The sequence below is a fragment of the Mobula hypostoma genome, chromosome 2 (assembly GCF_963921235.1).
Source record: "Mobula hypostoma chromosome 2, sMobHyp1.1, whole genome shotgun sequence".
In the NCBI taxonomy this organism is placed as follows: domain Eukaryota; kingdom Metazoa; phylum Chordata; class Chondrichthyes; order Myliobatiformes; family Myliobatidae; genus Mobula; species Mobula hypostoma.
The window spans coordinates 85,260,572-85,332,660 of NC_086098.1; the positions used below are offsets into that span (position 1 = coordinate 85,260,572).

The following is a 72,089-nucleotide window of genomic DNA, read 5'->3' on the forward strand; positions in this document are numbered from 1 at the left end:
GCAAGACAAGCTCCTCACTGTGTCTCGGTGTAACGATTTGATCCATACACGGTGTGCAAGACAATCTACTCACTAAGTCTCAGTGTAATGATTTGATCCGTACACACGGTGTGCAAGACAAGCTCCTCACTGTGTCTCGGTGTAACGATGTGATCCGTACACACAGTGTGCAAGACAAGCTCCTCACTGTGTCTCAGTGTAAGGATTTGATCCGTACATGGTGTGCAACACAAGCTCCTCACTGTGTCTCGGTGTAAGGATTTGATCCGTACACACGGTGTGCAAGACAAGCTCCTCACTGTGTCTCTGTACACACGGTGTGCAAGACAAGCTCCTCACTGTGTCTCAGTGTAAGGATTTGATCCGTACATGGTGTGCAACGCAAGCTCCTCACTGTGTCTCGGTGTAAGGATTTGATCCGTACACACGGTGTGCAAGACAAGCTCCTCACTGTGTCTCGGTGTAATGATTTGATCCGTACACGGTGTGCAAGACAAGCTCCTCACTGTGTCTCGGTGTAACGATTTGATCCGTACACACAGTGTGCAAGACAAGCTCCTCACTGTGTCTCGGTGTAACGATTTGATCCATACACGGTGTGCAAGACAAGCTCCTCACTGTGTCTCGGTGTAATGATTTGATCCGTATACACGGTGTGCAAGACAAGCTCCTCACTGTGTCTCAGCGTAATGATTTGATCCGTACACACGGTGTGCAAGACAAGCTCCTCACTGTGTCTCGGTGTAACGATTTGATCCGTACACACGGTGTGCAAGACAAGCTCCTCACTGTGTCTCGGTGTAAGGATTTGATCCGTACACACGGTGTGCAAGACAAGCTCCTCACTGTGTCTCGGTGTAAGGATTTGATCCATACACGGTGTGCAAGACAATCTACTCACTAAGTCTCAGTGTAATGATTTGATCCGTACACACGGTGTGCAAGACAAGCTCCTCACTGTGTCTCGGTGTAACGATGTGATCCGTACACACAGTGTGCAAGACAAGCTCCTCACTGTGTCTCGGTGTAACGATTTGATCCGTACACACGGTGTGCAAGACAAGCTCCTCACTGTGTCTCGGTGTAAGGATTTGATCCGTACACACGGTGTGCAAGACAAGCTCCTCACTGTGTCTCGGTGTAATGATTTGATCCGTACACGGTGTGCAAGACAAGCTCCTCACTGTGTCTCGGTGTAACGATTTGATCCGTACACATGGTGTGCAAGACAAGCTCCTCACTGTGTCTCGGTGTAACGATTTGATCCATACACGGTGTGCAAGACAAGCTCCTCACTGTGTCTCGGTGTAATGATTTGATCCGTACACACGGTGTGCAAGACAAGCTCCTCACTGTGTCTCGGTGTAAGGATTTGATCCGTACACACGGTGTGCAAGACAAGCTCCTCACTGTGTCTCGGTGTAATGATTTGATCCGTACACACGGTGTGCAAGACAAGCTCTCGGTGTCACACGTGTGCAAGACAAGCTCCTCACTGTGTCTCGGTGTAACGATTTGATCCGTACACACGGTGTGCAAGACAAGCTCCTCACTGTGTCTCGGTGTAACGATTTGATCCGTACACACGGTGTGCAAGACAAGCTCCTCACTGTGTCTCGGTGTAACGATTTGATCCGTACACACGGTGTGCAAGACAAGCTCCTCACTGTGTCTCGGTGTAACGATTTGATCCGTACACGGTGTGCAAGACAAGCTCCTCACTGTGTCTCGGTGTAACGATTTGATCCGTACACACGGTGTGCAAGACAAGCTCCTCACTGTGTCTCGGTGTAACGATTTGATCCGTACACGGTGTGCAAGACAAGCTCCTCACTGTGTCTCAGCGTAATGATTTGATCCGTACACACGGTGTGCAAGACAAGCTCCTCACTGTGTCTCGGTGTAACGATGTGATCCGTACACAGTGTGCAAGACAAGCTCCTCACTGTGTCTCGGTGTAACGATTTGATCCGTACACACGGTGTGCAAGACAAGCTCCTCACTGTGTCTCGGTGTAACGATTTGATCCGTACACACGGTGTGCAAGACAAACTCCTCACTGTGTCTCGGTGTAAGGATTTGATCCGTACACACGGTGTGCAAGACAAGCTCCTCACTGTGTCTCGGTGTAACGATGTGATCCGTACACAGTGTGCAAGACAAGCTCCTCACTGTGTCTCGGTGTAACGATTTGATCCGTACACACGGTGTGCAAGACAAGCTCCTCACTGTGTCTCGGTGTAACTGTGTCTCGGTGTAAGATTTGATCCGTACACACGGTGTGCAAGACAAGCTCCTCACTGTGTCTCGGTGTAACGATTTGATCCGTACACACGGTGTGCAAGACAAGCTCCTCACTGTGTCTCGGTGTAACGATTTGATCCGTACACAGGGTGTGCAAGACAAGCTCCTCACTGTGTCTCGGTGTAACGATTTGATCCGTACACACGGTGTGCAAGACAAGCTCCTCACTGTGTCTCGGTGTAACGATTTGATCCGTACACAGTGTGCAAGACAAGCTCCTCACTGTGTCTCGGTGTAACGATTTGATCCGTACACGGTGTGCAAGACAAGCTCCTCACTGTGTCTCGGTGTAAGATTTGATCCGTACACACGGTGTGCAAGACAAGCTCCTCACTGTGTCTCGGTGTAACGATTTGATCCATACACACGGTGTGCAAGACAAGCTCCTCACTGTGTCTCGGTGTAATGATTTGATCCGTACACACGGTGTGCAAGACAAGCTCCTCACTGTGTCTCGGTGTAAGGATTTGATCCGTACACATGGTGTGCAAGACAAGCTCCTCACTGTGTCTCGGTGTAACGATTTGATCCGTACACACGGTGTGCAAGACAAACTCCTCACTGTGTCTCGGTGTAACGATTTGATCCGTACACACGGTGTGCAAGACAAGCTCCTCACTGTGTCTCGGTGTAAGGATTTGATCCGTACACACGGTGTGCAAGACAAGCTCCTCACTGTGTCTCGGTGTAACGTTTTGATCCATACACAGTGTGCAAGACAAGCTCCTCACTGTGTCTCAGTGTAACGATGTGATCCGTACACACGGTGTGCAAGACAAACTCCTCACTGTGTCTCGGTGTAATGATTTGATCCATACACGGTGTGCAAGACAAGCTCCTCACTGTGTCTCGGTGTAAGGATTTGATCCGTACACACGGTGTGCAAGACAAGCTCCTCACTGTGTCTCGGTGTAAGATTTGATCCGTACACAGGTGTGCAAGACAAGCTCCTCACTGTGTCTCGGTGTAACGATTTGATCCGTACACATGGTGTGCAAGACAAGCTCCTCACTGTGTCTCGGTGTAACGATTTGATCCGTACACACGGTGTGCAAGACAAGCTCCTCACTGTGTCTCGGTGTAACGATTTGATCCGTACACACGGTGTGCAAGACAAGCTCCTCACTGTGTCTCGGTGTAAGGATTTGATCCGTACACATGGTGTGCAAGACAAGCTCCTCACTGTGTCTCGGTGTAACGATTTGATCCGTACACACGGTGTGCAAGACAAGCTCCTCACTGTGTCTCGGTGTAACGTTTGATCCGTGATCCATACACGGTGTGCAAGACAAGCTCCTCACTGTGTCTCGGTGTAACGATTTGATCCGTACACACGGTGTGCAAGACAAGCTCCTCACTGTGTCTCGGTGTAAGGATTTGATCCGTACACACGGTGTGCAAGACAAGCTCCTCACTGTGTCTCGGTGTAAGGTTTTGATCCATACACAGTGTGCAAGACAAGCTCCTCACTGTGTCTCAGTGTAACGATTTGATCCGTACACACGGTGTGCAAGACAAGCTCCTCACTGTGTCTCGGTGTAACGATTTGATCCGTACACACAGTGTGGAAGACAAGCTCCTCACTGTGTCTCGGTGTAACGATTTGATCTGTACACACGGTGTGCAAGACAAGCTCCTCACTGTGTCTCGGTGTAAGGATTTGATCCGTACACACGGTGTGCAAGACAAGCTCCTCACTGTGTCTCGGTGTAATGATTTGATCCGTACACGGTGTGCAAGACAAGCTCCTCACTGTGTCTCGGTGTAAGGATTTGATCCGTACACATGGTGTGCAAGACAAGCTCCTCACTGTGTCTCGGTGTAATGATTTGATCCGTACACGGTGTGCAAGACAAGCTCCTCACTGTGTCTCGGTGTAATGATTTGATCCGTACACACAGTGTGCAAGACAAACTCCTCACTGTGTCTCGGTGTAACGATTTGATCCGTACACACGGTGTGCAAGACAAACTCCTCACTGTGTCTCCGTGTAACGATTTGATCCGTACACGGTGTGCAAGACAAGCTCCTCACTGTGTCTCGGTGTAACGATTTGATCCGTACACGGTGTGCAAGACAAGCTCCTCACTGTGTCTCGGTGTAACGATTTGATCTGTACACACGGTGTGCAAGACAAGCTCCTCACTGTGTCTCGGTGTAACGATTTGATCTGTACACGGTGTGCAAGACAAGCTCCTCACTGTGTCTCGGTGTAATGATTTGATCCGTACACACAGTGTGCAAGACAAGCTCCTCACTGTGTCTCGGTGTAACGATTTGATCCGTACACACAGTGTGCAAGACAAGCTCCTCGCTGTGTCTCAGTGTAATGATTTGATCCGTACACACAGTGTGCAAGACAAGCTCCTCGCTGTGTCTCAGTGTAACGATTTGATCCGTACACACGGTGTGTAAGACAAGCTGCTCACTGTGTCTCGGTGTGTGACAATGATACCAATTGCAGTTCTCTCGAAGCCCACAACCTCTACCAGTGGCAACAACAGGGGCAGCAAAGACACGGGGACACGGGCACCTGGAGGCTGCTCTTGAGATCGCACCCCCCCTGACCTGGAAGGTGTCACTGTCCCTTCACCACTTCTCGGTCACAATGCTGGAAATCCCTCCCTAACAGCATCGTGGGTATAGCCACACCCCGTGGAAAGCACCAGGTCAAGAAGGCAGCTCAGCACCATCTCCAAGGCAACCTGAACTGGACAAAGTCCTTGAGTTCGGGCTCAGGTTAGGGCCGAGGGACAGGGATGGTGGGGAGTTAGTCAGGCTGTAGTCTACGCCTCTGCTCCGTGGTCAAAGGATGTGGGGCGAAGGAAATACATAGTTGGATGACGAGCTGGCAGATCAGCGAGAAAGAGAGCTGATGCCCCCGCCCCCCACAGGTCAGCAGGTTCGGGGATCGGAGTTCCGAGCGGGCAGGGGAAGCGAGAGTTGGTGACTCCCTCCATTTGCGAGTCGGCGAGTCTAGACTTCTAGGCCTAGTGCCAGGGATCTCACATTGGGCGGGGTTGTCTCAGATGGGGCAGGGGAAGTCCGAGGCCAATTGCATCCTCCAAAGCAGCCGACTATTTAAACTTGAAATTTATTATATTTGAAAATTAACATTAACTTTGTCGCAGATCATAACTGCAGGAGCTCATATTTTTCAATGGAGGCAGAATTCTGGTGTGGAAGTTCACAACAGGCAACCCACTGACATTAAAAACCTGCACTCTAGGTAACTTTGATTGTTGTTTTGCCTGTGGTTCAAAAGATTCAAGATTCAGTTGTTTAATGTCATTTCCAGCAAACAGGCATAAAGGAGAACCAAATAATTGTTACTCTGGATCCAATTCAGCACAAAAAAAAAGCCCAATGGGATAAAGAACACAATAAATATAAGTACATAAGATAACAACGATACATGGACTGATTGTGTGTCTGTAGTGATGTTAGGCACAGGAGTGTCTGTACATTGGCATTCATTTCTGGAGGAATAGAGTATAGGAGCAGGGATGTGATGTTGAGACTCTATAAGGCGCTGGTGAGACCTCACTTGGAGTACTGTGGGCAGTTTTGATCTCCTTATTTAAGAAAGGATGTGCTGACGTTGGAGAGGGTACAGAGAAGATTCACCAGAATGATTCCGGGAATGAGAGGGTTAACATATGAGGAACGTTTGTCCGCTCTTGGACTGTATTCCTTGGAGTTTAGAAGAATGAGGGGAGACCTCATAGAAACATTTTGAATGTTAAAAGGCATGGACAGAGTGGATGTGGCAAAGTTGTTTCCCATGATGGGGGAGTCTAGTACGAGAGGGCATGACTTCAGGATTGAAGGGCGCCCTTTCAGAACAGAAATGCGAAGAAATTTTTTTAGTCAAAGGGTGGTGAATCTATGGAATTTGTTGCCACGGGCAGCAGTGGAGGCCAAGTCATTGGGTGTATTTAAGGCAGAGATTGATAGGTATCTGAGTAGCCAGGGCATCAAAGGTTATGGTGAGAAGGTGGGGCAGTGGGACTAAATAGGATAAAATGGATCAGCTCATGATAAAATGGCGGAACAGACTCGAGGGCCGAATGGCCTACTTCTGCTCCTTTGTCTTATGGTCTTATGGTCTACATGACAGGAAATGATAAAGTAGTGGCTGTGGGGGAGGTGTGTGTGTGTGTGTGAGAGAGAGAGAGAGAGAGAGAGAGTGAGTGAGTGTGTGTGTGTGTGTGTGTGAGTGTCCCGCATCGTGTCCTCCTGCATCCTGGAATGTGCCAGTTGGCACCATTTCCCTATAGACATTCACAGGCCAGGCGAACTAGAGTCGGCACCTTGTAAAGGTTATTGTAAGATAACACTGCTTGCTTACTGCTACAGCGAAAGTGTTGCAGGCTATTTCCATCTGATACAAAAGAAGAGTTTGCAAAAATCACGACACCTCATCGCTTCTCTAGCGAGTGTCCCAAGGCACCAGACAACATTACTCACTGCCCGTCTGACCTAGGAAATCAAATTAGGTCAGTCCTTCACTTTTATAGGAGAACTGTTTAAAGAGGTTCACATTGCTATTTTTCTTGTATTTTAACTTTCTTTATGCTTGCTTACAGTTTGCATAATCACCTGTTTAGTATGCAAATTTTTTGTAGAATTGTAGACCAAAAGACCATTCAGCACATTAACTCTGCTCCAACATGGCTGATTTATTATTCCTCTCAACCCCATTCTCCTGTCCTCTCCTATAACCTTTGATGCCCGTACTAAGCAAGAACCTATCAACCTTCTCTTTAAATATACCCGATGACTTGGCCTCTGCGTCTGTCTGTGGCAATGAATTCACCACCCTTTGGCTAAAGAAATACCTCCTCATCTCTGTTCTGAAAGAATGTCCTTCTACTCTGAGGTTGTGCTCTCTGGTCTTAGACTCCCCCACTATACATATAAATTCTGTATGTGATAGATGCCACTTTGAGATAGTTTCTTTAACTCATATGTTTTGGTCATGTCCTTTTTTGAAAAAATATTGGAAAGATATTTTTGATATTATTTCAACTGTTCTGAATATTGATTTACAACCTCACCCTGTTACTGCAATTTTTGGGTTACCAATGATAGAATCAAGTCATTTAACCTCTTCAGCTCGCCAGATGATTGCATTTGTTACATTAATGGCTAGAAGATCCATTCTGCTGAATTGGAAAGAGATTAATCCTCCCACCACATTTCATTGGTTCTCTCAAACTACGTTGTGTTTAAATTTGGAAAAAATTAGAAGCGTTATTTTTGATCCCTCTGTTAAATCGAAAAGACTTGGAGGCCATTTATTCAACATTTTCATATGATGTAATTTGACCTTTTCCAAACTTATTCTATTCCTTTTTAATATATGTTGAGAGGAGCGGAGCCGTCGACACTAATGGTTCCTTTTTTTTTGATGTTATAGAACAACCCATGTCTTTTTTTCCTCTTAGTTTAGTTGATTAATACTGTTTAGGTTAGTTTTTCTTTTGGGGTATATATATATTTTTCTCCTTTTTCATGATTTTTTTTCTATATTTTTCTTTTTTTGTTTATTACATTTGCATCCTGTATGATTGGGAGGTTTAACACCCATGTGTTAACTGAGGTTATATCTAACTATGTTAATCATAACAATGTAATCCCAACAACTTTGCATCAATATTATGGTATGTTTGTCATTATGAAACTAATAAAAAGATTGAAAAGACTCCCCCACTATAGATAACATCCACTCTATCTAAGCCTTTCAATGTTTTTAAGTAAACTTCCGTAGGTTCGACATGTCACCAAAAACTTTGACAAACTTCTATAGATGTAGAGGGGAGAGTATCCTAACTGGTTGCGTCAGGGCCTGGAATGGAAACACCAGTTCCCAGTCTACAGAGAGTGGTGTGGTGGACACAGCGCAGCCCATCACAGGAAAAGCCCTCCTCAACATGGAGCACATTGGCGTGGAGCGCTGCCACAAGAAAGCAGCATCCATCATCTGGGACCCCCAGCATCAAACCGTGCTTTCTTCCTGCAGGAGGTACAGGCATCCGATGTCCCACGCCACCAGGTTCAGGAACAGTTATTACCCTTCAACCACCAGACTCCTGAACCAACAAGGATAACTTCACCCACTTCAACCTTACAACGATTCCACAACCTACAGACACTTTTCAGCTCATGTTCTCACTGTTTTTTATTGCACAGCTTGTCTTCTTTTGCAGTTTTCCATATATTCTATCGTATTTCTTTATTTTCCTGTAAGTGCCTGCAAGAAAAAGAAAGTCAAGGTAGTACAGGTATATGGTGTCACATATGTACTTCCATAATAAATTACACTTTGACTTTGACTTCTTTGTTAGCCCGAGATGGTCATGGCAGCATAAATCAAGGCTGTCCTTGTCATTCACAGACTGTTCCCATCAGATAAGATTCACTTATCTAATGTTGGATCCTGCTGATTTTACGATCTAAAGGTTATTCTGAAGTCAAGAATGATAAACAAGACTTACAGCTGTTTTATTACGTGTAACAAGAATGAATAACGAAACAAGGAAAAGCACAAAGAAGGCGAGGTCATCTTATCGTAAAAACTAAGTTTTTTATAAGGTGAACTTTATTTGTCATATGTCCTTGAAACGTCAAAAACAAACAGTGAACTGCGCTGTTACATTGAACACCAACACAGCCCAAGATGCGCTGAGGAGCGGACTGCAAGTGTCACTATATTCCTGCGCCAACACAGCATGCCCACAACTCAATTACACTAACTCCTACGTCTTTGGAGTGTGGGAGGAGACTGGAGCACCCAGAGGAAACCCACGTGGTCACAGGGAGAAGGTACAGTCAGCGAGGGGAATTGAACACCAATCGTGATCATTGGTACTGGAAAGTGTTATGCCATCCTATCTCACACTAGACAGATATCAAGGCATTCCAGTGATAACAACAACCAGGTGCAAGTGCTGTGATGCCTGCTGCAGGAAAACTAAGAAGCTTCTAGAGAAGTACAGAATCAGCTACACTTCAATTACTGGATAATTACATGTATATACAGGCATATGATTGTATAAAAATATAAGCAAGCATGTGAGAAAAATAACCATTTTACACTCTAAGCCAATACTAACCATCGTAGACACAGGAGATTCTGCAGATGCTGGAAATCCGGAGCAACACACAGACAATGCTGGAGGAACTCAGCGGGTCAGGCAGCATCTACGGAGAGGGATAAACAGTCGCCGGTTCAGGCTGAGACCCTCCATCAGCACTGGAAAGGACGGGGGAGAAGCCAGGCCAAGTGGGTGGGGGAAGATGGGAAGAAGTAAGAAGCAGGGAGGTGATAGGTGGAAGAGGTAAAGGGCTGAAGAAGAAGGAATCTGATAGGAGAGGAGCGTGGACCATGGGAGAAAGGGAAGGAGGAGGGGCACCAGGGCGAGGTGATGGGTAGATGAGGAGAAGAGGAGAGGTGAGAGGGAAACCAGAATGGTAAATGGAGGAAAAGGTAAGGAGAAGGAGTCTAATTTCCAGTAATTTTTCCCCTTCTTTCTCTCTTCTCTTCCATTCACCACTCTGGTTCCCCTTTCATCTTTCCTCCCCACCCACCTGACTTGACCCCTCACCTTCTGGCTTTTTCTCTCCCCATCCCCCCACCTCCTTACTCTGGCTTCTTTTCTCTTCCTTTCCTGTCCCGATGAAGGGTCTCAGTCTGAAACGTTGACCGTTTATCCATTTCCATCCATAGATGTTGCCTGTCCTATGTAAACGAGTTTGCAGTATAAAATGAGAATACAAGGTCTCCATGCCTTCATTCCCATTATTTCTTTACTCACATTTCCTGCTGCTACAGACTGACCCTACCTGACCTGAACTTTGATGAACATTTAAGAAAAAGATTAAAGATAAGGATGAGCCCAATTTGCCATATTTATATTGAAAAGTGTTGAAACATGCAGTGAAATGTGTCACTTTTGGTGTCAAGGGCGAATACACTCCAAGGATGTGCTGGGTGCAGCCTGCAAGTGTCGCTCTGCTTCCGGTGTCAACTTATTAACGCTAACACTAACAGTGTGTCTTTGGAATGTGGGAGGAAACCAGAGCATTCGGAGGAAACCCAGATGGTCACGGGGAGAACGTACAAACTCCTTACAGACAGTGGCAGGAATTGAACTCGGACCGCTGGCGCGGTAAAGCGTTCCATAACCGCTATGCTACCGTGCCGTCCACAAGATCGGCAGCTCAGTCTTGCCCTCCACCACCCCCACCCAGCCCAAAGTCTCCTTGGACAAAACGTAGAATGAAGAAAGGGCAGACTATTTTCTAAACTGGGAGCAAACTCAGAAATCGAAGGTGCAAAAGGACTTCCTAAGGTTAACTGGCAGGTTGAGTCAGTGCAAAGGAAGACAAATGCAATGCCAGCATTCATTTCGAGAGCAATAGAATACAAAAGCAAGAATATAATGCTGAGACTTTATAAGCCGCTAGTCAAACTGCACTTTAAATAGTGTGAGCAGCTTTGGGCCCCATATCTAAAGGGGATGTTGGCGTTGGAGAGAGTCCAGAGGAGGTTCATGAGAATGATCCTGGGAATTAAAGTGTTAACATAAGAGGAGTGTTTTGGTCTCACAATCCACCTCTTTATGATCTTGCTCTTTAGTGACTACCTGCGCTGCATTTTCTTTGTAGCTGTTGCACTTTATTCTGCATTGTTATTGTTTTACCTTGTTCTAGCGCAGTGCTCTGTGTAATGATTTGATCTGTACACACGGTGTGCGAGACAAGCTCTTCATTGTACGGTAATGTATAATACATTGTACATTACTACATGGGATGATAGTAAACTCAATGTGACCATTGCTAACCTGCCCCACCCAGGCCTCTGTGCCGGAAGCCCAAAGCCACCAATCCCCTGAAGAAGTACTGGAAGAGGAAAGCCGTCTCCCTATTCAACATTTCCCTCAACCACTAGGCAGCCGACAATTCAGCACTGGGCTCCTCCTTCCACCTGCAGAGATCCCAGATCCAGGAAGATGGCATCCCATGAAGTCAGGTTGCCGGGCTGGGATTGAGACGGTCAGAGCGACAAGATTTCACTTTCCTGAGCATATACTCTGGTGAACGATGCAGTGGAGAAGGAAAATAGAGACACAAGCAAGCGTTAGAATCGGGAGCAAAACAAAAAGAGCTGCTGTTAGAACACAACAGGTCGAGCAGCATCCATGGAGGGAAATAGATAGTTTATGGTTTGGATCAAGACCCTTCGTCTAGACTGCAACATGGTGTGAAGGGAGAGGGGCAGAAGGACAAGATGGCACGTGTGGAGTACAGCACCATCATGCAGTTGATGGGCCGAATGCCTGCTAGTGGGCTGTAAATTTCAACCACAGCAGTAACAGCATGCCATGGAATTCTGCAGCCCTGATGAAGGGTCTCGGCCTGAAATGTCAACTGCTTTTCCCCTCCATAGATGCTGCCTGACCTTCTCAGGTTCTCCAGCCATTTGACGGTGCTCCTCGCAGTAGAGAGAGCTAGGTTATCCTGCAATCACAGGGTCAGATTAAACCTCTGCAGTCCACATGGATGTTTGCTGTTATCTGATATCGAGGATATCACTTACTAATTCACCTTACTGAGGACATACGGTGAACAGTCCGACAGAAAGAATTCTTGTGTGCACAGCTCTGCAGATGCTGCAAATGTACTCCCAGCTGGATTGGACCCAATCTGGATCCTAGGACTCAACCAAGATCAAAAAAGTTCAAAGCAAATTTATTATCAAAGTACATATATGTCAACATATACAACCCTGAGATCCATTTTCTTGCAGGCATACACAATATATCCAAGAAACACAATAGAAACAATGAAAGACTACACCCCACAGGACAGAACAAAACCCATGGGCAAAAGACACCAAGTTGTACAAACATAAAAGAGAAAAAAACAAGTAATAAACAAGAAATAAATATCAAGAACAGGAGATGAAGAGCCCTTGGAAGTCAGCCCACAAGTTGTGGGAACAGTTCAGTGACGTTATCCTCTCTGGTTCAAGAGTCAAATGGTCGAGGGGTACTATTTGTCCCTGAACTTGGTGGTGTGGGTGCTGACGCTCCTGTACCTTCTTCCTGATGGCAGCAGCGAGAGGGCATTGCCTGGATGATGGGGTTCCTTGATGATGGATGCTGCTTTCCCGTGATAGTGCTCTGTGTAGGCGTGCTCTTTGCTGGGGAGGGCTTTACCCGTGATGGACTGGGCCGTATCCACTACTTTTTGTAAGATTTTCCGTTCAAAAACATTGGCGTTTCCATGCCAGGCTGTAATGCAACCAGTCAATATACAGTACCCTGCACCACACATTTGTAGGAAAAAGTGGATTAACCTTACCCACACACGAAATGCAGGAGGAACTCAGCAGGCCAGGCAGCATCAATGGAAAAGAGTAAACAGTCTACGGTTTCAGCCGAGACCCTTCATCAGGACTGGGAAAAAAGATGAGGAGTCAGAGTAAGAAGATGGGGGAGGGGAGGAAGAAGTACAAGGTCGTAGGTGAGAGGTGAAACCAGGAGAGGGGGAGGAGTGAAGTAAAGAGTTCAGAAGTAGATTGGTGAAAGAGATAAAGGGCTGGAGAAGGGGGAGTCCGTTAGGAGAGGACAGAAGGCCATGGAAGAAAGGAAAGGGGGAGGAGCACCAGAGGGAGGTGATGGGCAGGTAAGGTGAGAGAGGGAAATGGGGAAGGAGAATGGTGAAGATGGGGGGGGGGGTACTCTTACCAGGAAGTTCAAGAAATCGATGTTCATAGCATCAAGTTGGAGGCTACCCAGACAGAATATAGAGAGTTGCTCCTCCAACCTGAATGTGGTCTCATTGCGGTAATAGAGGAGGCCGTGGGCTGACTTGTCCAAATTGGAATGGGAAGTAGAATTGAAGTGGGTAATCACTGGGAGATCCCGCTTTTCCTGGTGGACGGAGCGTAGGTACTCAGCAAAGCCGTCTCCAAATCTGCATCCAGTCTCACCGATATACAGGAGGCCACACTGGGAGCACCAGGTACAGTACGTGACCCCAACAGACTCACAGGTGAAGTGTCGCCTCACCTGGTAGGACTGTTTGGGGCCCTGGATGGTAGTGAGGGAGGAGGTATAGGGGCGGCTGTAGCACTTGTTCCGCTTGCAAACCTAAGTGCCAGGAGGGAGATCAGTGGGGAGGGATGAATGGACAAGGGAGTCACGTAGGGAGTGATCCCTGCGGAAAGCAGAGAGTGGTGGGGTGGGGGAAGAGGGAAAGATGTGCTTGGTGGTGGGATCCCATTGAAGATGGCAGAAGTTATGAAGAATTATGTGCTGGACAGGGAAGCTGGTGTGGTGACAGGTGAGGACAAGAGGAACCCTATCCCTGGTGGGGTGGTAGGTGAGGACAAGAGAGAGGAACCCTATCCCTGGTGGGGTGACAGGTGAGGACAAGGGTGAGGAACCCTATCCCTGATGGGGCGACAGGTGAGGACGAGGAACCCTATCCCTGCTGTGGTGACAGGTGAGGACAAGAGGAACCCTATCCCTGGTGGGGCAGTGGGTGAGGACAAGAGAGAGGAACCCTATCCCTGGTGGGGTGATAGGTAAGGACAAGGGGAACCCAATCCCTGGTGGGGTGGCAGGTAAGGACAAGAGAGAGGAAACATATCCCTGGTGGGGTGACAGGTGAGGACAAGCGAGAGGAACTCTATCCCTGGTGGAGTGACAGGTAAGGACAAGGGGAACCCTATCCCTGGTGGGGTGACAGGTGAGGACAAGAGAGAGGAACCCTATCCCTGGTGGGGTGACAGGTGAGGACAAGGGTGAGGAACCCTATCCCTGATGGGGCGACAGGTGAGGACGAGGAACCCTATCCCTGCTGTGGTGACAGGTGAGGACAAGAGGAACCCTATCCCTGGTGGGGCAGTGGGTGAGGACAAGAGAGAGGAACCCTATCCCTGGTGGGGTGATAGGTAAGGACAAGGGGAACCCAATCCCTGGTGGGGTGACAGGTGAGGACAAGAGAGAGGAAACATATCCCTGGTGGGGTGACAGGTGAGGACAAGCGAGAGGAACTCTATCCCTGGTGGAGTGACAGGTAATGACAAGGGGAACCCTATCCCTGGTGGGGTGGTAGGTAAGGACAAGGGGAACCCTATCCCTGGTGGGGTGACAGGTGAGGACAAGAGAGAGGAAACATATCCCTGGTGGGGTGACAGGTGAGGACAAGAGAGAGGAACCCTATCCCTGGTGGGGTGATAGGTAAGGACAAGGGGAACCCTATCCCTGGTGGGGTGACAGGTGAGGACAAGAGAGAGGAACCCTATCCCTGGTGGGGTGACAGGTGAGGACAAGAGAGAGGAAACATATCCCTGGTGGAGTGACAGGTAAGGACAAGGGGAACCCTATCCCTGGTGGGGTGACAGGTGAGGACAAGGGGAACCCTATCCCTGGTGGGGTGACAGGTGTGGACAAGGGGAACCCTATCCCTGGTGGGGTGGTGGGTGAGGACAAGAGGAACCCTATCCCTGGTGGGGTGACAGGTGAGGACAAGAGAGAGGAACCCTATCCCTGGTGGGGTGATAGGTAAGGACAAGGGGAACCCTATCCCTGGTGGGGTGACAGGTGAGGACAAGAGAGAGGAACCCTATCCCTGGTGGAGTGACAGGTGAGGACAAGAGAGAGGAAACATATCCCTGGTGGAGTGACAGGTAAGGACAAGGGGAACCCAATCCCTGGTGGGGTGACAGGTGAGGACAAGGGGAACCCTATCCCTGGTGGGGTGGTGGGTGAGGACAAGAGGAACCCTATCCCTGGTGGGGTGACAGGTGAGGACAAGAGGAACCCTATCCCTGGTGGGGTGACAGGTGTGGACAAGAGGAACCCTATCCCTGGTGGGGTGGTGGGTGAGGACAAGAGGAACCCTATCCCTGGTGGGGTGACAGGTGAGGACAAGAGGAACCCTATCCCTGGTGGGGTGACAGGTGAGGACAAGAGGAACCCTATCCCTGGTGGGGTGGTAAGTGAGCTGCTAGGTGAGGTGACACTTCATGTTAACGTCTGGAACCATTCAGGCTAATCACCATCTAATGCCAAAGTGTGCACCTCCTATGAGTTGCCCCTTATTCCTGTTCCTGTGCTCTCCTACTCCCCATTAGTTGGGTCCACACCATTCACCTTCATTGCTCCCGCACAGAGCAACTCCCTCACTCAAAGTCAAAGTTCAAAGGATCAACCTAATGTCAGTGAAATGTATACAATATACATCCTGAAATGCTTTCTCTTTGCAAAGCACCCACAAAAACAGAGAAATACCCCAAAGAATGAACGAGTTGTACGTGAGAACCCCAAAGTCTGCCCCCCTAACTCTCCCCTCCCGCGTGTAAGCAGCGGCGAGCAACAATCCTCCCTCCCCCACCTGCAAAACAAAAACGCACTCGCTACTGAGCACAAGCGTGAGCTAGGCGATAGCCAAGACACAGACCTTGCAGTTACCCCAAAGACTACTACATTTCATCCAGCATTCGGCAACCCACAGATTCTCTCTCCCTAATAAGGGAGAGGGAGCTGTCCCCCATTTTCGCAGCCAGCAGGAGACATTACAACAACCCGCTGGTTTACGATCTTAAAAAGTCTATTTCGTCGCTTTTTACAAGTTCTGTGCCCGAAGATCACAAAGACCTTGGGTCTTCGGGCCCACAGCGAAAGATCTTCCGGCCTCCCCAACAACACACAAGTCTCCTGCCGTGACACTGACCCTTGATCTGCCCGTCTCCAGAGCCCCGAGATCTTAGGCTTCCGAACACGATCGAGACTCTCAGGCTGACCCATGAGAACATCGGCTGGCCCTCAAACCCCGAGAACGGGTCCCATTCCTGCAGAGAACCGAAGCTGCGTGTAACTCCAGGTCAGGGTCTTCAAAAGAACCCTGAAAGGGAAATATAGAGATATTAAAGATGGAAATAGAGCTGTTTCCGAAGATGCAAGTAAAGGAGTCGCTGTTTGGCGCCATCTTAACTCCGCCTCTATAAAGTAAAGTCTATTATCAAATCACTTACAGTATATCTTGCCATGTACTACCTTAAGATTCATTTTCTTGCAGCTATTGGGCTGCATCGCCATCTGGTATGGGGCTGAGAGGTGGTGATGGGCTACTGTACAGGTTCAAAATAAGCTGCAGAGTTGTATACTTATTGGGTCCAACTTGGGCACTAGTCTCTTTTATCCAGGAGGGCATCCACCAGTAAGACCCCCATCACCCAGGGTATGCCCCCTTCTCATTGTTACTGTCGGGAAGGAGGTGCAGAAGCCTGAAGGCACACACTCTGTGATTCAAGGACAGCTGATTTCTGAATGGGCATTGAATCCATGAACACTACCTCCCTACTTCTTTCATTTCTACTTTTGCTTACCATAATTTCACATTTTTTTCCGTTATTATGCATTGCATCGTCCTGCTGCCACAAAGACAACAAGTTTCACGACATACGCTGGTGATATTAAACGTGATTCTGATTCTGAAATTGTAGAAGTAAAAAAGATAACATTAAAAACATGAAGTGTAAGGTGTTCATAGATTGTGGAGTCAGTTGAGTTGAGTGAAGTTATCCACATCGGTTCAGGAGCCTGATGCTTGAAGGGTAAAAACTGTACCTGAACCTGGTGATGTGGGACCCAAGGCTCCTGTACCTCCTTCTCAATGGCAGTAGTGAGAAGAGAGCATGGCCCCTATGGAGGGGATTCTTGATGATAGATGCTGCTTTCTTGTGACAGCACTCCTTGTAAATGTGCTCAGTGGTGGGAGGGGCTTTGCCCATTATAGACTGGGCAGGTGGGTACCTCACACTGCCGAAGCGAGAGGTTGAAGATATCCATAAATTCATATCCAAGTCACTGGGTGCATTTAAGGCAGAGACAAACAGGTTCTTGATTAGCCAGGGTATGGGGAGAAGGCAGGGGAGTGTGGATGACTGGAGGAATTGGATCAGCCCATGATTGAATGGCAAAGTAGACTCGATGGGCCGAATGGCCTACTTCTGCTCCTGTATCTTATGGTCTTATGACCTATAAACACTCTAGCCAGTTGATTAACACAGGTTTTCAGTACTCAGCCAAGTATACTGAGTCAAAGAGTTTCTCCAGAACTCCTTCCTGGATTTGATTATGATTTTCATTCAGCAGCCAGGGAAATGGTAGTAAGTGATCTTGTTATCTTACCACACCGTTGCTTGTGGAATCTTGTAGTGCCTAAACCATGCAATATGTTTCTCACAGTACAATCGTGACTGCAACTTGAAAAATTTCCTTCAGAACTGGAATACCCTGAGATCATGAAGAGACAAAACAATTCTTTTGTCTTCATTATGTAGGGCAGCCCACATTCCCTGTATGTGACCAGACCAGCCTCCTATCACTATCAGAAGCCAAGTCCCATCGGAATCAATAGACTTTATTAGAATTTAACAGAATCAGAGTCATATTTATTAACACTAACATCTGCAGCAGCAGTACAGTGCAAGACATAAACATTACCATAAATTAGAATGAGAAATATAAAGAATAAACAAGTAGCGCAAAAAGACATCAAAAAGTCAGATAATGTTCATGGGTTCATGATTCATTCATAAGTACGATGGCGGAGGGGAAGAACCTATCCCTAAAGCGTTGAGTGTGCGACAGACTGATGTCACCAAAGTGTGGCCAAAGAGACCTTTCCCTGCCATCGTTGCCCATCTTAGACCTCTCTCTCCCTCTTCAACCTTGCCAAGGACAGCTCTCTTCCTCTCTGCATCCTTCACCTACAACTCCATGGAAGCGAAAGGTGCCTTAGTGCACTTCTCTTCAGTGCCAGCGATTACTGATTGGGGTTCGATTCCCACCACTGTCGATAAGGAGTTTGTACGCTTTCCCCCCTCTGGGTGCTTCAGTTTCCTCCCAAATTCCAGAAACATATGAGTTAGGGTTAGTAAGTTGTGAGCAGGCTATGCTGGAGCTAAAAGCACGGCCACCTTTGCAGGCACAATGCTTGGACGGCATTGGCCATTGACACAAATGATGCATTTCACTGTGTTTTGATGTACCTGTGACCAATAAAGCTAATCTAATCACTGGCTGCACAGGCACGCAAATAAAGTCAAACACAGGTGTTGTACCAGGGATCTCTGTTGGCACATTGCCACCCTTGTAAAACGCTTTTTCTTAAGAATTGCAACCACCCTATAAAATGGTTCCTGATATTGAATGGGCCAATAATCTCCGCACTTTTAATGATATCAGAACCACAAGGGTTATACTGTAACTACGAGGGTCATAACTAGAGAGACGAGGACCTTGTTTCCTTGGGTACAGAAGATTAAGGTGAGACTGAATGAAGAAGCTCCTCCACGAGGATTGCAACCTTGTCACGGTTTAGCGTTTAGCGTTCAATGACCCAGACAGCCATGTTGGCTGGAGTCAGGGCTTTACACTTTGGTTCTTGGTAGGGTCACCCACAGCAAACAGGTCAAAGGGTAGAAGCCAGACTAAGAGCGGTCCATCAGTCCTCCAGCTTCGGGGGTTCAGCTCAGGGCTAACAACCCTGACTGGTAAAACAAAATTGTTACGGCAAGAGCAATGAAGAATCCTTCTACATCTGAGTGCGATGGTATTCCATAAGACCATAAGATGTAGGAGCAGAAGTAGGCCATTCGGTCCATCGAGTCCGCTCCACAATTCAATCATGGGCTGATCCAGTCATCCCCACTCCCCTGCTTTCACCCCATACCCTTTGATGCCCTGGCTAATCAAGAACCTATCCATCTCTGCCTTAAATACACCCAATGACCTGGCCTCCACAGCCACTCATGGCAACAAAATCCACAAATTTACCACCCTCTGACTAAAGTAATTTCTCCGTATCGCAGTTCTAAAAGGATGTCCTTCAATCCTGAAGTCGTGCCCTCTTGTCCTAGAATTCCCTACCATGGGAAATAGCTTTGCCATATCTAATCTGTTCAGGCCTTTTAACATTCAGAATGTTTCTATAAGATCCCCCCTCATTTCCCTGAACTGCAGGGAATACAGCCCAAGAGCTGCCAGGCATTCCTCATATGGTAACCCTTTCATTCCTGAAGTATTCCTGAGTCTGTACTTGGGACGTGTGACTGAGAGTAGTGAAAACAAAGAGGAAGATATTGCCATGATGAAGGAAATCCTGACCACCACCAGACAGAGGAGCTTCATTGCTGCCCTAAACATCAGGGGTGCAATGGTTTCACAAACAAGAGAAAACCTGCAGGTGCTGGAAATTCAGAGCAACACACACAAAACGCTGAAGGAACTCAGCAGGCCAGGCAGCATCAATGGAAAAAAAGCAGAGTCAACGTTTTGGGTCGAAACCTTTTGGCAGGACTAATGGGCAGTGGGTAAGAATAAAGAAGCAGACAGGAGAGAGAACGACACTATCTGCCTGAGCAGGATGGTTCAGGGTGCAAGGGCAACATCTTAAAATCAGAACTGGCTTACTCCCGGAGTGTCAGAAAAAAATGCTGGGAATCTGCAAGTCCCTTTCACACACAAAAAAAAGTTTACTGGGGCTGAAATTGGTTACAAATTTCAAGCCTTAGACGAAGAGGTTTTTATTTGATTGGGTTGCTAGAGGATGAGGAGCCAAGGAACATGTGCTACAGGCCAGCTGCAAATTAAAGCACATGAATGTGAGAAAATAGGAGCGAGAGGAGGCCATTCAGCCCCTCAGTCCTGTTCCACCATTCAATATGATCATGGCTGATCTATGCTCTCCCTAACTTTTTTCTGTGCTAGTTCCCCAGAACTTTCCTGATCCCTTAAGTCAGGGAATTGAGAGCTCTGAATCTGCCACTGCTTTAAATACCTCTGATAAATCAGCTAACACAACCCTTGGGGGAAGAGAATACCACCCTCCCTACGTACTTCAATGTTTAATGAGCAGTACCACGGAGGATTTGTCCAGGTCTCAACACATTGATACAATCATGAAGAAGGACGGGCAGAGGTTCAACTTCATGAGGAGATTTGGTACGTCACTAAAGGCTCTCATATTTCTATAGATTCTATAGTTGAGTGGATTCTATATATAAGGGATAGTGTAGTGTAGTAGTATAGTGGATTCTATAGTGGAGAGCATTGAGCCTGGTGTGGGAGTCTCCAATACGCAGGATCTCGAGAGGTTGCCGAGTTGCTGACTCGGTCAGCTCCACCACAGGTATAGCCCTCCCTACCACCGAGGATATCTTGAAGAAGCAATGCCTCCAGAAGGCAGTGCATCCATTCAGGACCTTCACTATCCAGGATATGCCACCTTCTTGTTACTACCATTGGGCAGGAGGTACAGGAGCCTGAAGATGCACAGACAACTATCCAAAAACAGCTTCTTCTCCTCCATCATCACATTTCTGTATGGTCCCTGAATCCATGAACACAATCTCTTTTGCAATACTTATTTGTTTTTTGTAAGTTAAGAGTAATTTGTGTGTATTGCACTGCACTGCTGCTGCAAAAGTACAGCAAATTTCAGTGTCAACAAACCTGATTCTGATTCTTATTCTATAGTTACGTCCCCTTGTCCAACACTCTCCCACTAAGAAGACATCAGAAACCTATCCTGCCCCGCAACCAAATGCAGTGATAACGCAGGGCTGAGTTGTTCCTGTCTCCGCCAACCTGCAAACACCCAAACCCCTGCTGTTGACAAGCAGTATGAAGTGTAGCAGATGTTGTGCGCACAATACTACACACTCCAATAGCGCGTCTGGGGAAGTTACCAGTTGCCAATTGGATACACCCTGGGTTCCATTAATTGCAAAAAAGGGAAGTACCAAGTACAGTTAGAGACTATAGATGGAGTTAAGCATTTCAGAATGAGCTGGCCTGGGACAAGTTTAATATAACATTTGCAATATTATGTAAACAGTAATTCTGTTAAAAGTGACCTTGTATCCAGTTCTTACCCACTCTGCATCCCTTCCAAAGTCATGCAGAAACAAGTGATGCATGTATCTATTACAGCAACACTACATCATTTCCATCTCAAAACTATTCTCTCCCGATCACTGCCTGTACTAATCCTTCCAACCCAATTATCATCTTTCATTCCTGGAATCATCCTTGTGAACCTCCTCTGGACCCTCTCCAATGCCAGCACATCTTTTCTAAGATGACAGGTCCAAAACTGTTCACACTACTCAAGGTGAGGCCTCACTAGTGCCTTATAAAGCCTCAGCATCACTTCCCTGCTTTTGTATTCTGGACTTCTTGAAATGACTGCTAACATGGCATTTGCCTTCCTCACCACCGACTCAACCTGCAAGTTAACCTCTAGGGTGTTCTGCACAAGAACTCCCAAATCCCTCTCCATCTCAGATTCCTGGATTTTCTCCTCGTTTAGAAAATAGTCCGCACATTTATTTCTACTACCAAAGTGCATGACCATGCGTTTTCCAACATTGTATTTCATTTGCCGCTTTCTTGCCCATTCTCCTAATCTGTCTAAATCCTTCTGCATCCTAAGTGTTTCCTCAACACTACCTGCCTCTTCACCAATCTCTCCAAAGCTCCAGTCTCTCCTGTTTTCCTCCTCTCCCAACGTTCTAACATTTGCTGGGACTTGAGGACCTATAGGGAAAAGTTGAACAGGTTAAGGCTTTATTCCCTGGAACAGAATGAGAGGAGATTTGATGGAGGTATACAAAATTATGAGGTGTATAAAGAGGGTAAATGCAAGAAAACTTTTTCCACTGAAGTTAGATGAGACCAGAACTAGAGGTCATAGATTAAGGGTGAAAGGTGAAACATTTTAGGGGAACACGGGAGGGAATGTTTTCACTCAGAGGGTGGTGTGAGTGTGGAATGAGCTGCAAGCGGATGTAGGTTTGATTTCAGAGAGAAGTTTGGATAAGTACATGGATGGAGAGCTATGATTTACATACATTCCACGGGGAGGACGTACAGAGACTCCTTACAGAACGGTGCCAGAGTTGAACTCCGGAACGCCCCAAGCTGTCATAATGTCGCGCTAACCATGGTGCTGTAGTGCTCTATCATTCTATTTGACCTGTCTCCTCTCCCTCTCCCAACCCAGCATTTTGCCAATCTGGATTACAGACAGGTTTACACAGAGATACCTTGCAATTAGTGAACTCACAGAATCCAGTCAGCTGAAAGATGAGGTGCTGTTTGTGAGGACACACAATGATACAGGAGGCCTTGAGAAGTAAGGGAGGAAGATGCGGTAGGTGAAGGCAGAAAAGGAGAACAAAAGAGTACAAGAGACAGGAGGTTCAGAAGCCCAAAGTTTCACATCTCCAGGTTCAAGTAGTTACCTCACAATCCTAATCGCTACCTCAGTTCAGCATCACCTTGACCACTTTGTTCTAAAATGGACTGCCTTTGTTCTAAATCTGTTCTTTCTTGCAAACGAATGTATAATTTATCTTCAATTTATAAACAGAAGAGATTCTGCAGATGCTGGAAATCCTGAGCAACACACACAAAATGCTGGAGGAACTCAGCATGTGGTGTGGGGGGAGGCAATAAATACTAGACGTTTTGTGCCAAAACCCAAGATCAGGACAAATGCTGCTGATACGAGGTGTTGTGGCCGTGATTCTAATGCAAGTAAGATTTTCACTGCACCTGTGCATAGTGGTACGTACTGGTATTGGGCTATTATTGTCACGTGGACTAAGATACAGAGAAAAAATACAGTGCATTGAACTAGAATAAGGTGGAACAATAACAATGCAGAATACAGTGTAAAAGCTAAGTGTAGGTAAATGATGAGGTGCAAGATGATAAGGAGGTAGACTGTGACGCCAAGTCCATCTCATCGTACATTGAAGAGCCTGATAAGAGTGGGACGGAAGCCATCCCTGAACCCGGTGGTATGCACTTTCAGGCTCCCCTGCCCGAAGGGAGAGGGGAGAAGGACGAATGTCTGGGCTGGCCTGTGATTATGTTGGCCGCTTTACTGAGGCAGCGAGGAGTTCGTAAAGCTGCTGTTGAACCGCTTGTAAGAATAGTATGGTAGTTAGAAAGAACATAGAAACCCCACAGCACAATACAGGCCCTTCGGCCCACGATGCTGTGCCGAACATGTACTTACTTTAGAAATTACCTCTGGTTTTCTAAACTCCATGGTTGGTGGAACATTGAGATCTATTGGTGTAGGAGATGTATTGGAAGAGAGCATAGAACAGAGAAACGGGGAATAGAATGGTACAGTAGTCTCGCAGGAGACAAGGAAGGGTAAGAGCCAATATACATATTGGAGTCGGTGGGTTAATGATATAGATACACGCACTACACAAAATGCACAGATTGGTAAATTTGCACGTGTGCGCAAATAGTAATACACTCACACATCAGCATGTGACACAGGTGACCATACCGCTGCAGAGTACCAAATGCAAAGTGATCTGATAAATTCAGTGAGCTTCCCTGAGGTCCATTTCCAGCAATCGGCGGCAGGCGGTGTGGAACACCCGGGAGGTTCAGCCGAGCTCCCGTGTGAGTGAAACCCCGCCGATCAAACGGTAAACCGGGGTTTGAAATGGCCTTCGACACTTTCAATGGTGGGTTTGTAATTACAAAGGGAGTTTTCTCCCCCTCGATGCTGAAACAACTGGTTAATTTCAGGGCACTGGAGAGCGTAGAAAGCGGCTAGAACCGGATTAGCGTGTGCCGGAGCACCGAAGACTCCGCACGGGGGATCCAGCGGCTCACCGCAAAAAGCGGTGAAGGAGGGAGGGACATACCACACCGCACCCTCAGAAGGCAATGTCGATCTTCCCTGAGGGAATGTTACTCCCCTTGTTCCTCCCAGAGAGAACGCTGGTCCCCCAAGTGGGAGTTTTGGAATGATGTTCCTCTCGCCCTTTCGGAGGAATCCGATAGGAATGTTGCTGCTCTGACCTTCCCAGAGGGGATGCTGTAACCCGATCCTTCCTGATAGGAATATTGCTCCCCTGTGGTTCCACTGGTCATCCCGACCCTTGCCACGATCAGCAAGGTCATCCCGGGAGGGACGAGCCGGGTGTGCGGTTCAAGGGAGGGTGGGGAGGGGAGGGGACGAGGGTGTCACCCTGCTTGCTCTCCCCACCCCTCCCGCTTTACCTGCAGACGTCAGATGGTCAGTGAGTGAATGCGCGCTGCGGCGCGGAGGCGGAGGCTGCTCGCTCGGAGGAGCGAGGAGCAGCGATCGGCCGGGCGGCAAAGATGCCGGCGGGGCTGAGCGGGGCCGGGAGCCGGGGCTCGGGCCTTCGCTGGCTGCACCGGAATCGGTCGAGCGTGGGCTTCGGCCTGCTGTCCCTCGCCTACCTGCTATACCTGGGCTGCGGCGCCCTGCTCTTCTCCTCGCTCGAACTGCCGTACGAGGACGAGCTCCGCCGTAAGCTGAGGCAGCTCAAGAGCCAGTTCGTGCAGGACAACCCGTGCCTGGACCCGGACATGCTGGAGCGCTTCCTCGCCCGCGTCCTGGAGGCGAACAACTACGGCGTGTCGGCGCTGAATAACAGCAGCGGCAAGTGGAACTGGGACTTCACCTCGTCACTCTTCTTCGCCGCCACCGTCCTCACCACCACCGGTAAGGTTGGCCGGGCCCTTCCATCCCACTTACCGGCATCTGTTGTATCCCATCCGTCTTAGTACACCCCTCACATGGCCTTCATCCCCGTCTTCCCCCTTATATCCTCCATCCCTCCCCTCCCCCGTCCCCCTCCTCCCCCGTCCCCCTCCTCCCCCGTCCCCCTCCTCCCCCGTCCCCCTCCTCCCCCGTCCTCCTCCGTCCCCCTCCTTCCCTAACCCTCTCCCCATCCTTCTCCTCCCCTAACCCTCTCCCCCATCCGTCCCTCTCCTCCCCATCCATCTCCTCTCCTAACCCTCTCCCCCATCCGTCCCTCTCCTCACCTAACCCTCACCCCTATCCGTCCCTCTCCTCACCTAACCCTCTCCCTCATCTGTCCCTCTCCTCACCTAACCCTCTCCCCTATCCGTCCCCCTCGTCCTCCTCTCCCCCCCCGTCCGTCCCCTCCCCCCCCGTCCGTCCCCCTCGTCCTCCTCTCCCCCCCCGTCCGTCCCCCTCGTCCCCCTCTCCCCCCCGTCCGTCCCCCTCTCCCCCCCGTCCGTCCCCCTCGTCCTCCTCTCCCCCGTCCGTCCCCCTCTCCCCCCCGTCCGTCCCCCTCGTCCTCCTCTCCCCCCCGTCCGTCCCCCTCGTCCTCCTCTCCCCCCCGTCCGTCCCCCTCGTCCTCCTCTACCCCCCGTCCGTACCCCTCGTCCGTACCCCTCCTCCTCCTCTCCCCCATCTATACCCCCATCCTCCTCTCCCCCCGTCCGTACCCCCATCCTCCTCTCCCCCCGTCCCTACCCCCTCCTCCTCTCCCCCCGTCCCTACCCCCTCCTCCTCTCCCCCCCGTCCGTACCCCCTCCTCCTCTCTCCCCCGTCTGTACCCCTCCTCCTCCTCTCCCCCCATCTATACCCCCATCCTCCTCCCCCCCGTCCTTACCCCCTCCTCTCCCCCTCCCGTCCGTACCCCCTCCTCCTCTCCCCCCCCATCCATACCCCACCTCCTCCTCTCCACCCCCGTCCATCATCACCCTCCTCCACACAAACCCACCGTCACCCCCAGTCCCTCCCCTCCCTCCCCCTCAGGAATGGGGATAGGAATTAAAATTCACCTATAATATTCTAGCTTGTTGTCCTTCCTTCGTCCCCCCTTTTTATCCTGGTTTCTTGACCCTTCCTTTCTAGTCCTGACTCTTGGTTTCGGCCTGAATAGTTGACTTTTCATATGCGTCTGACCTGCTCAGAATGCTCCAGCATTTTGTGTGTGTTGCAAAGTAAACCAGACGGTGGAATTGTATGAGGGATTTGGGGACATACCGCAGTCAACTTGAGTTTGTTGTCCTTTGTTTAAGTCTGGTGAGGTGCAGGTACCATGAGGGTATGATGGAGGTGGAACAGTACAGCACTGAAACAGACCCCTTACCAACGCTGTCAATACCCAACGTGATGCCATCCGAAACACATGGTCCATATCACTCCCTTCCCCGCATGTTCATACGGGGCTATTTGTGGATAATTCCTCTAAGTCGGCAGCACAGGCTGATGAAAACGCACAGCAAGGAAACTATGTTGACTCTTTTTTTAAAAAAACACTGGTCAGGCCCAGAGCACTATGTCCAATTTTGGGCACCACACTGTGGGGAAGATGTGGAGACTTTGGAGGGGGTGCCTGAGAGATTCACTGGAATCATTCCAGGTTTGAGGGAATCTAGTCTGGCGGGGAGACAGGAGAAGGTGGGGTTGTTTTTCTCATGACAGGGGAGGTTGTGAGGGTGTCTGATAGAGGGACTTGAGATGTGTAGATGATAAGCTAAACAGTCCCCCATTGAGGACTTGGGGATGGAGAGTGAAAGCGGGATCAGAGTCAGTGCAGTGGTGGGAACACACTGACCGGGAGTGTCGAGAAGGGAACAATTTTGCAGGATTGCTCCAACACAGAGCCAGTGGGCACTCAGAGTCAAATGGCTGGGTTCTATACTGTTGCTTATTTGAGTAGGACTGAATATAAATGACAGAATATATAGAAACATAGAAAATAGGTGCAGGAGTAGGCCATTCGGCCCTTCGAGCCTGCACCGCCATTTATTATGATCATGGCCGATCCTCCAACTCAGAACCCCGCCCCAGCCTTCCCTCCATACCCCCTGACCCCCGTAGCCACAAGGGCCATATCTAACTCCCTCTTAAATATAGCCGATGAACTGGCCTCAACAGTTTCCTGTGGCAGAGAATTCCACAGATTCACCACTCTCTGTGTGAAGAAGTTTTTCCTAATCTCGGTCCTAACAGGCTTCCCCTCTATCCTCAAACTGTGGCCCCTCGTTCTGGACTTCCCCAACATCAGGAACAATCTTCCTGCATCTAGCCTGTCCAATCCCTTTAGGATCTTGTATGTTTCAATCAGATCCCCCCTCAATCTTCTAAATTCCAACGAGTACAAGTCCAGTTCATCCAGTCTTTCTTCATATGAAAGTCCTGCCATCCCAGGAATCAATCTGGTGAACCTTCTTTGTACTCCCTCTATGGCAAAGATGTCTTTCCTCAGATTAGGGGACCAGAACTGCACACAATACTCCAGGTGTGGTCTCACCAAGGCCTTGTACAACTGCAGTAGTACCTCCCTGCTCCTGTACTCGAATCCTCTCGCTATAAATGCCAGCATACCATTCGCCTTTTTCACCGCCTGTTGTACCTGCATGCCCACTTTCAATGACTGGTGTATATTGACACCCAGGTCTCGTTGTACCTCCCCTTTTCCTAATCGGCCACCATTCAGATAATAATCTGTTTTCCTATTTTTGCCACCAAAGTGGATAACTTCACATTTATCCACATTAAATTGCATCTGCCATGAATTTGCCCACTCACCCAACCTATCCAAGTCACTCTGCATCCTCTTAGCATCCTCCTCACTGCTAACACTGCCACCCAGCTTCGTGTCATCCGCAAACTTGGAGATGTTGCATTTAATTCCCTCATCCAAGTCATTAATATATATTGTAAACAACTGGGGTCCCAGCACTGAGCCTTGCGGTACCCCACTAGTCACCGCCTGCCATTCTGAAAAGGTCCCGTTTATTCCCACTCTTTGCTTCCTGTCTGCTAACCAATTCTCCACCCACACCAATACCTTACCCCCAATACCGTGTGCTTTAAGTTTGCACACTAATCTCCTGTGTGGGACCTTGTCAAAAGCCTTTTGAAAATCCAAATATACCACATCCACTGGTTCTCCCCTATCCACTCTACTAGTTACATCCTCAAAAAATTCTATGAGATTCGTCAGACATGATTTTCCTTTCACAAATCCATGCTGACTTTGTCCGATCATTTCACCGCTTTCCAAATGTGCTGTTATCACATCCTTGATAACTGACTCCAGCAGTTTCCCCACCACCGACGTTAGGCTAACCGGTCTATAATTCCCCGGTTTCTCTCTCCCTCCTTTTTTAAAAAGTGGAGTTACATTAGCCACCCTCCAATTCTCAGGAACTAGTCCAGAATCTAACGAGTTTTGAAAAATTATCACTAATGCATCCACTATTTCTTGGGCTACTTCCTTAAGCACTCTAGGATGCAGACCATCTGGCCCTGGGGATTTATCTGCCTTCAATCCCTTCAATTTACCTAACACCACTTCCCTACTAACATGTATTTCGCTCAGTTCCTCCATCTCACTGGACCCTCTGTCCCCTACTATTTCTGGAAGATTATTTATGTCCTCCTTAGTGAAGACAGAACCAAAGTAATTATTCAATTGGTCTGCCATGTCCTTGCTCCCCATAATCAATTCACCTGTTTCTGTCTGCAAGGGACCTACATTTGTCTTTACCAGTCTTTTCCTTTTTACATATCTATAAAAGCTTTTACAGTCCATTTTTATGTTCCCTGCCAGTTTTCTCTCATAATCTTTTTTCCCCTTCCTAATTAAGCCCTTTGTCCTCCTCTGCTGAACTCTGAATTTCTCCCAGTTCTCAGGTGAGCCACTTTCTCTGGCTAATTTGTATGCTTCTTCTTTGGAATTGATACTATCCCTAATTTCTCTTATCAGCCACGGGTGCACTACCTTCCTTGATTTATTCTTTTGCCAAACTGGGATGAACAATTGTTGTAGTTCATCCATACAACCTTTAAATGCTTGCCATTGCATATCCACCGTCAATCCTTTAAGTGTCATTTGCCAGTCTATCTTAGCTAATTCACATCTCATACCTTCAAAGTTACCCCTCTTTAAGTTCAGAACCTTTGTTTCTGAATTAACTATGTCACTCTCCATCTTAATGAAGAATTCCACCATATTATGGTCACTCTTACCCAAGAGGCCTCTCACGACAAGATTGCTAATTAACCCTTCCTCATTGCTCAAAACCCATTCCAGAATAGCCTGCTCTCTAGTTGGTTCCTGGACATGTTGGTTCAAAAAACCATCCCGCATACATTCCAAGAAATCCTCTTCCTCAGCACCTTTACCAATTTGGTTCACCCAATCTACATGTAGATTGAAGTCACCCATTATAACTGCTGTTCCTTTATTGCACACATTTCTAATTTCCTGTTTAATACCATCTCCGACCTCACTACTACTGTTAGGTGGCCTGTACACAACTCCCACCAGCGTCTTCTGCCCCTTAGTGTTACGCAGCTCTACCCATATCGATTCCACATCTTCCCGGCTTATGTCCTTCCTTTCTATTGTGTTAATCTCTTCTTTAACCAGCAACGCCACCCCACCTCCCCTTCCTTCATGTCTGTCCCTCCTGAATATTGAATATCCCTGAACGTTGAGCTCCCATCCCTGGTCACCCTGGAGCCATGTCTCTGTGATCCCAACTATATCATAATCATTAATAACAATCTGCACTTTCAATTCATCCACCTTATTACGAATGCTCCTTGCATTGACACATAAAGCCTTCAGGTGCTCTTTTACAACTCTCTTAGCCCTTATACAATTATGTTGAAAAGTGGCCCTTTTTAATGCTTGCCCTGGATTTGTCAGCCTGCCACTTTTACTTTTCTCCTTAGTACTTTTTGCTTCTACCCTCACTTTACACCCCTCTGTCTCTCTGCACTGGTTCGCATCCCTCTGTTGTGAACTAACCTCCTCACGCCTAGTCTCTTTAATTTGATTCCCACCCCCCAACCATTCTAGTCTAAAGTCACCTCAGTAGCCCCCGCTAATCTCCCTGCCAGGATATTGGTCCCCCGAGGATTCAAGTGTAACCCGTCCTTTTTGTACAGGTCACGCCTGCGCCAAAAGAGGTCCCAATGATCCAAAAACTTGAATCCCTGCCCCCTGCTCCAATCCCTCAGCCACGCATTTATCCTCCACCTCATCGCATTCCTACTCTCACTGTCGCGTGGCACAGGCAGTAATCCCGAGATTACTACCTTTGCGGTCCTTTTTCTCAACTCCCTTCCTAGCTCCCTATATTCCCCTTTCAGGACCTCATCCCTTTTCCTACCTATGTCATTGGTACCTATATGTACCACGACCTCTGGCTCCTCACCCTCCCACTTCGGGATATCTTGGACACGATCAGAAATATCCCGGACCCTGGCACCAGGGAGGCAAACTACCATCCGGGTCTCTGGACTGCGTCCACAGAATCGCCTATCTGACCCCCTTACTATCGAGTCCCCTATCACAACTGCCCTCCTCTTGCTTGCCCTACCCTTCTGAGCTACAGGGCCAGACTCTGTGCCGGAGGCACGGCCACTGTCGCTTCCCCCGGGTAAGCTGTCCCCCCCCAACAGTACTCAAACAGGAGTACCTATTGTTAAGGGGCACAGCCACCGGGGTACTCTCTATTACCTGACTCTTCCCCTTCTCCCTCCTAACCGTGACCCACTTGTCTGCCTCCCGTGGCCCCGGCGTGACCACCTGCCTGTAACTCCCCTCTATCAACTCCTCACTCTCCCTGACCAGACGAAGGTCATCGAGCTGCAGCTCCAGTTCCGTAACGCGGTCCCTTAGGAGCTGCATCTCGATGCACTTGGCGCAGATGTAGACGTCCGGGAGGCTTGGAGACTCCAGGGCCTCCCACATCCGACACCGAGAACAGCAAACTGCCCTCACACTCATAATGCCCCTCTCCTCAAATAACAACAGAAAATGAATACCAAACCTTCCTCGCCTCGCCCGCTTCCGCCTAAGCCCGTTGAGCCGAAGCCCTTAGGTCTTCACTCTGCTCCCGGCTCACTCCGCAGCCTGCAAACTACGCTGCCCGCTCTATGCATGAAATGTATATTTGCGTGTGTCACCATGTACAAATTCATTTCATATACTTGTGTCAGAGTCAAGTCACTTTTTATGGTCATTTCGACCATAACTGCTGGTACAGTACACAGTAAAAACGAGACAATGTTTTTCCGGACCATGGTGCTACATGAAACAATACAAAAACTACACTGAACTATGTAAAACAACACAAAAACTACGCTAGACTACAGACCTACCCAGGACTACATAAAGTGCACAAAACAGTTCAGGCATTACAATAAATAATAAACAAGACAATAGGCACAGTAGAGGGCAGTAGGTTGATGTCAGTCCAGGCTATCCACTATCCGCTGCAGGGTCTTGCGATCCGAGACGGTGCAATTTCCGAACCGGGCAGTGATGCAGCTGCTCAGGATGCTCTCAATACAACCTCAGTAGAATGTGGTGAGGATGGGGAGGTGGGAGATGGACTTTCCTTCACAGAAAGTAGAAACGCTGCTGGGCTTTCTTTGCTATGGAGCTGGTGTTGAGGGACCAGGTGAGATTCTCCACCAGGTGAACACCAAGAAATTTGGTGCTCTTAACGATCTTTACGGAGGAGTCGTTGATGTTCAGTGGAGAGTGGTCACTCCATACTCTCCTGAAGTCAACAACCATCTCTTTTGTTCACATTTAGAGACAGGTTGTTGGCTGTGCACTGGTCTGTTAGCTGCTGCACCTCCTCTCTGTATGCTGATTCATCGTTCTTGCTGATGAGACCCACCACAGTCATGTCATCGGCGAACTTGATGATGTAATTCGAGCTGTGTGTCGCAGCAAAGTCATGGGTCAGCCCCGTGCTCAGTGTGATGGTGTTGGAGATGCTGCTCCCGATCCAGACTGACTGAGGTCTCCCAGTCAGGAAGTCTAAGATCCAGTTGCAGAGGGAGGTGTTCAGGCCCAGTAGGCTCAGCTTTCCAATCAGTTTTTGAGGAATGATTGTGTTGAATGCTGAAGTCTATGAACGTCATTCAAATCACCTGTCCAGCTCTTGGCTCCATCCCTCCCCCTCCTGTCTTCTCCTATCGTTTTGGATCTCTCCCTCCCCCTCCCACTTTCAAATCTCTTACTAGCTCTTCCTTCAGTTAGTCCTGACGAAGGGTCTCGGCCCGAAACGTCGACTGTACCTCTTCCTAGAGATGCTGCCTGGCCTGCTGCGTTCACCAGCAACTTTGATATACGTCGTGAGGTTTGGTGTTTTGCAGCAGCGGTACAGTGCAATACGTAAACGTTACTAAAAGTTACGATGAGAAGTATATCATATACAATGAGAAAGAATGAAGTAGTTCAAAGAGAGGGCATGATAGTGAGGTGGTTTTCATGGACTGCCCAGACATCTGGTAGCCAGGGTGCTGATAGAGGCAGACACATTAGGGGGCTTGAAGAGATTTGTAGATGGGCACATGGATGAATGAAAAATGGTTGCCCATGTGGGAGGGGAAGGTTGATCAGGAGTAGGTTAAAAAGTCAGAACAACATCATGGGCTGAAGGACGTTCTGCGCTGTACTGTTCTGTGTTTGAGCTGGGAGCAGCAAGTTTCTTTTCCTTTCAGGCTATTGATGTGTTTAAAAATAAACAATTCCACGTAGCAAATGAAGGTGACTAATCAGTTCAGTTGTTGGGTGGGGAGAGAGTTCCTGACTGGGACTCCACCCTCTTTCAGAATTTTTACCTACTATCTTTGTGTGCAAGCAGAGTAGACGTCAGTACGAGAACGTAGACTGAAAAGCCTCACTCCCTCTGTGCCCAGGCACCGATGGGATCGGACACAGGGGGGCCAAACTAGGCCGCAATTCAGTGAGGGGGAAGAGCATCAGTAATGGAGAGCAGGGATCCAGGTGGTTGATTTCTGAGTGGTCACTGGGGAGCTGGAGGTATGAACACCTGAAATTACACCTTTATGTCGAATGGTCGCAAACCAGTCTGCCCGGGTAGGCCTGTTGACTTTGCCTGCTGCTGCTCCTGCCCCACCGAACTCGTGTCCTCGTATCTCAATTCTATTCTCTCCTCCTTGGTTCAGTCTCTTCTCAACATTCAAAGTACATTTATTATCAAAGTATGTATACATCATACACCTTTGAGATTCCTCTCCTAACAGGCAGCCACACAACAAAGCAACCTAAAAACAAACCCCATATAAGAAAAAACTGCCCAACACCCAATGTACAGAGAATAAAAAAACACACCATGCCTGTAAGAAAATAAAATAATAGAACAACCCATGAAAAAAATCATGCAAACAGTAACCGCAAGCAAATAGTGTTTCTGAAGTGAAGTCCGCAAAGAGAGTCGAGCACCGAGCTGACTAAATGTTGTGAAGCAGCTATCTTAATCGGCCTGTACATCCATTGAACTTCTCGTGCCCTCGATCGCCTCAGTAACTTCCGATTCCCTGGCCCAGACCACCTCATCTTCACCATGGATGTTCAGTCCCACTGCACTTCTGTCCCCCTTCAAGAAGTCCTCAAAGCTGTCCACTTCTTTCTTGACAAAAGAGGCAACCAACTCCCCTCTATCACTACCCTTCTCCGTCTGGCAGAATTGGTCCTCACCCTGAACAATTTTTCCTTCAGCTCTTCCCACTTTCTCCAGACTCGAGGGGAGCCATGGGCAGCAGCTCTGCCAGCCTTTCCATTGGCTACATGGAAGAGTCTATGTTCCAAGCTTGCCCAGAAATTCTCCTCAACTCTTCCTCCACTGCATTGACGACTGCATTGGTGCTGTTTCATGCACCCATGCTCAGCTCATCAATTTTATCAAGTTTGCTTTTAACTTCCACCCTTCACTCAAACTAATTTGGTTTATCTTGAACACTTCCCTCCCCTTTCTTGATCTCTCTGTCACCGTCTCTGGAGACAGACTGTCAACCGACATCTTTCATAAACTGTTCTACCTCCAACCTGATGGCATGAATATCGATTTCTGCTTCCAGTAAACAAATTCCACCCCCTATTTCCCATTCTAACCTTTTACCCCTTCTCACCTGCCTATCGCCTCCTCCTGGGTCCCCTCCTTCTTCCCTTTCTCCCATCGTCCACTCTCCTCTCCTGTCAGATTCTTTCTTCTCCAGCCCTTGACCTTTCCCGCTCACCTGGCTTCACCTATCACCTTCCACCTAACCTTCTTCCCCTCCCCCACCTTTTTATTCTAGTATCTTTCCCCCTTCCACTCAGTCCTGGAGAAGGGTCTTGTCTGAAATGCCGACTGTCTGTTCATTTCCATAGATGCTGCCTGACCTGCTGAGTTCCTCCAGTGTTTTGTGTGTTTTGCTTTATATCAAATAGACTAGATTACTGCAATGTACTTTTTACTGGCCTTCCAAAGCAATCCATAGACAAACTTCAACTCATTCAGAACACTGCTGCTGGAGTCTTAACTAAAACGAGGATGAGAGAGCATATCACTCCTGTCCTAGCTACTGTGCATTGGCTTCCTGTATCTTGTAGAATTGATTTTAAAGTTCTCTTACTTGTCCTCAATGGTCTGGGACCGAGAACCAGGATACATCACAGAACTGCTTTCATTTTATAATATTGCTCGAGCTCTCAGATCTTTTTCTACCAGTCTTTCCAATTTAAATAGTCTTCCACAAAAGATCATGAGCAGGTCCCTTTTTTTAAAAAAGAACTATGTTCCCAAACTCTGGAATTCAATACCGAAAACTATAAGGGACGAAGACTCGGTTGCCACTTTTAAACAGCAGCTTAAAACCTATTTATTTAACCTTGCTTTTAATCAACGTCATTTTGTCTTTTATTTTCATGTCTGTACTTTATCCCATTGTGAAGCATTTAGAACTACATCATTTGTTTGAAAAAGTGCTCAGAAATAGGTTATTGTTGGTGTTATATCCTGAAATAAAGCAGACCAGTGCACTGGGAGCTTGCCGGGCGCACTCGGCCTCTGTCACTTCCTTTTTTTTTACAACTAAAATACATTTATTATAAATTCAAACCACTGCTATTGTACAATCACATTACAAACAAAACCCAGACAAATCATGACTAACTCAGACTAAACTAATACATTCTCATCCTCATCGAGGATGGTACTTATCCCTCATGGTGCCCAACGGTCCTGAAATACCTCTATATAAGGTGTACCGCTGCGTGCTCTTTTTCCGCAGCTACCCAGGTACAGATATTCCCCCGAACATTGCCAGGCAATCAGCCCCACTGTGTGGGAACCTCTGCTCCCCAACTCCAGAACTCACAGGTAGTTATCTTAACCAGCCCTAGGACATCCATCTCCCTCCCTGCCCCTCACAATCCCGGCCCCCCCCCCACCACTGGATGACCAAAGATGAAGAGGATGCGGCTAAAATACAGCCAGAAGGTGAGCAGAGCTCTTCCCGTCCAATATGTAAATCGGATCTGTAGCCTCACGCACTCCGTATACCTGTGGTACACCGACTCTACCAGCCCACCAAAGGTGAGAGTAGCTCTGCCCGTCCAATATATAAATCGGATCTGCGGCCTCACACACTCCGTATACCTGTGGTACACTGACTCTACCAGCCCACAGAAGGTGAGAGTAGCTCTGCCCGTCCAATATGTAAATCGGATCTGTGGCCTCACACACTCCATGTACCTGTGGTACACAATCTCTACCAGCCCACAGAAGAGACAGGTGGCTGGGATATCTGTGTACAAACTGAAAAACATGTAACGCCCTCACCGGGCTTGTTCACAAACTTGGCTCGGTAGCTACCTCTGCTAACAGCCACGTGCCTCAGCAGTGAGAAGGCCACCTTTATAATAGTATATGTCTAGGATTGGTATGATTTTGGGTTCAACCAGTCAGGAAAGTGGGGATGTTCCAATTAACGGAACCTTAATTTGAGCGAATGCTGTGTAAGTACTGTCCGTACACAATTACTGGTCACCAAGAGGTGACAAATCATACACCAGCATAAAGTTATAAAGGAAATATATTTACCATTTTCAGCTTTATCAAACAGTTATTAAGAGAAAGAAAGGAAAAAAATAAAAGGACTCATTACAGTTAGATCATTATAAATGTGCACTTGACTGTTGGAGCTCATCTCTTCCAAAAGCTCGGCATGACCGTTACTCACAGCGCTGAATTTTCATCACCAATCAACAGTAGAACTTCCCATCTTGGACTCCTTCGTCTTGCAAAGCACTGCTTGCAAAAGTGTCTTCCCATCGGTTTGAATCCTACGGGTGTCTTCTCTTCACCTCATCTCCCGCCAAAAGGCCACACCACTGTCTGTCACAAATCTGTCTCTGCCCAGCTCTCCCTAGAATCTTCTCCCAATCCCACCATCCTGATTGGTTGACACAACATTCCTAAGTTGAACAAAATGGCTCCTTACCTTTGGCTGAAACCAAAACATTCTACCAGCAGGACACACTGCTTTTACAGAAAACTACCTACTGAAATGAAATGCCCCACAGCATAGCAGTAGAAATGTTAGCCAGGGCATTACATATGTATAAACCAGCGTGCAGTTGTCAGGAAGGATTCTGGCCCGGAAGGTGCTTTAGGATGACCTGAGGGTGTGAGGTTCTTCCCTTCTCTGGGAACTCCACTCACTGCGGTCAAAACATTGGTATGCTGAGGAGCTGGAAATTTTTAATCACTAGCCTTTTAACCAGTAAATCAAGATCTGTAGTCAATTTTGAGAAAACGTATTGAAAAGATAAATAAAAGATTTATTTGTCACATTGTGCATCGAAACATACAGTGAAATGCATCAACAAGCAATACAGTCCAAGGATGTGCTGGGGGCAGCCCACAAATGTCCTCACACTTCCAGTGCCAACATAGCAAGCCCACAACTTACTACCCCTTACCTATATGTCTTTAGAATGTGGGAGGAACTGGAGCTCCCAGAGGAAGCCCATGTGGTCACGGGGAGAACATACAAACTCCTTACGGAGAGTAGTGGGAATTGAACCCTGGCCACAGGCACTGGAAAGTGTTGGGCTGACCGCTATGCTGTTGTGCTGGGCAAATGATGATAGTTGAGTGAAATATTGGGAGGGGTTGTAACCCTCTGTGGCAGGTCAGAAAGTTATGGATTCATTCCCTGATCCCAGAAACACAGCCTCGTCTCCGGCATTCTTTCAGAACCAGGCCCATCCATCCGGAGTCTGCTCACATTCATTCTATGTTCCTTTATTTAACATTGGCTCTCTGCAGTGTGTGGGTTTACCATGGAAGGTAATGCAACGTGGGCTCTGCTTCACATTCACATACAGGTTGCAGAAGAAGAACCTTGCACTGCATTTGGGTAGTCTCCAACTTTATGGTATGAACATTGATTTCTCTTACTTCCCTCTGTTTCCCTATCCTTTTTGTTCTCCCCCATTCAGATGGCTCTCTCACCTCCCCCCCCCCACCATTATAACACCTTTCCTTGTTTCCATAGTTCTTTTTCTTCCTTGGTCCACTGCCCTGTCCAATCAGATTCCTTCTTCTTTTGACCTTTGCCTCTGTTGTTGCATGAGAGAAGCCACTGGAGAAAGTTACTGGTAGAGACAAAGCAGTTTCTTTATTTGACAAAACAAGGTACAGCAGGCATCATACAGAGATGCTTCCCATCGAAAGGTCTGTTTTGCCCAACGTGGGGCTCGATATTTTATGTGCTGAATATTAAAGGACAAATGCATTAGTATGGACAATGCTTTCTTTGAAACTACACACAAACTTCACACCTTCCGATTCACACCCACACCGCAGACATCCAATGAATTTTAATCAGCATTGCCTAGTGTGATACTCACGGCTTTTAGGAACCTATTGTTCAGAAGCTGCACTCCAAACTAAATCCACAATACGTATTCAGATATGAAGACTGGGAGCCAAAGTCATTTGCTAAATGTAAATGTGCTAAACCCATCACCTCCCAGCTTCTTGCTTCATTATCCCCCTCTCCCCTGCTCACCCACCATTCCCCTCACCTATCACCTGCCAGACATACTCCTCTCCCTCCCCACAACTTCCTATTCTGGCTGCTTCCGCCCTTTCCCTTTCCGGTCCTGATGAAGGGTCTTGGTCCAATCTGCTGACTGTTTTTTCTCTCCATAGATGCTGCCTGACCTGCTGAGTTCCTCCAGCATTTTGTGTGGGTTGCTCTGGATTTCCTGCGACTGTACAATCTCTAGTCTCTGCTTCACTCTTCACTGCCTTTCTGGAAAGCTGGAGGCTGGCAGTGATGGTTGCCCTGGAAACAGAGTGTTTCTGGAGTTGTGTGGCTCTGCAGTTTCATTTGACCCTAAGTGGAGAGCAGTGTCTCTACTGAGAGATGTTCACTGAACCACCCGGTCAGTGAGAAGCTCCATCCTACCCCCAGATGGCTCACCCCTCATCCCCATGTCCAGTCTCACCCTGGCAGGTCCATGACCTGTTACCTCCAGTAAACACCAGCACACATAAATGTGAGCGCACACATACACAAACACAGGTGTGCACGCTCAGATACACACACACATACACGTGTACACATTCAATACATGCATTCAATGTTTGTGCACATGTTCTCTCTCTCTCTCTCTCTCCCTCTCTCCCCCTCCCCCTCTCTCCCCCTCCCCCTCTCTCCCCCTCCCCCTCTCTCCCCCTCCCCCTCTCTCCCCCTCCCCCTCTCTCCCCCTCCCCCTCTCTCCCCCTCCCCCCTCTCCCCTCCCCCTCTCCCCCTCCCCCTCTCTCCCCCCTCCCCCTCTCTCCCCCTCCCCCTCTCTCCCCCTCCCCCTCTCTCCCCCTCCCCCTCTCTCTTCCCCCTCCCTCTCTCTCCCCCTCCCCTCTCTTCCCCTCCCCCCTCTCCCCTCCCCCTCTCTCCCCCTCCCCCTCTCCTCCTCCCTCTCCCCCTCCTCCCTCTCCCCCTCCCCTCTCTCCCCTCCCCTCTCTCCCCCTCCCCTCTCTCCCCCTCTCCCCCTCCCCTCCCCTCTCCCCCTCCCTCTCCCCCTCCCCTCTCTTCCCCTCCCCTCTCTCCCCCCATCTCTCTCTCAAGTGTGCACAGACACTCACACAACTCTGCTGCCGATGCCCTAACTTACAAGAAAGTGGTGACATTGACCTCTCCTCCCCTCCACTCCTGGCCCAGCAGTGTCTCCCCTCTCTGAAGCTGTAATCCTTACTCCGGACACTAATGTGGATTCTTCCTTTCCATTTCTGATCTTCCTCCATCCCAGCATGGCTCCCCTGCCACTGGGAGATGTCAGCCGCTGACAGCTTTGCCTTCCCCCCGGCAGGTTGTATTTGATAACACTGCTGTGAGAGGCCACGTGATCAGTGGGGTACAGGATGCTATGGGGGTGACCTTGCCCTTCTCACTTTTGCTTAGCTAAGCCAGTATTTTCATTTGATTAACCAACCCAATTAAAAACAATGCCTCTTTTTTATCACTAAATTTTATTGTAACACTAACAAATTACATTCAATACAACCAGTTGCTGCTTACATTTTCACTGTTTAACCCAGCCACCCCCCCAACCTTCATCGCCATCCCCCCTCCACCCCTCATCCTCATCCCTTCCCCCTCTCCCCTCCACCAACCAACTGAATAGTAGTGCATACACAGACAAAGCATTCCTATTTTAACAGAAGATCTTTTAAGTTAGGTAACAAATTTATCCACATTAAGATAGTGTTTGGTCGTGCATCATTTACTCTTGCTGATGAAAGTTCCAGGTAAGAAATGTCCAAAAAGCTCTGAAGCCAGTGAGTATTTGAAATATCATGGGGAGGTTTCCAATGCTGGACTACAATCTTCTTAGCTGCAGTCAGGCCTGTCAGCCAGACTTCGCGTGTTTTTTCCGTAAAGGAAAGGTGGGAGTCATCATTTAGAAGATGTACAGCGGGGTCCATTGGTAATTGTACCCCCGTTAGTTCTGTAAGAGCACTGATAACCTAACCCCACAAACCAAAAACCCCTGGACATTCCCATACAAGTCAAGTCACTTTTTATTGTCATTTCAACCATAACTGCTGGTACAGTACACAGTAAAAACCAAACAATGTTTTTCAGGACCATGATGCTACATGAAACAGTAAAAAAGAACTACACTGAACTACATAAAACAACACAGAAACTACACTATACAGACCTACCCAGGACTGCATAAAGTGCACAAAACAGTGCAGGCATTACAATAAATGATAAACAAGACAATAGGCACAGTAGAGGGCAGTAGGTTGGTGTCAGTCCAGGCTCTGGGTATTGAGGAGTCTGATGGCTTGGAGGAAGAAACTGTTACATAGTCTGGTCGTGAGATCCCGAATGCTTCAGTGCCTTTTGCCAGATGGCAGGAGGGAGAAGAGTTTGTATGAGGGGTGCATGGGGTCCTTCATAATGCTGTTTGCTTTGCGGATGCAGCGTGTGGTGTAAATGTCTGTAATGGCAGGAAGAGAGACCCCGATGATCTTCTCAGCTGACTTCACTATCCGCTGCAGGATCTTGCGATCCAAGATAGTGCAATTTCCAAACTAGGCAGTGATGCAACATGTATAAAAGAGCCCATGGTTCCGTGGAGGCAAAATGCGCAATACGGGTCAGGAACTAGTCCCATTTGATGTCTAATTCGCGGTGTTAGGTATGCTCTGTGACAAAATTTCTAGTGTATATACCGATGATTTGGGTTCTTCGAAGCACTGGCAGCATTATCCTAAATCGCATCCCAGTCTAAGTCTTGTCCCAATTCAGATATGTCCCTATCCCAGGCTTTCATTCCTGATGTGGGCATATATTTCTCGGAGTTTAATTTATCATTGATATATGACACTATCCGTCTTGGAGCACTCTGTATCTAACTTAAAATGGGATGGTCCTTTAGATCTGACCCCCAGGGAACTCCATAGGCTGTACAAGTCGATCTTACTCTAACATAGAAGAAAAGAGAGTGTTTATCAATATTATATCGCGATATTGGTTCTTGAAAGCTAAGGATAGTACTTGCCCCATTAATATCTTGAAGGGTAGTAATACCTTTATCCTCCCAAGTTCTGTTAGTGAATGGTTTCCCCCCAGATAGAAAACGATTATTGTTCCATAATGGAGATGATTTGCACCATGCACTTTTAAATTTTAGGAATTTTTCTGCTGCTCTAAACACTTGTAGCATATGGGTTAAAACTGGACCATAATACAAATCACATTTTTTGGTAGACATACCTATAAGGAGAAAGTCCTTCAACCTTATTGGTGCTGTTAGCTCTTGTTCTATATTTTTCCATAAAAACAATGCCTGTATTGAGAATGCTCACCTGAGCTTGCTGAACCCCTCCCCATTACCCCCATCCCACAGGCTCCCCAGGCCACTTGGTGTTTGTTCCCCAGACACAACATTGCCATTAACACAGCTTGGAGGCTTGGGATTGCCCGAAGCAGTAAGTGAAAAGTAATGCAAAGCTTGATTGTTTTGCCTCATACCAGCTCTAGGCTGTGAAATGATTTGAGCACCACACACAAAATACTGAAGAAACTCAGCAACTCAGTCACCATCTATGGGAAGAATAAACAGCTGCCATTTTGGGCCGAGACGCTTCGTGAGGATGGAAAGCCAGAATAGGAAGGTGTGTGGGCAATGAGTACAAGCTGGCAGGTGATAGGTGAGACCAGATGAGAGTGAAGGTGGGTGGGGGGGGGGCAATGAAGTGAGAAGCTGGGAGGGCATAAGTGGAGGAGGCTGAAGAAGAAGGAATCTGCTAGGAGAGGAGAGTGGACCAGGTGTGACAGGGAAGGAAGGGCCCCAGAGGGAGGTGATGGGCAAGTGGGGAGAAGAGAAAGGGTAAGAGGGAAGACAGATGGGAAATGAAAGGAGAAGAGGAGGTGGGAGAAAATATTGGATGTTGTGCCGTCAGGTTGGAGGCTACTCAGATGGATTATGAGGTGTTGTCCTTACAACCTCATTGATTTGATAATGAATTGATCTATTAGAACAGCGTGCAGGAACTGCCTGTGCGGACAGCGTGCAGGGACTGCCTTTTCACTGTATCTTGGTACATGTAACAATACTACACCAATACTTAACCCAACCTCTGATAAGACCTCATTGATTCCGTTCCGCTATTCAATCATGGCTGGTTCTTGTTTTGAAAACCAGTCTCCCGTCTTTTCTTCTTAGCCCCCCGGTGGATGGCTGACCCACTCACAAAGAAATCATTACAGATTTTCATCAAGCTCTCCTCTGTAATGCACACCGTTTCAAGGATGGTTCATTGGTCAGCAGGTCATACTGCTGGGCTACCGATGCTGTCTGCGTGGAGTTTGCGAGTTCTCTGTGACATTTTTCCCGGATTTTCATCCATGTTCTAAGGACATGCAGGTTGATAGGTTAACTGCCCCAGTGTGTAGGTGGGTGGCTGGGGAATCTAAGGGACCCAATGGGGACGTAAATGAATTAAGTTTCAAGGAACAGAACAGTACAACACAGCACAGATCCTTCTGCACCTTCTACTCCACGATCAATCTCACCCTTCCCTGCCACATAGCCCTCCATCCTTCTTTCATCTACATGCCTATCCAAGAGTCTCTTAAATGTCCCTAATGGGCTGAATGGCTTCTCTTACTCATAAAATTACATTAGATTCAATTTTATTGTCATTGGGCCGAGTACAGATACAAAGTCAATGAAATGCAGTTAGCATCTAACCAGAAATGCAAAGAATAGTGTTATTTACAAAATAACTGCGAATAAAAAAAGTGCTACAGCACACAAATATAAAAGTACTGAGACAGTACAATACGGATGCAATACTGCTTAGCGCTGTGATGTGAGGTTCAGCAGGGTCACAGCCTCAGGGAAGAAGCTCTTCCTGTGCCTGCTGGTGCGGGAGCAGAGGCTCCTGTAGCGCCTACCGGATGGGAGGAGAGTAAGTCCATGGTTAGGGTGAGATGCTCCTTGATAATGCTTTTCGCCCTGCCCAGGCAGCAAAAATATAACAAATGAAAGCATTTTGTCTGGATGCAAAACGGCTTGGTATGGTAAAGCACGCGAGGGATAGTTGGTTAACTTAACAATCTGTGGATTTTGGGATGTGGAACGAGCACCGGAAGAAACTTGTGTGGCCACAGGGAGAGCGTGCAAACTGCACACAGAGAGCACCTGAAGACAGGAAGGCAAGGGAGCAGCTGGAGTTACTATGGAACTGCCCCAGACGTCAGGACTCTGGTCTCGAGTTCCTCTCACATTCCAAACTGTACAGGTTCAGGTAAATTGTGGGCATGCAATATTGCACCAGATACACGGCCACAGTACATCCTCAGTCTGTGCTGGCCATTCATGCAAATGACACATTTCACTGTCAGTCTACTTGGGACAGATAAAACCAAGTTAATCAAATACAATCTAATTCATTAACAGAACGCAGAATACAGTGCAGCATCTACAAAGTGTGGCCTGGTAGACGATAAGGTGTAAGATCATAACAGGGCAGACATGTCAACAGCTTGTCACAACCAGCTGTTATAACAGTGGAATAGACTGAGCTTGGTGGTACGTGCTTTCAGCCTTTGTACTGTATTTGCTCCCAGTGGTGGGAGGGAGGGGAAAGAATGTCTGGGGTGATTGACTTTGATTATGTTGGCTGTTTTACTGAGCCAGCAGGAAGCACAGACAGAAGATGAGACGGAGAGGAGACTGAATTCTGTGTCCCCAACTTTCTGCTGATCAATTATAGGTACTTGTTTATTGTTGTCATATGTACATATATAGTGAAAAGCCTGTCTTGTCTCGTACTGGGGGTTCAAGCAGATCGAACCATTACAGAATGCATTGAGCTAAAACAAAAACAATTCAGAATAAACTGTAAAAGCTACTGAAAACATGTAGGTAAACGATATAATCGAGATCATAATGTGGTAGACTGTGAGGCAGTTTATCTGTTCAAAAGTCTGATAACAGTGGGATAGAAGCTGCCCTCAAGTCTGGTGATACGTGCTTTCAGAATTTTGTATTTGCTGCCTGATTGGGGGGCGGGGGGAGGAGACAATGGCTGGGTGTGTGGGGTCTTTGGTTATGCTGGCTGCCTTACTGAGGCGACAATAAGCATAGAGAGAATCGATAGAGGGAGGCTGATTCCTGAGATGTGCTGAGCTGTGTCCAAAACTCTTTACTAGTTAATTATTTTCTATTGTACCATAGTCATTTTCTACATCTTGCACTGTACTGCTGCCACGAAGCAACAAACTTCATGGACAATGTCAGTGACAATAAACCTGACTGATTCTGAACTTGAGTTGCTTGTGCTTGCTGTCTGGTCCCAGCGTGATCCAGTGCAGTGGGAATGGGTTCCTCTCGAAGTCCCATCATGATCCAGTGCAGTGGGAATGGGTTCCTCTCGAAGTCCCATCATGATCCAGTGCAGTGGCAATGGGTTCCTGTCTGGTCCCAACATGATCCAGTGCGGTGGGAATGGGTTCCTCTCGAAGTCCCATCATGATCCAGTGCAATGGCAGTAGGTTTGGTTGGGTGAGTGGGCAAACTCATGGCAGATGCAATTTAATGTGGATAAATGTGAAGTTATCCACTTTGGTGGCAAAAATAGGAAAACAGATTATTATCTGAATGGTGGCCGATTAGGAAAAGGGGAGGTGCGACGAGACCTGGGTGTCATTATACACCAGTTATTGAAAGTGGGCATGCAGGTACAGCAGGCGGTGAAAAAGGCGAACGGTATGCTGGCATTTATAGCGAGAGGATTCGAGTACAGGAGCAGGGAGGTACTACTGCAGTTGTACAAGGCCTTGGTGAGACCACACCTGGAGTATTGTGTGCAGTTTTGGTCCCCTAATCTGAGGAAAGACATCTTTGCCATAGAGGGAGTACAAAGAAGGTTCACCGGATTGATTCCTGGGATGGCAGGTCTTTCATATGAAGAAAGACTGGATGAACTGGGCTTGTACTCGTTGGAATTTAGAAGATTGAGGGGGGATCTGATTGAAACGTATAAGATCCTAAAGGGATTGGACAGGCTAGATGCGGGAAGATTGTTCCCGATGTTGGGGAGGTCCAGAACGAGGGGTCACAGTTTGAGGATAGAGGGGAAGCCTTTTAGGACCGAGATTAGGAAAAACTTCTTCACACAGAGAGTGGTGAATCTGTGGAATTCTCTGCCACAGCAAACTGTTGAGGCCAGTTCATTGGCTATGTTTAAGAGGGAGTTAGATATGGCCCTTGTGGCTACAGGGGTCAGGGGGTATGGAGGGAAGGCTGGGTTCTGAGTTGGATGATCAGCCATGATCATAATAAATGGTGGTGCAGGCTCGAAGGGCCGAATGGCCTACTCCTGCACCTATTTTCTATGTTTCTATGTTTCTATGTTCCTCTCTAGTCCCAATGTGATCCACTGCGGTGGCAATGGGTTCCTCTTGAAGTCCCAATGTGATCCACTGCGGTGGCAATGGGTTCCTCTCTGGTCCCAATATGATCCATTGCAGTGGCAATGGGTTCCTCTCTGGTCCCAATATGATCCATTGCAGTGGCAATGGGTTCCTCTCTGGTCCCAATATGATCCAGTGCAGTGGTAATGGGTTCCTCTCTGGTCCCAATATGATCCATTGCAATGGCAATGGGTTCCTCTCTGGTCCCAATGTGACCCAGTGCGGTGGCAATGGGTTCCTGTCTGGTCCCAATATGATCCAGTGCAGTGGTAATGGGTTCCTCTCTGGTCCCAATATGATCCATTGCAGTGGCAATGGGTTCCTCTCTGGTCCCAATGTGACCCAGTGCGGTGGCAATGGGTTCCTGTCTGGTCCCAATATGATCCAGTGCAGTGGCAATGGGTTCCTCTCTGGTCCCAATGTGACCTAGTGCGGTGGCAATGGGTTCCTGTCTGGTCCCAACAGCCCACCAGGCTGTCAATCAGCTTTGAAGCTGAACACAGTAACAGGACCTGCTGGTCTTGGCTAAAGGCAAAATGATTTCTAACCTTTCTCTGAGGCTGTTAGTTAAACAAGCCAAGTAATTCTAAAATAAACGAGAGGGTTCTCATGCCTCTTCTCACTTCAAAGGGTCAGCCAAACACCTCAACTGTTACGTCGGGGTGTGGCGCAGCCAATTTGTACACAATCAGTCAAACTCCCACAGTCAGTAACCCGACAGCCACCCCGGTGATGTGTTTGAGTGGTGGATTAAATCTTGTTCTGGCACAATGCAGGTTCAGATTCAGATCTGTCACTTCTACATCGAAGCGTATAGTAAGATGCCTCATTTGCATTGATAACCAACACAACGTAAGGATGTGTTGGGGCAGCCCCGAAGCATCTCCGCACATTCCAGTGCCAACATAGCATGCTCACAATGCTCGGCATACAACACAGCAACAACAACAATGGAACAAGACAATAACAGTAAAACAAGCCCCCTTTTCACCCTCCCGCTCACCTGCCCCCTCACACAGACAGACAGGCCTTCACCAACCCCAGGACAGGCTGCCTCCAGGCTCCAGCCTGCAGACATTAGGCTCTGATTTCTGGACATGCTGACCAGGGGTTTTGATCATCGGTCCTCAGCTTCTGGGCTTTGACCTTTGGTATCAACCCCAGAGCTTGCTCATCTTGGAGGCGGGGTCACTGGCCCCGTACAATATCCTGGGACTTGGCGACCTGGGGGGTTACTGTATGTACTATCTCATTCTATGTACAGAATAAGGCTATTTGGCCCATCAAGTCTGTTCCAGCATTCAATCATAGCTGATTTTATTTCAACCCAATTCTCCTGCCTTCTCCCTGTAACCCCCTAACCCCTTACCAATTAACAATCTATTAATCTCTGCCGTAAATGTACACCCAGTCCCCTGTGGCAACGGTTTCCTCAGATTCACCTCCACCTGGCTGAAGAAATTACTCTTCATCTTAGTTTTAAAGGGATATCTCTTTTTTCTAGGATGTGCCCTTGGATACTGGACTCTCCCACTAGTGGAGACATCCTCTCCAACCAGGTATTTGCAGTATTTGGTCTGAAAAGACTAGATATAGCAAAGATATTTCCCATGGTAGGGGAGTCCAGGACAAGAGGGTATGGCTTCAGGATTGAAGGACGTCCTTTTGGAACTGAGATGCGGAGAAATTACTTTAGTCAGAGGGTGGTAAATCTGTGGAATTTGTTACCACAAATGGCTGTGGAGGCCAAGTCATTGGGTGCATTTAAGGCAGAGACAGATAGATTATTGATTAGCCAGGGCATCAAAGGGTATGGGGTGAAGGCAGGGGAGTGTGGATGACTGGAAGAATTGGATCAGCCCAGGATTGAATGTCAGAGCAGACTACTTCTGCTCTTATATCTTATGGTTTTATTACACTACCATGCAACAGCTGAAAGGTGCTGATTAACCAGATGAGGTGGCTTTTTCTGTTGCATTCTGACCAAGTTTACTGTTACTGGCAGCAATGAGTGCTTTATGATTCCTGTTCCTTAACACAAGCTCAGATGCACAGGTGTGGAAACCCATGTTGTCGAATTACGACCGTGTAGCCAGTTAACCTACTAACTGGGAGTAGGCGATTTAAGTGGTTTGGCAGGGGCTAGATGGGTCAAAGGGCCTGTTTCTATGCTGTGACTCTTTGGGATGGGGTGGTAGAACTGGACCACCCAGAGTAAACCCATGCGGTCACGGGGAGAACCTACAGGCTTAATGCAGACAATAGCACAATTGAAACTGGGTGTTTGCCGCTGTAAAAGTGTTATGCTAACCACTATAAGACCTTAAGATATAGGATCAGAATTAGACCATTTGGCCCATCATCTGCTCTGCTACTCGACGCTACTGTACTGCCCTATGCATGTATTTACATACATGCATTACATACTGTACATATGCAGGTTCAATCCCACCCTGTGGCAACCTTTCAATTCAGTGGCATTGTGAAATTAGCTCCCAGGATACAACTGGAAAAAATACTGTACAGTTAAAACGTAGAGTTTGAAGAGATAGGATAATCTGATTGAAGGACAGTTTGCAATTCACCAGGGAGTGGTGGGCTGAGAAGCGTGGCAGGAGCTAACTCACGCTGTCAACAGAAACTAAGAGACTATTCTCAGTGACACGATTACAACAAAGGAAAATGGCACATCCTGTACTGGGAGAGCACAGGTGAATTCTCACGCACAAAGGGCTGTGGTTGGTGACGCATCCTCTGACAATAGACAATGAGGAGAAAGAATGTGAGATATGATCATTGGCACTGCTGTCGTGACTCAGGAAATACCTTTCACCCAGGCCGCCTGACACCACAACTACCTGCTTAACTGCAAGCCCATCAGTGGAAAAGTTTAACACACACAAAGTGCTGGAGGATCAGACAGAGTCTACTGAGGGGAATAAACAGCCAACATTTCAGGCTGAGACCCTTCATCAGGACTGGAAAGATTGGTGTATAGAGGGGATATGTCAGAGCTAAGTTTTATACACAGAAAGTGGTGAACGTGTAGAATATACTGCCGGGGCAGTGGCAGAGACAGATATGTTAGGGAAATTTAAGAGACTCTTAGATAGGCACATGGATGAAAGAAAATGTAGGAGGAGGGATGGCTTAAAGAGTAGCACAACACCATAATCCTGTACTGTCCTGCATTGTTCTTTGTTCATTTCGTAGGTAGATCCAGGAGGGAGGTGGAAATTGGTGATAAGGAAAAGGGGATAATAGGGACACCACTGAGGTCAGCAGAGGGGTCAACCTTCATGAAATCAGTAATAGACAGAATGCAACTCGCTTGATGCTTCAACCCCACCCTATGTCAATCCATTTACTTGCAAACTGCAATCCCCTCAATTTCCCTTTCCTCCTCCCCACCCTCCCCACGTTACTTATCCCTAGGTGTAGATTCACTGCTTGACTGTCTTCTTTATGCACATCTCAGGCTGGTGTTGGAGGGAGGCATGTGCTGAGGTCTGGGAGGAAGGCATAGTTCCTGGCTCCCCTCCCCAACACCACGAGAGTTTGCTCGCTGTCTCAGTGTCTTTGCTGTACACTAGGACAAGCAAATAATTCCCTGGAGACAGCAGCCTGCTCTGTGGGATAGGATGGGGGACCTTGGGAATCCTGGTGGTTGGTTGGGACATCCAGGATGTTGTGGGATGTCTCTGGTAGACCATATGTCGTACAGTAGGGGTAGAATTAGTCTGCTCCACCATTCCATCATAATGGTCTATTATCCTTGTCAACCCCATTCTCCTGTCTTCTCCCCATAACCTTAGACCTCCTTACTAATCAAGAACCTATCAATCTTTGCCTTAAATACACCAGGTGACTTGGCCTCTACAGCTGCCTGTGGCAGTGAACTTCCCAGATCCACCACTCCTCTGGCTAACGAAATTCCTCCTCATCTCTGTTCTAAAGGGACTCTCTTACTCTGAGGCTGTGCCTTCTGGTCCTCGACTCCCCCACTATTGGAAATGTCCTTTCCACGTCCACCGTATCTAGGCTTTTCAACATTCAGTAAGTTTCAGTGAGATTCCACCTTGATGTGGAAGCACAGGGATTTCCCCCAGCACTGTGACATTCTCAATGTTAGAATAACTGTAGTTGATACTGGTGTCTCAGTAGTGTTCTCATCTTTCTCTTCCAGGTTATGGACACACGGTTCCGCTCTCAGATGGCGGCAAGGCTTTCTGCATCATCTACTCGGTTATTGGGATCCCTTTCACCCTCCTCTTCCTCACCTCTGTGGTCCAGCGTGTCATGGCACTAGTAACCAGGCGCCCGATCCACTACATTCACACCCGCTGGGGCTACCCCAAGCAAAGTGTCGCCCTCGCTCACGCCTTCCTGTTGGGGCTGGTCCTCTTCCTGTGCTTCTTCCTCATCCCGGCCGCCATCTTCACCCAACTGGAGCAGGACTGGAGCTTCCTGGAATCCATCTACTTCTGCTTCATCTCGCTCAGCACCATCGGCCTGGGCGACTATGTGCCGGGAGAGGTTGGGCACCAGCGACTGCGCGAGCTGTACAAGCTGGGAATAACCGGTCAGTACGGGCAGAATGTGGGAGCGGAAATGATGTGGTGCATGGAAGTGGAAGGCCATGGGTTCAAGGCCCATGCTAGGACCTTGAGTGCATGATGGAGAGTCAGACACAGTGACACAATGTGCTGGCTTCTGCACGGTATTTAGAACATAGCACTTCGAACTTAGTAAAACTTACAACCATATAGTGCAGTACAGGCACTTTGCACAGGATGTTGTGCTGACCAACTCACTCCAAAACCAGTCTAACCCTTTCCCCCTACATAGCCCTCTTTCATCCACATGCCTATCTAGGAGTCTCTTAAATGGAACCACTAATAGTTTATACGGCTGCTTTTGGATTACAAGACTACTTTTGGTTTATTTTGAGTTGCACAAAAATCATCAAAAATGTTGTACAATCCTCGATAGTGGGACAAACAAGTGCATAGTCAGGAAAGCTCACGTGAAAATTAACTAACAAATGTGTAAGCTCACTTTCACACTGACAGGGAAGAGTTGTAAGTGCTCAACTTTAAACTTCCATTGTAACACTTTCGTACTTTGTCTTCATCAATGAGTTGGGCGAGCCTAGTAAAACTTTAAAAACAAACATAATGATTAAATTGAGTGATTGGCATTTTGAGATTGATAATGTCTCTCCGGAACACAAGCTGCCTAACAAATACAGATGACAGTTTAGAGCCATCCCTGATTTTTGCCACAATTTCATCCAATTACCCCCAGTTAAAGTTACCTCATAACTTCTGTTTTCTTCCAATCTCTTGGCATTGACAGCCTTCTGTTTGCACAATGTTAGGTTGGGGAGTAATGGTAAATGTTTAACACATTGGTATTATTGATGGCGAACCAGTGATGGTCATTGACTGACATTGTTAGATATTAGAACACAGTCTGATTGGAGGTTCCATTTTTCAGATGAAACATTAAATACAGACACGTTTTCTCCTCTTGAATGGTCATAAAAGTTTCTTCAACTTTTGGCCATTGCATTTTTCCCAACCACGCCTAAAAGAGATTTGAACTGGTCATTTGTTTTTTGTGGGGTCTTGTAGCTGCAGAAAGTTCCATCATAGGCACTCACCTCCCCAGCATCAAGGACGCCTTCAAAAGGTGATGCCACAGAAAAGGCAGCATTTGTCATTGGATCCCCATCACCCAGAACATGCACTCTTCTCATTACTGCCACCAAGGATGAGGTACAGGAGCCTGAAGACACATACTGAACATTTAGGTACAGCTTCTTCCCCTTCACCATCAGATGGACAATGAACACTTCCTCACTATATTTTTTCAATACTTTTTATTAATTAAAAATATATAAGTTAATTAAATAAGCAGCAGTATACATATATATTTGTAGCGAAGTGGTTAGCACAATGCTTTACAGTACCAGTGACCCAGGTTCATTACCCACTACTGTCTGTAAAGAGTTTATACGTTCTTCCTGTGACTGCGTGTGTTTTCCACCAGGTACTCTGGTTTCCTCCCATATTCTAAAGCCCCATCAACCTGTACCTGGACCATAGATCTTCCCATCCATGTACTTATCCAAGTTTCTCTTAAATGTTTCAATTGAACCAGCAGCCAGCACCTATGCTGGCAGATTGTTCTACACTCGCACCAACTTCTGAGTGAATAAGTTCCCTCCTCAGGGTTGAACTTTGAACTCAGCTTCCCCTTAAATGTTTCACCTTTCATCCTTAATCTATGACATATAGTTATAGTCTCATCCAACCATAGTGGGGAAAAAGCCTGCTTGCATTTACCCTATCTATACCTCTCATAATTTTGTATAAGATTCAATAGATCCATTTAATATCAAAGAACTGTATGCAATATACATCCTAAAATTCTTGTTCTTCACTAACATCCACAAAAACGGAAGCGTGCCCCAAAGAATGAGTGACAGTTAAAAATGCTAGAACCCCAAAAGCCCCTCCTACTGCCCCCTCCCACGCCCCACCCCCATTCTCCTAGGCTCCAGGGAATAAAGTACTAATCTATTCAAACTTTTCCTATAACTCAGGACCTGTCAATATCCTTGTAAATTTTCTTTGATTCTTTCAATCTTATTGATATATTTTCTGTAGGTAGGAGACCAGAACTACACACAATACTCTAAGTTAGACCTCATCAGCATCTTGTACAATTTCAACATAACATCCCAACCCTTGTTTCAGTGCTTTGATTTATGAAAGCCAATGTGCCAAAAGCTATTTTTGCGACTTTACCTGCTATACCTGTGACACCACTTTCAAGGAATTATGGATCCTGTATTTCCAGATCCCCCTGTTCTACCGCACTCCTCAGTGCCCTACCACTCGCTACCACTCGTATAATTCTACCCTGGTTTGTCCTCCCAAAGGTCATCACCTCACACTTGCTTGCATTAAATTCAATCTGCTCGTCCAGGTTCCTCTGCAAGTTTTGATCATATTCCTCGCTGTCCACTATGCCCCCAATTTGCACTACCTTCCTTTTTCTGTTAATTAACATTGAATCAATCCAAATGAATTTTCATTTCAGTTCCATGCAATTCTGATAAAATGTTAACTATTTCATTCCTCATTGATTGGTGTTGCCTGAACCCCACTGATATCTCCAGCATTCTCTGTGTTTACTTTAGTTCTCTATTTTTACGTCTTGATCTAAAGAGATTGGACAAAAATATTGAAGCAAAATGAACATTTAGCTTAGAACTAAGCAGAAAGGAGTGGGGGAGTCCAAGACTTGAGGGCACAGCCTCAGAATGGAGGAAGTCCATTTAGAACGGAGATGAGGAGGAATTTCTTTAGCCAGATTGTGATGAGTCTGTAGAATTCATTGTCTTGTCATTGAATATATTTAAAACTAACATTGATAGGTTCTTGATGAGCTAGGGTGTCAAAGGTTATGGGGAGAAGGCAGGAGAATAAGGTTGAGAGGGTAATAATATTCAGCCATGATGAAATGGTGAAGCAGACTTGATGGGACAAATGGCCTAATTCTGCTCCATGGTCTTATGGAAAATATTGATATTTCCCAACCGAATGGAAAAATATGCAAGTTATAATATTTATAATTTGGCGGGAACTCGCACGTCAAGTGGCAATTTGGGAACAAATTTGAATCACTGATGGATGCTCGACAGCTGTGGGAGGGCACTTGAATGTTATCACCTCCTGCAAAGTGAAACCAAGTGACGTAGGTGACAGGGCTTCACCCCCAGATGAGCTCAATGCCTTCTATCCTCACCTTGACCTTCACAAACTCCCACAGCCCTTGACTACCCTGTAATTTCCGTCTCTGAGGCCAATGTGAGAGCATCCTTTAGGGAGGTGAACCCATGGAAAGTATCTGACTCGGATGGGGCACCTGGCCAGGTACTGTGGACCTGTGCTGATCAACTGGCTGCAGTGTTCACCGATATCTTTAACCTCTCATTTCAGCAGTATGAGGTCTAGACTGACATCTACGTCATTTATTATTATATTGTAATTTGTCCTCCACTGTGCCTATTGTCTTGTTTATTATTTATTGTACTGCCACCTGCACTGTTTTGTGCACTTTATGTAGTCCTGTGTAGGTCTGTAGTCTAGTGTAGTTTTTGTGTTGTCTTACATAGTCTAGTGTAGCCTTGCGCTGTCTCACGTAGTCTAGTGTAGTTTTGTGTTGTTTCATGTAGCACCAGGGTCCTGGAGGAACGTTGTTTTGTTTTTACTGTGTACTGTACCTGCAGCTTATGGTCGAAATGACAATAAAAAGCAACGACTTGACTTGAAAGCAGGCTTCAATTATACTGGTGCCTAAGAAGAACTGGTAACCTGTCTCAATGGCTATCATCCAGTAGCACTTACATCCACTGTGATGAAGTGCTTGGAGAGGCCGGTAGTGAAATGTATCAACTCCTGCCTGAGAAGTGACTTACTCCAATTTGCCTACCATCACAACAGGTCCACAGCAGATGCCATCGTATTGGCTCTTCACTCAACCTTGGAACATCTGGACAGCAAAGGTGCATACATCAGAATGCTCTTTGTTGACTACTGCTTGGCATTCAATGCCATCAACCGCTCAAAAATAATAAATAAGCTTCAAGATATTGACCTCCGTACCACCTTGTACAATTGGATCCTCGATTTCCTCACTTGGAGACCCCGGTCAGTGGGGATTAGCAACAACATCTCCTCCACAATCTCCATCAGCACCGGTGCACCACAACATTGTGTGCTTAGCCCCCTGATCTGCTCGCTTTATACCTATAACTGTGAGAATAAGCACAGCTCCAATGCCATATTTAAGCTTGCTGACAACGTCACTGACGTTGGCCCAATCAAGGATGGTAAAGAATCAGCATATAGGAGGGAGAGCGGTTCCACAACAACCTCTCATTCAATGTCAGCAAGACCAAGGGGCTGATTATTGACTTAAGGAGAGGGAAACCGGAAGTCCATGACCAGTCGTCATCAGGGGATCAAAGGTGGAGAGGGTCAGTAATATCAAATTCCTCGGTGTTATTTCAGAGGACCTGTCCTGGGCCCAGCACGTAAGTGGAGTAATGAAGAAAGCATAACAGCGCCTCTACTTCCTTAGAAGTTTACGAAGATTCAGCATGACATCTAAAACTTTGACAAACTCCTATAGATGAGTGATGGAGAGTATACTGACTGGTTGTATTATGGCCTATTATGGAAACACCAGTGCCCTTGAATGGCAAATCTTACAAAAAGTAGTGGATTTGGCCCAGTCCCTCCCCACCATTGAGCACATCCACATGGAGCACTGTCGCAGGAAAGCAGCTTCCATCATCAAGGGCCCCAGCACCCAGGCCATGCTCTCTTCTGCTGCCATCAGGAAGAAGGTACAGGAGCCTCAGGACTCACACCACCAGGTTCAGGAACAGTTATTACCCCTCAACTATCAGGCATTTGAACCAGTGAGGATAACTTCACTCAACTTCATTCACCCCATCACTGAACTCTTCCCACAACCCATGGACTCAATTTGAAAGACCTAAGGCTCCTGTACCTCCTTCCCGATGGTAACAGCGAGAAGAGAGCATGGGCTGGGTGGTGGGGGTCCTTGATGATTGATGTTGCTTTCTTGTGGCAGCACTCCTCGTAGATGTGCCTCATCTTCTTGTGGTCATATGCTTAATATTAAGACAACTTTGTGGATAATATTTTTATACAATATTTTCAGAGCTGCCAAAGATATATACTGTAAATTCTGGAATACATGTCCTGAGCTAAGTTGCAATCAGAATTGCAGTGATCTCAGGGAATGAAGGATACAGTATCTAGGTACTTTTGTACCTTGTTATCTAGATGGTATTCGCAGCATTTAGAAGCCATCCAGATGAGAGGGCTGAAGCAATGGAAGAGCCAGAACATTTGGAGTATTGTGTTTAGTTCTGGTCACCTTATTATAGGAAGAATGTGGAAGCTTTAGAGGAGATTTTCCAGGATGCTGACTGGATTAGAGAACATGTCGTCTGAGGATATGTTGACTGAGCTGGGGCTTTTCTCTTTGGAGTGAAGGAAGATGAGCGGTGACTTGATAGAGGTGTACAAGATGATATGAAGCATAGATGGTGGATAGCCAGAGACCTTTTCCCAGGATGGAAATGGCCAATAACAGGGGGTATATTTTTAAGGTGATTGGAGGAAGGTATGGGAGGATGTCAGAGGTAGATTTTTTACACAGAAAGTGGTGGATGTAGAATGCATTGCCAGAGGTGGTGGTAGAGGCAGATCCATCAGGGACATTTAAGAAACTCTTAGATAGGCGCATAAATGATAGAAAAATGGAGGGTTACATGGCAGGGAAGGGTTAGATTGATCTTGAAGTATGTTAAAAGGTTGGTACGATGTTGTGGGCCGAAGGGGCTGTACTGTGCTGTTCTGTTCCCTACACTGTGGGAAGATTAAAAGCTGAAGTTAGCGTAGGGTTGCTGTAACTTGGTGGTCAGCACGGACTCGGTGGGCCGAAGGGTCTGTCCAGTGCTTTATCTTCTTCTGCCTCAGCCAAAGAGTGTTGAAAGTGATTAAACACAGCAGGGGGAAAGGAGTAGAAGAATACGTTGCCATGGTGAGGTGACATGGGAGAGATGAGGAGGCTTGTGCAGAACACTAGCGCTGGTGTTGGCCAGTCAGTCGGAGTGTCCTGACTCCCAGCTGCAAGTTCTGTAGAAAACCCCAAGCCTGATGGGAGGACCAGTCTGCCCAGTGACCTGAAGGTCATTAAGGTTGAACTTAAGCAGATTGCTTTCCATCACACCTGATCTGAACCGCATGTCGCTTCTACGGGCTGGGGGAGACCATGTACCACAGGTACATGGAGTGTGCGAGGCTGCAGCCCCTTTTCACATATTTGCCAGAGCTGCTTCTCGCCTTCTGGTTACACTTTAGCCCCACCCTATTTACATACGGTCATCCAGTAAGGAGGGGGACATGGAGGGATGAGGATGTCCTTGTCAACTTGCTCCTGGGGCTGGGGAAAACAGCTACCTGTGGGTCCTGGAAATGGGTGGAGGAGGGATCTGCCCGGGCAGACTGCCTGGCAATGTTTTGGGAGTATGTCTCTGCCCGGGTAAATATTGAGAGGGAACAGGCGCTGTCCATGGCAATCACAGAGATGCTCCGGGACCGTTGGGCTCTGCGGGAGATTGGTGCCATCATTGACAGAGATGGAAACATTTTTAGTTTAATATTGTTTGTCTAGTAGTTGTGTAGTAATTGTGTCAGTCACTGGTTTGTATACATTGCAGCACTGAATTTGTAATGAAGATATTTTGTAAACAAAACTCTGAAACCCCGTGAGACTCTGAGGGAACAAGCAGTAACACATCACAACCCACTGCCACAAGAGGGCAGGAGGCCAGCTCAATACTGGGAGCAAAGGCTCCTGAACCAGCGTGGAGAACTTCAATCACCACTCTGAACTGCTTCTACTACCTACACACTCAATTTCAAGACCTATTTACAACTCATGGTCTCAGTATCACTAATTTATTTGCACTTCTGCTGTTTGTTGGTCTTTAGGTATAGACTTTTATAAATTCTATTTTTCTTGTAAATTCCTGCAGGAAAATGACTCTCAAGGTAACATATACGTACTTTGTTAAAAAACTTGACCAAGTATGTAAACTTGCGGTTAGAGGTCACAGATACAAGATAAGAGGGAAGAGGCCTGAGAGGTAACTTCTTTATACAGAGTGTAATGTCGTGAGTACCTGGAGTGAGCTGCCGGACGACGTGGTTGGGGTGTGTACAGTTACAACATTTAAGAGGCGTTTGGATAGATACATGGAGGGTAGGGCCAAATACGGGCATCTGGGTCTATTAGGGATGCTGTGGTCAGCATTGACCAGTTGGACCGAAGTGCCCAGTTTCTGTGCTGTATGACTGTGATTTTAAGCTGGGGAGGGACAGTAGTGAAGCATCTAGTGTAATGATTTACAGCCCTAGCTGTCGGAGTTCAATTCGCACTGCTGTCTGTAAGAACTTTTCATGCCCTCCCCGTGACCATGAGGATTTCCTCCGGGTGCTCTGGTTTCCTCCCACATTCCAAAAATAGTGACGCACGTTAGGGTTAGTAAGTTGTTGGCATGCTATGTTGGCGACACATGGGGTCTGCCCCCAGCACATACTCAAACTGTGTTGGTTGCTGATGCAAATGTCACATTTCACTGTATGCTACATGTGATGAATAAAGCTAATCTTTCTTTATCTAAAATGAATAATTCAGTGCCTTTTGTATCTAATTGTACCTAAAATAAATAACGTGTCCTCTCATTCTCTCTAGTCTACCTCATGATTGGTCTCACTGCAGTGCTTGTTGTCCTGGAGACCTTCTGTGAACTTCACAAGCTCAAAGAGCTCAAGAGGATCTTCTACCTGAAGAAAGACAAGGCGGAGGATGAGATTAAGATTCTGGAGCAGGATCAGCTCTCGTTCCCTTCAGTCATGGACTCCGTGCCCATCAACAGAGAGCAGCAGAAACTCAGCGAGTCTTTGGTCCCCAGCCCAGTGCCCTACCAGTTTACAGAGGACTCCACCAATCGGTGACCGTCTCCCCAGCTGGGCGCCACCTCCCCTCCCACCCCCGAAGGCAGGATTGGCCAATCCTTGCCTCGTGTCGTGGGGCAAATCTGCATGTAATTAGCATAGGTTCTCAAGCAATCTGCTAGCCCTAAATTAAAAACCATATCATTATACAGAAATTAGAATATGACAAAAAATGTGTAACTAGCAAGGAGAAAGAACTGTACATTCAGGTTATCGAGGACACCGTGTTCAGACATAATTCAGATTCAGATTTATTTATAACATGTACATCGAAACATTGAGTGAAATGTGTTGTTTACATTAACAACCAACACACCCGAGGGTGTGCTGGGGGGAGTTCACAAGCATCACTACACATTGCAGCAGCAACATAGCATGCCCGCCATGTTCAGCGGAACAACACCAACAACAGAACAGCAAAGCAAGCCCCTTTCCCACCGTCCCACCCCTCCACTTTCTCACCCCAGGACGTGCAACAACACCAACAACAGAACAACAAAGCAAGCCCCTTTCCCACCGTCCCACCCGCCCCACCCTTCCACTTTCTCACTCCAGGACGGGCAACAACAGAACAGCAAAGCAAGCCCCTTTCCCACCGTCCCACCCCTCCACTTTCTCACCCCAGGACGTGCAACAACACCAACAACAGAACAACAAAGCAAGTCCCTTTCCCACCGTCCCACCCTTCCACTTTCTCACCCCAGGACGGGCAACAACACCAACAACAGAACAGCAAAGCAAGCCCCTTTCCCACCGTCCCACCCGTCCACTTTCTCACCCCAGGACAGGCCACCACTCCTTAAACAGGTCTCGCAGACCACTGGACACACCGGCCCAGGGCTTCGGCCATCTTGACGCAAAGATTAATCTGAAGTGACCCTCCCCTCTCCCGTAAAATATTTCGAAAGATCCCATTACAGCATCTCCCCCTGGACTTCTGATCCAGTATAAGGTCAGATAAAAACCAGCCTCTGAGGAGGCTCTCCCTCAGCTAAAGAGGGGCAGTGTTGACTGGTTTGTGCAAATAATCATAATGAGAGTATTAATTGATATTTTTAGGGGTGGTGGGATGCTCTGTGTTAGTGGTCTCCACACCACTCCGAGACCAGAGTAGCATGGGCCTAATAGTACAGGCCTCGCATCCCCCAAAAAGCAGGAGAAAGCCCCTGAGCCCACCTGACCTGTTCCACCTACTGCTGAATCAAGGCTTACCTGTGTTCTGGTCTGTAATGGTGACCTGTCCTGATCCTACAACTAAGCCTAGATTCACTTGTCTTTAGGTGAGAAGCTCTCTTTGGGCTAGGCACTTTTCCCTTGTGCAACACGCACGCAAAATGCTGAAGGAACTCAGCAGGTCAGGCAGCATCTGCGGAGGAGAATAAACAGTCGATGTTTCAGGCCAAGACCCTTCATTGGGACTCGAAAGGAAGGGGGCAAAAGCCAGAGTGAGAAGTTGGCATGAAGGGAAAGAATACAAGCTGTCTGGGGGAAGGCGGGGGATGAAACAAGAAGCTGGGAGGTGATGGATGGAAGGGGCACTGGACTGGAAAAGGAGGAATCTAATGGAGGACAGTGGACTATGGAAGAAGGGAAGGAGGGGTACACTTAAAATGTGGAGGAGCTCAGCAGGTCAGGCAGCACCTATGGAGGAGAATAAACAGTTGGTGCTTTGAGCCGAGATCTTTCATCTCCATAATGCTGCCTGATAAGTGTACAATTATCAGTAATAGCACTGGACCATAAGACATAGGAGCAGAATTAGGTCGATCGGTCATCCCTCTCAAAACTCATTCTCCCACCTTCTCCTTTTAACCTCTGACATTGTAGTAATCAATAATCTATCAATCTCCACTTTAAATATACCCAATGACTTGGTCTCCGCAGCCGTCTGTGACAATAATTTCCATAGATTCATCACCCTCTGGCTAAAGAAATTCCTCCTTATCTCTGTTCTAAAGGCACATATTTATTTTCTGAGGCTCTGCTCTCTGGTTGTAAACTTCCCCAGTACAGGAAACATGCTCTCCACTCTGTCCAGGCCTTTCAATATTCAGTAGGTTTTAATGAGATCACAACCCCCCATTCTTCTAAACTCCAGCAAGTACGGGCCCAGAGCCGTCAGGAACACTTTATACATGAACCCCTTCAATCTCGGGAACCACACATCCTTGGGCTGTGGGAGGAAACTGGAGCACCTGGAGGAAACCATGTGGTCATGGGTTGGACATACAAGCTCCTTACAGACAGAGGCAAGAATCATGCCCTAATGGGTGATCGCCGGTGCTGTGAAGTGTTGTGCTGACTGCACTCTGTCTGGCTGGACCACATCTGGAGTGTTGTTCTCACTTCTGCTAGCTCCGTTATAGGAAGGATCTGGAGGCACTGGGCAGGTTCAGCAGGGTGCTGCCTGCATCAAAGAGCAGGTTCTCTAAGGACAGACTGGAGTGGAGGAGACTGAGGGGAGATCTGATCGAGGTTTATAAGGTTATGAGAGGCACAGATAGAGCAGACAGTCAGAATCCTTTTCCCAGGGTCTAATACCAAGAAGCATGTGTTTAAGGTGAGAAGGGCTAAGTTTAGAGGAGAAGTACATAACAAAATGTTTTTACACAGTTGTGGGTGCCTGGATTCTGCTGTCAGGGGTGGTGCTGGAGGCAAATCTAATCTAGGTATTTAGAGGCTTTTAGGCACATGAATGTGCAGATAGTTGTATAGGCTGAAAGGATTAGTTTGGTCAGCACAAGATCGTCGGCTGAAGGGCCTGATGCTGTGTGTTGTACTGTTCTAACAGAAATTGTCAATGTAACTGGGAATCAAGGATCCAGGGTTGTGCTGGGATTTAGCCTTTGAATGGGAATTTAGCACTCTAAGATATAGAAACAGACCATTCAGCCCATCGTCCCTGCTGTAAATCAAACTCTCATTTTTTTGCATTAGTTCTATGCTAACCTATTTGATTTCCTCCATATGTACCACTACTGCCCCCAGATTTCCACCAGTCACCCACACATTAGGGAAAATTAACCTGCATGTTACGGAAGATTAACCCCCTCCACATTTTTGGGATGCTGGAGGAAGCCCAGACAGTCACAGGGAGAACACACAAACTGCACACAGATGACACCCGAGGCCAGGATCAAACCAGGTCTCTGGAGCAGTGAGACAGAGGCTCTACCTGCTGTAACTGGGTAATTTGGGGAATATTTTCAGGGGAGAGATGTAGGAGTGGGACAGTAGCGTTGCGGCTCCCTTTGAGCCAGTACAGTGCCAGTGACCCGGGTTCAATTCCCGCTGTTGTCTGTAAGGAGTTTGTGCGTCCTGCCCGTGACCGCGTGGGTTTCCAGATGACATACGGATTAATGGTGAATTGGTCACGTGGGTTAATTGGGCAGTGCGGGCTCGGTGGGCTGTAAGGGCCTGTTACTGTACTGTATCTCTAAATCAAAAATAAATCTAATCGCTAAGGACTGACTGAGCTTTTCTGCCGACATAATAGTTTGATTTTATCTGTTCTGATGTGAAGGAATAATGTTTGTCTCCTTAATTTAAAAGTTTCAAAGTACATTTATTATCAAAGAATGTGTAAGTTGTACAATCCTGAGATTTGTTTGCTTACAGATAGCCGCAAAGCAAGAGACCTGAAAGAACCCAATTTAAAAAAAAATGTCTGACACCCGGTGCCCAGAGAAAGAGGGAAAAAAAACAGAAATCACACAAAACAAACTGAACTACCTCTGTCAACATACATCAAAGTTGCTGGTGAACGCAGCAGGCCAAGCAGCATCTATAGGAAGAGGCGCAGTCAACGTTTCAGGCCGAGACCCTTCGTCAGGACTAACAATACAGAGCAAGTTGTTCATTCCCGATCAAGCAGTTCTTAATGCTGAGCTGTGCAAGGCAAAACTCGATTCCTGTGGATGTTTTTTTTACAAAATACCTTTATTACAAATTCACTGCTACAATATATACAAACCAGTGACTAACACAACTACTAGACAAATGACATTAAACTGAAATGTTTCCATCTCTGTCAATGTTGGCACTAATCTCCCACAGAGCCCAACAGTCCCAGAACACCTCTGTGATCGCTGTGGACAGCGCAAGTTTCCTCTCAATGGTTACCCAGGCACAGACAACACTCCCTAAACATTGCCGGGCGGGTCCCTGCGCCACCCGTTTCCAGGACCCACAGATAGCTGTTTTCCCCAGCCCCAGGAGCAAGTTGACAAGGACAACCTTATCCCTCCATGGCCCCCTCTGTAGTGGATGATCGTATGGGGCAAAAATGTAACCAGGAGGTGAGAAGGAGCCCTCGCAGTTATGTGAAAAGGGGCTGCAGCCTCACACACTCCATGTACATGTGATACACGCATGGGTTTGTTGCCACATAGTGGGATTCTGTAGCCCTGGCACTGCTAATAGCAAACAGGGCCCTATTGCTAAACATTCAAACCCACCTGATAAAAGTGACGAGCCCCTCTTAATGTGCAGATTCAGATTAACTTATTTAACATGTCTACAAGTTTCAGCAAACAGCAAAACAAGCCCTTTCCCTCACTCACACACATACCGTAGACAGTTCTCCTTCTCCAGGACAGGTCACTTCCAGTGTGCTCACTAACATCGGGCCTCTGACTTATCCAGTTGTTTGATGTAATCAGTTCGCAGTGTGCTGTAGCTAGGGAGCACCTCCATTAACACCTTGGGTCTGATCGAACCTCACCAATTGTTCCCAGAGCCTCTGAGTCCCGTGGATATAATTTGGCACTTGTCTGGCAAGTCCTGCCATGCCATTCCAGTATCTGTGGACTGGTCAGAGTGAGGGAAGAAAGGAGGTGAAACACCCTCTTCACTAAGAGCATGACTGACCCAGCCTTGACCTCAGCACCATTCTCCCACTCTGTCCCCGTGATCTTTGACTCCCCTGTAGTTGGGGCCGAGGGGTTAAACGTCAGAATTTGGATCTTGAAGGAAAAGTTTCTTTGGTTAGAGGGGTATAAATACATGGCAATGAAAGCAAGTGTGGGGACAGTGAGATCCAGGTGAGTCTCTTGGGCAGGGGGCGGAGGCATTCGTGCTGAGCTACAGGAAATGTGGGGAACAGTATGAGGGATAATATTCTGGTCAGCCAAGGTGTCCCACTCACAGGAGGGAGTGTAACACATTTGTCACTTTTATACTGACAGACTACCAATTTGTACTGACCGAACCCCGTTATCGTAGCTCCGTACGTCCAGTTGTGAAACAAAGCTGCTTGTACTGATTCAGATCTGCTGTTGCTTCTACTCTTTGCATATTAAATGTCAGCAAAGCTCTCTGGAACATATATATATATATATTCAATTCCCAGATGAGGAATTGGGGTTTTAACAGCTTTCCAACAAGTGTGTATTATTGTACAGACACACTGGGTACAGGAGGTGGCTAATACTAAGTGTGTGCTCGTGGTCTTCTGCTGCTTCAACGTTTCACGTATTCTGTGCTCAGAGACGCTCTTCTGCACACCACTGTTGTAACACAAGATTACTATCACCCTCCTGTCAGCTTGAACCAGTTTGCCCATTCTCTCACCTCTCTCAATAACAAGGCATTTTTATCCACAGAACTACCACTCACTGGATTTTTTTTTGGTTTTCACACCATTCTCTGTAAACAATATGGACTGTTGTGTGTGAAATTATCAGGACATCAGCAGTTTCTCAGATATTCAAAATACCCAACTACAATCATTTCATGATCAAATTCAGTTAGATCACATCACTTCCCCATTCTGATGTTCTAAACAACAACTGAGTCTCTTGACCATATCAACATACTTTTATGCATTGAGTTGCTGCCACATGATAGGCTGATTAGATAAAAATTGCTGGTGTATGCAGCAGGCCAGGCAGTATCTATACAAAGAGGTACAGTCGACGTTTCGGGCAGAGACCCTTCATCCGCTTCTGCCCGAAACGTCGACTGTACCACTTCCTATAGATGCTGCCTGGCCTGCTACGTTCACCAGCAATTTTTATGTGTGTTGCTTGAAATTCCAACATCTGCAGACTTCCTTGTGTTTGGCTGATTAGATGTTTGCATTAATAAGCACATGTAAAGGTGTTTCTAATAAAGCAGCCAGGGAGCGCAGATACTGAAAAAGAGGGTGTGTGTGTGTGTGTGTGTGAGTCAGTGTACTGCTGTAAAAAGCTAGTGAATGAAAGTAACATAGGTGGATAATGAGGGCAGTAAAAGACAAATAAAACACTCACTGACCATCAATTATCCCAATGTGTGTATCCAATTATCCTATAGTGCTACAGATACGTCATTAAGGACCTGCCCTCTTCTCATTACTACCATCAGAGGAGGCACTGGAGCCTCACGACACACATTCAACATCTGTGGAAAAGCTGCTTTCCCTCAACCATCGGATTTCTAAGTGGACAATGAACCAACCTATAAACTTCACTATTTTTGCTCTCTGTTATGCACTACTTGTTTAATTTTTTTAATATATATTTAATAAGACCATAAGATATAGGAGTAGAATTAGACCATTTGGCCCATCAAGTCTACTCCATTATTTCATCATGGCTGAACCATTTTCTTTCTCAGCCCCATACTCCTCCCTTTTCCCTGTATCCCTTCATGCCCTGACTAATCAAGAATCTATTAACCTCTGCCTTAAATATACATAAAGACTTGGTCTCCACAGCCACCTGTGGCAATAAATTCCACAGATTCACCACTCTCTGGCTAAAGAAATTCCTTCTTATCTCCATTTTAAAAGGATGCCCCTCTATTCTGAGGCTGTCCCCTCTGGTCCTAGACTCTCCCATCACAGGAAACATTCTCTCCGCTTCCACTCTATCAAGGCCTTTCAACATTCAATAGATTTCAATTTGTTATTGTAATTTACAGTTTAAAAATGTATTGCATTGTAAAACAACAAATTCCACAACAGATGTCAGAGGTAATAAACCGGACTCTGAATCTGACTTTGATCCCACTCCCAGTGTGGGTACAGAGTGGTCCTGTAGTGTTACAGACCCGTCCCCACTCCCAGTGTGGGTACAGAATGGTCCTGTAGTGTTACAGACCCGTCCCCACTCCCAGTGTGGCTATAGAATGTTCCTGTAGTGTTACAGACCCGTCCCCACTCCCAGTGTGGGTATAGAATGGTCCTGTAGTGTTACAGACCCGTCTCCACTCCCAGTGTGGCTATAGAATGTTCCTGTAGTGTTACAGACCCGTCCCCACTCCCAGTGTGGGTATAGAATGGTCCTGTAGTGTTACAGACCCGTCCCCACTCCCAGTGTGGGTATAGAATGGTCCTGTAGTGTTACAGACCCGTCCCCACTCCCAGTGTGGGTATAGAATGTTCCTGTAATGTTACAGACCCATCCCCACTCCCAGTGTAGCTATAGAATGTTCCTGTAGTGCTACAGAGCCGTCCCCACTCCCAGTGTGGGTACAGAATGTTCCTGTAGTGTTACAGAACCATCCCCACTCCCAGATTCAGTACAGAATGGTCCTGTAGTGTTACAGACCTGTCCCCACTCCCAGTGTGGGTACAGAATGGTCCTGTAGTGTTACAGACCAGTCCACACTCCCAGTGTGGGTATAGAATGTTCCTGTAGTGTTACAGACCCGTCCCCACTCCCAGTGTGGCTATAGAATGTTCCTGTAGTGTTACAGACCAGTCCCCACTCCCAGTGTGGGTATAGAATATTCCTGTAATGTTACAGACCCATCCCCACTCCCAGTGTAGCTATAGAATGTTCCTGTAGTGCTACAGAACCGTCCCCACTCCCAGTGTGGGTATAGAATGTGTTACAGACCCGTCCCCACTCCCAGTGTGGGTATAGAATGTTCCTGTAATGTTACAGACCCATCCCCACTCCCAGTGTAGCTATAGAATGTTCCTGTAGTGCTACAGAGCCGTCCCCACTCCCAGTGTGGGTACAGAATGTTCCTGTAGTGTTACAGAACCATCCCCACTCCCAGATTCAGTACAGAATGGTCCTGTAGTGTTACAGACCTGTCCCCACTCCCAGTGTGGGTACAGAATGGTCCTGTAGTGTTACAGACCAGTCCACACTCCCAGTGTGGGTATAGAATGTTCCTGTAGTGTTACAGACCCGTCCCCACTCCCAGTGTGGCTATAGAATGTTCCTGTAGTGTTACAGACCAGTCCCCACTCCCAGTGTGGGTATAGAATATTCCTGTAATGTTACAGACCCATCCCCACTCCCAGTGTAGCTATAGAATGTTCCTGTAGTGCTACAGAACCGTCCCCACTCCCAGTGTGGGTATAGAATGTGTTACAGACCCGTCCCCACTCCCATTGTGGGTATAGAATGTGTTACAGACCCGTCCCCATTCCCAGTGTGGATATAGAATGGTCCTGTAGTGTTACAGACCCGTCCCCACTCCCAGTGTGGATATAGAATGGTCCTGTAGTGTTACAGACACATCCTCACTCCCTGCTAGCTACACAACATCCATATCCCTCCATCTTCCTCATATTCATGTGCATATCTAAACGTCTCTTTAAAGCCTCTAATATATTTGCCTCTCCCATCATACCAGGCATCCACCACTCTCTGAATAAAAATCTTACTCCTCACATTCCCTACCTCCTCTCATCTTCAATGCGTGTCCTCTAGTATTAGACATTTTTACCCTGTCTGCTCTATCTATGCCTCTCATAATCTTATAAACCTCTGTCAGATCTCCACTCAGCCTTTTCCAGAGTAAACAATCCATGTTTGTCCAGCCTCTCATGATAGCCTCAACATCCTTCCTATAGTGGGGTGCCGAGAACTGTACACAATACTCTAGATATGGCCTCACCAGACTTGCAGCATATCCTCTTGGCATTTGAAGTTAATGCCTCAACTAACAAGAGCGAGCATTCCATAAGATGCCTTAACCACCCTACCGACCTGTGTAGTTACTTCTGTGGAGCTATGAACTTGGACCCCAAGATCTCTCTGCTAAGAACACTGTTAAGTGTCTTGCTCTTAACAGTGTACTGTCTCCTTGCATTTGCCCTACACAGCTGTATCACGTCACATTTATTTGGGTTAAACTCCATCTCCCATTTCTCTGCCCATATCTGCAATTGATCTATATCGTGCTGTATTCTTTGCTAGTCTTCTACACTATCCACAACTCCAACAACATTATCATCCACAAACTTGCTAACCCATCCATCTACATTTTCATCCATGTCATTTATATATATCACAAACAGCAGAGGTCTCAGCACAGATTCCTGCAGAACTCCACTAGTTACAGACATCCAGCAAGAGTAAGTCTCTTCAACCACTACCCTCTGTCTTCTAAGCATAAACCAGTTCTGATTCCAAACAGCCAATTTGCTGCGAATCCCATTCATCCTAATCTTCTGGATTAGCCTCTCTTGAGGGACTTTGTGAAATGGCTCACTAAAATTCATACAACATCCATGGCTCTACCTTCATTAATCTCTCTCATCACCTTGTCAAAAAACTCAGTCAAATTAATATGGCATGACTGCCTCTCCCTAATTAGGCCATGGGTTTCCAAATGCTTATATATCCTATCCTTAAGAATTGTCTCCAGCTATTTTCCTACAGCTGACGTGAGACTCACGGGTCTATAGTTCCCAAGATTTTCCCTCGTTCCCCTCTTAAATAGAAGTACAACATTAGCCACTCGCCAGTCCTCCAGGACCTCCCCTATGCTTAGAGAGGATATTGAATAAATATCAGAAAAAGTTCATAAAAATTGCATTGGCAGTAGCCAAAAAGGCTATTGCAGTTACTTGGAAATCGGATTCGTATTTAAGTGTGGATTGTTGGAATAATGAAATCTTTAGCTGTATTCCACTTGAAAAAATTACTTATAATTTAAGGAATAAATACGATACATTTTTGAGTATTTGGCGCCCTTATTTACAAAAGATAGGATTGTATATATAGGTACTCCGATGATAAAGATGTTGGTCCTCTGGGGAAAGAAACAAATACATATATTAAATTTATTTTGAATCCCATGGAGCATGTGGAGACCTGGCAGTCTTTCTTTCTTTCTTTTTTCTGTTTTTTTTTCTTTTGTTTTTAGGTTGGGATATGTTACGGGGGGAAGGGGTAAGGGGAGGGGGAGGGTAGATATCATTCTATGTAATTAAATTTGAAAATTGAATTTAAAAAAAGAGAGGACATGGAGATACTGGTCAAGGCCCCAGCACTCTTGTCTCTTGCCTCCCTCAATAACCTGGGTTAATCCCATTCAGACCCTGGGGATTTATCCACCTTAAAAATCATTAGGAGGCCCAGCACTTCCTCGTCCTTGACATCTAAATGCCCTAAAGTACTTATACATTCAGCACTGATCTCTTGGCCCTCCATATCCTTTTCCTTGGTAATTATTGAAGCAAAGTACTCATGAAGTACCTCACTCACATTCTCCACATCCAAGCAAAGGTTCCTGTCTTTATTTTTGAATGGTCCTACCTTCTCCCTAGCTATCCTTTTTCTCTTGATGTTTGTATAGAATGCCTTGTGATTTACCTTACTCTTACCTGCCAAGGACTTTGTATGGTCCCTCCTGGCTTTCCTAATCCCCTTCTTTAGTTCTTTACTGGCTTCTTTATACTCCTCAAGTGCTTTGTTCGATCCTAACTTCTGAAGGTTCACATACTTTTCCTTTTTCTTCTTGACTAAATTTGGACGCCCAAAATTCTCTTGTCTTTCCATCCCTGTCCTTTCTTCAAACAGGAACATACCTTTCCTATACTCTATGCAGTTGATCTTTAAACATCATGACTGATGTGGACTTGCCAGAAAAAAAGGTGTTCCCATTTAGCACTTGTTAGTTTGTGCCTAATGCACTTGTAATTTACCTGACTCCAATTTAAGACTCTCCCTCAAGCAACGTTCCCTCTAATTTGTAATGACCAGCGTGCGAAAAACTCTTGTGCTGTGCAATTTTTTTGCCCAGTGACAACGTGTGGCAGCTGAATTTTTAAGTGGAAGTAAACCTTCTTCTTCTTCTCCGTCTTGTTTTATGGCGGTTGGCACCCAGCTTAATGGTGCATTGCCGCCACCTTCTGCTCTGGACTTACATTCTAAATCCCTTCACCCAATCACACACCCACACACACATGCCCTAACCTACACTTTATCCTCCCATCTTTGGCCATCCTAGTACCCTATTCCTGCTTATCCGTCATATCCTATAAAAAAAACCCCTGTACCCCTTAAGAAAGCTAAAAATACCCTGACCTGTTCTCTCTCACCCATGCCCAGAAATCCTTTTAATGTGAATTCCTGCACCCCAATTCCATTAGATTAATTCTCATCATCTCTCTCTGTATCCCATACTTCCTGCAACTCAGAACTACATGTTCAACTGAGTCCTCTTCCTGACATTCCTCACACAATCCTGTCTGGTGTTTCCCTATCATTTTCAATGTTTTGTTTAATGCACAGTGCCCCAGCTTTAACCTAGTCCACACAGTTTCCTCTCTTCTGTATCCACTATCTACCCTAGTACCTGCAACACTCTTTTGTATTTGATATAAATGCCTCCCTTTCTCCTCTCTGTCCCATCTTTCTTGCCACATTTGGTTGATTTTTTTCCCAGATTACACATTTAACCTCTGCTTTACTGATACTAATGTGCATTTCTATATTTTCTTTCTTTAACACTCTCTTTGCCAACTCATCCACCCTCTCATTCCCCTTCACCCCTACATATGCTGGAACCCATAGAAATTTCACCTGACCTCCCTGATGTGCAATTCTTGTGACTGACTGAAGGACTTCATAAAGTACATCTTGCTGACTGTTTGAGTGAAAAGACCTTAAACTTGCTAGAACTGAGGATGAATCTGAGCATATCAACACTTCGACTTGTCTAGCTTTCTCCACCCATCGCAACAGAACCAAAACTGCCAGCATCTCTACTGTATACACCCCTAATTTATTAGATGTTCTTCTGCTGATTCCAATTTCTTTTGCTGGTATAGCTACCCCAAACCCTGTCGCTCCTGTTTCAGGTTCCTTAGCACCATCCGTATAAATCTGAGTATAATCACTATACTTTTCTATCACATGACAGTTAAATGCACTTACCAAATCAGTTTTATATTTTCCTTTCCTTTTTACCTCTAACAAATGCCAGTCTATGTCAGGTCATACAAGCTTCCATGAAGCTACAACCAGATAAACTACTGAAGGACTTATCCTTAGATCAAACACTCCACATTCTTTCGCGATATCATTCCCTACCCGACTAAAGGTATCCCTCTGAAACCTCCCATTTTCCCAGTACTTCTGCAACACTCCTTTTGCAGGGTGAGAATCATTGTGCCCCTGCAAATTAGCCCAGTAGTTTGCCATCAATTGCATCCTTCTTAGTTCCAAAGGCATTACTCTCATTTCTACCTGTAGGGCTGACACTGGTGATGTTTTAAAAGCCCCACCGCACACTCTCAAAGCCTGAGCCTGAATCACGCCGTTTCCTTATAAGAGACCTAGCTGCTGATCCATATACTATGTTTCCATAGTCCAACACAAATCTCACTAAAGCCACATACATTCTCTTCAACGCTGAACAACTTGCTCCCCATTTCCTACCAGTCAAACATCTCATCACATTTATGACTTTTTTACATTTCTCCTCAACTTTCCTGATATGGTCTGCCCATGTTAATCGTGAATCAAATATAACTCCCAGAAATGTAAATGATCCATCCTTTCTAATTCAACCCCATACATCCTTAACTTCTTCCATTCCTCTATTCTTTTCCTGGTGAAAAATACAGTTCGAGTTTTTTCTACTGAAAATCTGCATCCCCAATCATAACCCCACTTCGCCACTTCATCAATTGCTCCTTGTAGTTTCCTGATTATATGCTCCATGTTCCTGCCTCTTTTCCACAAGGCCCCATCATCCGCAAACAGTGACCTACCTATATCCACTGGCACCTTTGTGAAGACCTCATTGATCATAATGATGAAAAGTAACGGGCTAATCACACTACCTTGAGGTGTGCCATTTCCCACTATGTCCTGTTTTGATAATTCTGATCCAATCCGAACTTGAATTTTCCTACCAAACAAAAAATCTTTAATCCAATTAAAAACTCTCCCACCAACCCCCATCTTGTGCAGTTTAATTAACAATCCTTCCTTCCACATCATATCTTCGGCTTTTTCAATGTCAAAAAACATTGCAACTACTGACTCTTTATTTGTCTGGGCCTTTCTTATTTCAGTCTCTAACCTTATCACTGAGTCCATGGAATTCCTTCTCTTCCTAAAACCACTCTAATAACTTGCCAGCATTCCTCTCTTCTCAAGCTCATACGATAACCTTTCTGTTATCATCCTTTCCATTATCTTACATATATTTGATGTTAACGCTATTGGTCTGTAGCTAGTGGGTTTTGACGGATCCTTGCCAGGTTTCCTTATTGGAATTACTACTGCTTCTTTCCATGCACTTGGTAATCTTCCCTCCTCCCACACTCTGGTATAAAAATGCAGCAACTTCAAGAGCGCTCCTGCTCCTAGACTTTTTAGCATCACAGAGCATATCAGATCTTTCCCTGGGGAGGTTGGTCTCGATCTCTTTATTGCTCTCACCATTTCTGCCAACGTAAATGGATCATCAATTATATCATCTGATTTTTTCCTTCCTGTTTAACACACCTGGGTGTTGACTCATTGTTCTTTCCCTTCTCCTTCTCCCTTCTTCAGACAAATTTTCTGAACTGTGTATCTGTACAAATGACTTGGCCATGATTTCAGCCTATTCTAAGGATAATAAACTACCAAGAAACAACAGGAATTCTGCAGATGCTGGAAATTCAAGCAACACACATCAAAGTTGCTGGTGAACGCAGCAGGCCAAGCAGCATCTATAGGAAGAGGCGCAGTCGACGTTTCAGGCTGAGACCCTTCGTCAGGACTAACTGAAGGAAGAGTGAGTAAGGGA

The 72,089-nt window shown here is 46.8% G+C and overlaps 1 protein-coding gene and 1 long non-coding RNA gene across 2 annotated transcripts; one reads left to right on the forward strand and one right to left on the reverse strand.

Annotated features, from left to right (window-relative positions):
• Positions 1–8,319: 8,319 nt before the first annotated feature.
• Positions 8,320–24,770, reverse strand: LOC134341797 (uncharacterized). Its single transcript, XR_010016863.1, has 3 exons — positions 24,633–24,770; positions 16,057–16,227; positions 8,320–8,560 (listed from the first exon to the last, which is right to left on the reverse strand). It is a non-coding gene; the product is annotated as an uncharacterized LOC134341797 (long non-coding RNA).
• Positions 23,921–58,783, forward strand: LOC134341791 (potassium channel subfamily K member 1-like). Its single transcript, XM_063039718.1, has 3 exons — positions 23,921–24,897; positions 49,670–50,065; positions 57,853–58,783. The coding sequence occupies exons 1-3, from the start codon at positions 24,531–24,533 to the stop codon at positions 58,113–58,115; spliced, it is 1,026 nt and encodes a 341-aa protein (XP_062895788.1). The 5' UTR covers positions 23,921–24,530; the 3' UTR covers positions 58,116–58,783.
• Positions 58,784–72,089: the final 13,306 nt, after the last annotated feature.

Coding starts and splice junctions, on each gene's coding strand:
- LOC134341791 (XM_063039718.1), top strand. CDS start 24,531: ATGCCGGCGGGGCTGAGCGGGGCCGGGAGCCGGGGCTCGGGCCTTCGC. Junction 24,898..49,669: donor CACCGTCCTCACCACCACCG/GTAAGGTTGGCC, acceptor TTTCTCTTCCAG/GTTATGGACACACGGTTCCG. Junction 50,066..57,852: donor GTACAAGCTGGGAATAACCG/GTCAGTACGGGC, acceptor CATTCTCTCTAG/TCTACCTCATGATTGGTCTC.